The sequence below is a fragment of the Ruditapes philippinarum genome, unplaced genomic scaffold (assembly GCF_026571515.1).
Source record: "Ruditapes philippinarum isolate M1 unplaced genomic scaffold, ASM2657151v2 ctg6522_1_1_1_1, whole genome shotgun sequence".
NCBI lineage: Eukaryota > Metazoa > Mollusca > Bivalvia > Venerida > Veneridae > Ruditapes > Ruditapes philippinarum.
Window position 1 is genome coordinate 62,864 of NW_026862269.1, and position 72,089 is coordinate 134,952.

The following is a 72,089-nucleotide window of genomic DNA, read 5'->3' on the forward strand; positions in this document are numbered from 1 at the left end:
CCCGACGATCCACGATATTCTAGCACTCTACTATCATATCAACATAACTCAAAAGATATACATCTTAACTTACTGTTTTATTTATCAAAATGTATGGATCCTGGCCTTGTACATTTTCACCCGTGCTTTGAATATACCTTGATAATTGCCAAGCAACCATGTTATCATGGTCAATGTCTGCGCTCGTGCTAAACAAGATAATAAATAAATAAATCAGAAGTCTAAATTCCATTCAAGACATGATTGACATAGATAAACAATAATACAATATCATCAAGGAAAATGACTTTATTGAAAAGAAATTAAAATCGCCAAAGCCAAAACGAGTCAAATTACACTAATAAAACTTGTACTTGCATAAGTCTCATAGTTTTTTTTAAATAGGTATGGAAACTGTTAGCTATTAGGAACGACTACCTAACATCTGGTTTGATTGTTAGAGCTTAGAAAAGATACAAATTAATAAAAGCATTATTGAAATGTTTTTAAAAAACATGTGAATTATCATGGACTTTCCTAAAAATCAAACGACGTGGTTATAATGTGAATATACATAATAATCTACAGAAGGAATAAAAAATAAAAATTCCATCGATAATGTTTAAAATGTTTAATTTTAATCAATTTCATTATTTAGGCAAATAAAGACGATATCACAGTTAGAAAGGCATTTTTAGAGGTTTACATTAAAATCCCGTCAATTGTTCAACGTGTCAGAAATTCATAATACCATATAGAGACAGGGGAAGTTTTACTTTAAACATTGCTTTGTACCAACATCTTATTGTTCCCTTTGGGAATTTGACAAGTATGTGGTACTGACACATTTTTTCTCGTGCCCTTATTGCTAATTGATTACGGCAATATTACTCTGCGTTACATAATTCTTTTGTCATTAAGAATCTGCAATGTTGTTGTATATTTGATTTATTCAACAAATAGAAAAATGGAAAGCCTAAAGAACGCAAAAAAGAACAATTGAAAATGTTGCAAGCTCGGTTTGATTGAGCTAGTTGATGGACGGTATCGGAAAGTGCAAGCTACGGTCCATGCCCCTTTGCAGAATTTAACATTTTTTAAATTGAATGGTGACATTTAAATTTTAGTTTACTTTTTGTTTTGAGGTATATGATATATTTTTTTCCTTGCAGACTTTCCAAATAAACTGATAAATACGCACAATCTTAAAAAATTACCCTAAGTAGATATAAAGAAAGCCAAAACTGTCCCAGATAATTTGTAAGATTCCATTTATTGACTTTATCAGTAGAAGACATAGTCTCACGTTTAATGGTGTAAAATGGAAATTGAACTGAAGATAAAATAGGGACTTGAGAAACTGTTCGATAGCTTCTGTCAGCCTTAATGTTAAGCATTGTAAATTTATCATGTTAAAAGTAAAATATATGATGTTAACCACCTTGCGAAAATATTTTAATGTATATCTATGAAAGTATAGAAAAGTGCAATGTCCTAGGAGGGATGTACAAACGTAACATAATTCCTTTCACACATATTCTACTATAAGATGAAACATGCGCATCACCATTTGAAAAACACGACCAACATTGATGCATGCTTACTTTTATTCCATAAACGACAATTTGGTTTGGTCTGAGTTCCTTAAATGTCGCCCTACCGGGTCGATTTTCCTTTCTTCTTTGCTTTCAAACTCGACAGCAATCACCATCAGCAGCAACAACAACAAGATAAACAACAACAACCACAACTAAATTACAAAAACAAAGGTAATAAAAAAGACAATACTGATAACAATATACAATAAAAGAAAGTGAAGAAATTCTATTTGTGAGAGGTATGATATGAATATGGTTCCACATCATCATTACATTATCATAATCATCATCACCATCCTTATCACAGTCATTATCATCCTGATCAGAGTAATCATCATCATCATTACAATCAAGAGTAATAAAGGTGACGATGGTAAGTTCCACGGGCAAGGGATCATTTTCACTCACTATTGTTCTCGGATATTGAATATAATGGTCATTTGTCTCTAACTGCTGAAATAAAGTGGATCCACTGCTGAAATATGACTTAAAATTGTGTTGAAATCGGAAGAGACACGAGAAGAGTCAACAGACAATCACACAAATTTACCTGTAAAAACCTAGATAGCTGAAAAATGTGGCATGGAAACGTAATAGATGATTTGTTTAAGTCTATATTATGAATACTTTAATGAATCTTGGTAAATTAAATCAAGAAAAGAAACCTATCGAAACTGAAGGAACGTTGATTTTTTTTTTCAAAAGCATACGGAACTTGCACAGTCCTAACATGCATTCATCGTGTAATTTGTACTGATCACAGCTTTTTGTGATCATACTTTTATACATGTATATATTTTCTGAACGTATTTCTTTCAAATATATGTGATTACTACAGTAAGCCGTGTGCATTATAATCAAATATGGGTTCATTAACCTCATTAATAAAATGAAACCCAGCCTTTATTTTCCTTGACGTGTTCATACCTTTACATATAATACACATAATAGAAAACTTTATTGCATCAAATGTTTTATCTGATGTTTGTAACAGATTCGGGACATAAACATTATATTCATAGAAAACAGTTGTTCTTAAATTGAAAATTTTCGAATGTTCTTCAAAATAGGTTCTTGCCACTAAAAGAACTGTGTGAACTCAGCGTGATTGTAGCGGTGCGATCAACACTTCATTTACTTGAATGTTATTTGCCGTTAAGTGAAGCCAGCACATTCCTGTGGAAGGAACGTATTTCACAACAAGCAAAACAAAAAACAACATGTCGATACTATCAGCTTAATTCAACAGACACTGAAATACAATAGGACACTACCAGTTGTCTTTAACGCTTGTTACCATTGTAAATCTATGTCGGACAAACTATAACTTGCTCTCATTTTCTTTTCAGGAAAAAAGTAAAGTTTTTTTCTTATAGTATTACTACTGTTTATCTGAATCATATTTCATAATTAACGCACTTCAAAAACTGTTGTTTTGTCTGTATCTTTTAATGAATTGTGATATTCTTAATTATTCAACTCAAGCAAAACAACTGTTGGTATTTATAATAACGTGTTATATTCGGCAAGGGAAATTATAACTTGTTTTCTAAGTTATCTTCGGCTGAGTCTTCATGTTTTTACTCTAAGAGCAACTCTGCTAGAAAGTGCAAAGTAGATAATTTGAATCTGATTTTTTTTTCAATTTAGGTGTAACATGCTTATTCTTTTACTGAAATATTGGATTTAATTAGATTTGAAATTTGTTTAGTTATCTATTTGTTATTTATTTGTTATGTAGTTGGAGTGCATATGAATTGCTGTGACCAACATTCGGTTGATACCCTAAGGATTTTGAGCTTGTATATGATTTCCACATGGTTCATTAAATGCACATATGAGCATGTGTAAAATGGGGGCATTTGTTAACATTTCACGAGTGTCATATTTCGTTGTTTGCATATTGTTTTCAAAAAGAAATTAATATAAAATGTTGTCTAACATTTGATATATTATTATTGATGCGATATTTTTGTCCTTATTTAGTGTTTATGATAAAGAACTTTAAAGATTTATATAACTTTTTTGATCTTTTTTACATTTATTGTAAATCGTTTTAAACATGGTCTAAATGAAATGTTTTGTTGTTGTAAAACCATACGGAAAAGGATAAATCCCTTGATAGCACCGAAACCAGAAGTAAAAAATGTGAAAATTCCAGACTCGGTTTAATTGGGTTCGTTCAGGAGAAATAATGGAATGTGTATCACCACCTAGCACCATCTTTAACGGCAGAATTCAATCTTCAACAATAAGAATATTGTTTATTAATACTTTTGTATTTCGTCTAATATGATTTGTAAGGTGATTTGAGTAAAAAGGGAGCAAATACACTCGTAAACAGCAAAAGTTAAGCTATTTTAAATACTAATGTTTATTAATTACCAAGACTAGATTTTATTAACTGCTTGAGCGATCTCTTAATTTTCAGTCAAAGTGTATTTCTTGATTTATTGAAACCAAACAGAAGAGTAGAAATATTTATCTTGAATTAAGCATTCGTTGTATACAAACCTGTACACTGTCATGGTGACCATGATCCGTGATCTTTTTCTTTCGGTGACCTTAAGCTATCGCAATGATTATGTTACTTTCTAATTTATCTTGATAACAATATCACTGTGCGGTAAACAAGGGTAATTCTGATGTTTAGACGTGATATTTACTTTAATATAAAATGTATTATAGGAAATTTATCGCTTTTAATACTTATGTTTTTTTTTTTGGATAAGCCTTTTTCTAATAAACACAACTGATATAGGCATAGAATATTCGGTTACTGATTGATAAGATCAAAATTCAACAGTAAAGATCTTAACTATGCACATGTTAAATTCTTTAGCATAATGCATATATGCCTAGAGTTTACCTGATCGAAGAACATGATAAGTTTTGTGCATGGTATATTATGATCCTTGAATACATCAATCAAGTTCTCAACACGATTGATATGGATAAGCAAAAGAACAAATCATCAAGGGTAAATTATTGCAGTTTCTTAATTGTTGCTGAGAATGAGCTTGGTTATTTGCGTGTTTTCTTTATTGTCAAGGAATGAATAGATATCAAAATATTGTAATGGATGCCACATGAACAAGTAAAACATGTCATTGATAGTTTTTCAATGTCTTGAAATATGCAAGATGTGATATCAATTTAGCCCGAAGTTGTTATTATTTATAAGAGTAAGTTATAAATGTCAAAGCAAAGGTAAGGTGCCTTTACCATCAAAGATATTGTACAACATGATGGAAAAGGAAATCTTCAGCATAAAGACAAGTCATGCAGAGTAAACAGAACATTCTTTTCCTAATGTCATAATATTAAGCGTTATATTTCCATGATAAGTCGATATAAGATTTTGATATTGAAAACACATTTTGTAACATAATCTGTACCTATAACAAGGACGTCTTTGAATAAATGTTTTTACATACCGATCTCTATCAATGCACGATCCGATGGTCGGTACAATGATATCAAATGTATCAAAACAAGTATTGAGTTTATGTAAATTTCAATTCAAATAATACATGATTATAGACGTTCATTAATTGTTCATATTCCTTTCAATAATTTGTCTTTATCATCAATATATAGTAATCTGATATCTTTTGTACTCTGTTCTTTAACGATTAATACTTAATGCGCCTCATGTTTAATTCAAGAAGGGGCACGAATCAATCGCATATCAGGGCACCCGAGGGACCAAAATTAACCGAGGTGAGAAAAAATATTAAGTATGCAAATCATTTGGAAATGCGAATCCATGCAATGAAGTGCATTAACATTAAATGCTTTAATGAGAGCTCGTTCAAATAATATTTTTTCTATAATAACGGCGAGGGGCGTCCGTGGCCGAGTGGTTAAGGTCGTTGACTTCTAACCACTTGTTCAGCGCTTTGGGTTCGAATCCCGACAGGGACTTTGGATTCTTTCATGTGAGAAAGCTATCCAGCTAGCTAACGGAACGTCGGTGGTTCTTCTCAGGTGCCCGTTCGTGCCTGAAAAAATGCACGGAGGGGCACCTGAGGTCTTCCTCCACCAGTGAAGCGGGAACTTCGCCAAATGACCTATACTGTGTCGGTGTATTCAAATCGGTGAAACGAAACAATGTTTTCATAGATTAACTTTAAATCTTATATTGACCTCTTCATACAGTGTTTGTGTATAAAACATGACAGTTCAATGTAATGAAATTTGCAGATTTCATATGCTTTATAAACATAATAAATTCAAAAAGAAATAAACACTTGTTAAACAATTAAACATCACAATGTAACTTATATGACCATGAATTTATTGAACGTTTGATAAAAATGTAATTCTTTTCATAGCGCTGCATTAAAATATATATCAAAAAGTAGCCCATTGAGCCATTGTCAACTTTAAAGATTGTTTTTATACTTAAATACCTTTTTGAAAAGATTTAGAAATGTCTTACAATAGAACACGTTTAGAGTACGCAATGTCATTCTAGTAAAAAGTTAGAGATAAGAAAAGGCCGAATTTTCTCCACCTTTTTTTAATCTTATTATAGATAGTAAACTCATCCTTTTCTATGCTTTGATAACTGAATTAGTACAAGGATGTATGTGAAGTAAGAGCCGGTTGTGTGAGGGATTTTATATAACCTCTGAGGTGTTCTGAATATGTTAATGCACGCAAAGAGGTGCACCAGCGCTATTCCTGAATTTTAGTGTAACGTTCCGCTCTCGTGATTTCATTTGCAAATGAATATTTTCTTCGCTGTAAATGTATACATACATGTATTTGCATAGTTTTTATGCAAGAAATGTAATGATGTCAGTGCATATCAACTACAATATGAAATCGGTAAAGGTATTTTCCAAGGCCATGTTAACAAGCATCGGTAACAATTATCTCCTAAATATATTCAAGCTGCTAATGATGTAATGTGTGCCTACAACATTCATCAGATCTGCTTCATACCAGAATAGTTTTGGTTATATTTGTTTTCCGAGAAATTCCCACGAAATGTGGCATTGACATACTTTTCTTATGCACTCTCTTTTCAATTAGTATACCATTTATTATAGCAATCTCGATTTTATTATACATTTGATATAGATGCATAATATGTTATAAAGTCCAATGCATATATTTTGTCAAGTTAGTAAACCATTAATTCTACTAAAACATCTTATGGCAAAACTAATCGGAATAAAACAGGTTTGTTAAATACTTCTGATATTTTCAAGAAACGCTGTTGAGTTCAACCATTTTATGATTCAGATCAGACGTATATATTTTACTTAAAATACGCCATTGCTCATATTCACCTTTTGCAATTCTAGTTTACTTTTGTGAGCTGATTCACCGACTGTTTCATATAGATTTTAATAATTGATGAATATTATCATACTTCGTTTGAAATACAAATTTAGTATCATCTCCTGCAATAGCATAAAAGTAGAAATTAGACATGTAGTATTGCTACAATTGAAAACAAATATAGTTTTATTTGCAATGCTCTTTCCTGGTCTTGACTGTAATTGAATAGTTTTAATTTGATGTTTGAAATATATGAGCCGCGTCACGACAAACCAACGTAATGCGTTTGCGACAAGCATGGATACAGACCAGCCTGCGCATCCGCGCAGTCTGATCAGGATCCATGCTGTTCGCTATCAGTTTCTCTTTGCAATAGAGTTGGTAAGCGAACAGCATGGATCCTGATCAGATGCGCAGTCTGGTCTGGATCCATGCTGGTCGCAAACGCACTATGTTGGTTTTGTCGTGACGCGGCTCATATTATCTAAGCTGAATATTTCAAATAAGCAAGAAACGAAGCTCTTTGACAAAGACAGTACATGGTTTCACCTACCACAGGCAAAATACTTAATATAAATTATCAATACCGAGAAAATTGAAGCAATCTTGTTATGTTTCAACAATTTGACTTTTTGAGTTAGTGTTAAAGGTCTTACACAGTTTAAGAGTAAAGTGTTATATCAGCATTGGTTGATTTTCTCGTCTATCTAAATTAATGACATCTAAATTCATCAAAAATAGAAACATACATTCGAATTAATCTATAGCAGTAATCAATTCATGACATACCGGATACAGTAGAAATATTTTATCAAAGACAGAATGATTCATACTCATCGAAAAACATATGCGAATGTTAATGTAATCACCAAAATGGTATGGCTATTGCTTAAAGAAGATCAATGTGCAGCTAGTGTAAAAAATATCAGGGTCATCGTGTGTATGGAATCAAATGATTGTACAATTATGTACTATTGCGTTCTGACATATACTTTATGCTTATCTATAAAGAAGATAGAAAAAAGAGTTAAAGATTTTGTTTAATAACCTTTTACATGTCTATAAGATTCATTGTGGTGTATTTTGTGAATTTTACAGCCATTTGTTCGTATCTTCAGCCAACACATTATCTGCGGATTACAAATGTTTTTAATGTTTTCCCTGTAAATTTACCGCACATTGTGGCATTAGCATACTTTACCCAGCCAACTCCGATAATATTATGAATATAGTATTGCGTGAATTTTGTTACCTCTCTTAACCTTTACATCAATGAAATAAAGTTGTTGTACTCGCAACTAAATATTTATGACATTCAATAATATTTAACCACCATCAACAAATGAAAAAAGTAAAATACTCCAGGGTGTACTTTGAAATAAAGCATCTGTTCATGTCTGTTCTATTCTGTTGTATCGATATTTGCTTTGTACATTAGAAACTATACATTTTCAAAATCCGCCAGTTATACGTTGTTCCAAACAACTCTTTTTAATGTGACATGCATACAGGTGAATGAGTTTCCTTTTATTTCAAACATAGTGTTATAAAGAACTATCCATATACAAATGGGTTTGTTATCATTTGTTTGTAATAATTACATCAATAACAATATTTATCACAAAGGTTTGCTAATTGTTTTTAAGTATATCTTATTTAGATAAAACAATTGTTCACAATGTTTATTCTCAATTCTCAACTCAATATTAAAGCTAATTTAAATGTTTTACAATACCTCTTGAGAACGGAAAATTAACACTTTTGTTCTAAAAATACAAATGCACTCTATTTATATACAATGTAACTGAACTAAAGAACTTTGCATACATGAGACGGAAAGGTTTCTTTCTTTCTCACGAAATTAATCAGTGGCTGACAATAGTTTACGTTCGAATGTGTTAATGTTACGGAATTTGAGGTGATAAGTAATGGTAGAACAATTTGTTTGTTTATGTTTATCAAACAAAAGTGTATCATGTCAGCTTTTTTGAGAAACATAAACAAACATAACGTTCTACCATTACGTATGGACGGTTGTGGTAATTGCAAGATTCCGGCCACGCATGCTAGTATACTGGTTTATTAATATGCAAAATTTAACATTTAGATATAACAATGCAAAATTTTTAATTAAGAAATATTCGCAAATAATTATTATATGTTATCTATTTAGGTATATTTTTAACTAAGCAAATTTTCCTTATTGATATTTAGGCAAAACACTACATTAAGCATGGTTTAATTTTATATTCGATACATTCAATTCCTTAAGAGTTACAAAATACGATTTAATCTTTTATACAGTCAATAAATTTCATTCAGCGTCTTTATGCAAGTCGTAAAGGCATGAAAAGATATAACAACGTGAAAAGAAATTTTTACCAAAACCTTTATGAAAATGCAGGTAGATAAAGATATATGTTTGTTTGGCATCAAATATAATTTGTTTATATGGGACCCAGGGGCAAGGTGACCTTAATATCTAAGCTCGTCTATTTGTTTCATTTTATATAATCTGTTTGTGTTACAACACTGTTATTGCATTTTAAACTATTTTTCACATTTCAGATGTCTATCATGTCACGATCCATCAAATACCGCCCGCAATTATTCATTTTGAAAGAATATCTTTTTTATTCTTAACAAGTGTTCCACAATAAACTATTCTACAAAACTGTGTAACGTTTGTTGAAATTTATTTTTCACGTTTTTGTCCACAATCTCTATTTGATCTTGATAAAAAATAATCTGAATCTGTAACAATGCTGTCTTTGAATAATAGATTTATCTTTGCCGATTCAGATATTTTTAACATAGCATGGTCCCACAAATATTTTTGTTGTTCTGTAAAACTACTCATTGGAGTAAAAAGACCTATTCAATACTAAGCGCTTATACCTAACACCGGACATATGCCAATTATTTATGAACTTGAATGCCGCATTTTCTTCTTAAATTTTTATGTTTAAATTTCAAGCATAAGAGAATCGTTTGTTGGATGAAGATAAAGAATGATCATTTGTGATACTAGGTTCATGTACCAATCGTTGTTTCAGAATCATCATTTAGTATGCATTTACTGTATCTTAATTCACATTTGTCAAGTAATGTACAATATAAAAAAAAGTCCAATCATTCCCTATCATTATATATAGGTTTGGTCATTTAGGGGTTAAATTGGTACATGAAAAGCCAGGCAAAGTCATACGAATGAACATTTCTAATGAACATTTCTGAATTAAAATTATTGCTTTTTGCCTCAATTTTGATATTTCCACAACTGAAATTTTAAATTTTATTTGGGAAATGGTACAAACCACCTGTCAACAGGCAACAACTTGAACAAGCGCTGCACCAAAAATGGCAAAATTTACATCAAAATCAATCGCATAAGACGCCTTACTGGAAGTATCCAGACATGTGGCGGAAATACACGTTATTAAGCATTTAGCTACATAATGTTATTTTAGGTTACGTAATCTTTAACATTTAATAAAAATATATCTACCAGTAAATGTTTTGTAAACGCTCCAAGAACATACTTATAAACAATCACAGTTTTTGATTATAAAAAAAAAACCCAGCATTTGCTTATGCATCAATAATTTGGTTAAGAATACTCATAAATTTACTGGTTTATGATTACTAAATTGGTATCGCTACTTATCAAATTATTATTTATAGCTTAATTAAGACATCATCTCACGACAGTGCTTTCAAACACAACCAGTTTTAAATTTCCGGGGTGTGTGCTTAACTTATTTCCAGGTGTGTATATAGGATACATCTCAATCAATTATAATAATTTTCAGGTATAATATCAAATGCACACTAGCTTTATTGTTGAGGTGATTCCGGGTATTTGATCATAAGCGTTCTTTGGTGTTTCTTTCCGCCATATGTGATTGATTTATTATATATTCTGACTTCTCACAGAATGCCGATTTCTTTGAATGTTTTATATGCATAACATTGGTGTTTATATAAAAGTGAGCCTCTATGATCTCTATGATAAACCAAGCGTTCTAATGAAAAGCAGATATACAAAACTAACGAATAGTCGATTTCCAGAATATGTTGAGTGAGTATATTTAAATTAATGTGCTGAGATGAAAGCAAATGTTCTAAATAATGGAGGAAATTAATTGTCATGTTTTAACAAAATACAGGATGAATGAAACTTATGCTATCTAACCTTTCCAACGTGTTACCTTAGACCCCTGAGTTCATATTATATGTCAACAGATGGTGCTTATTTTACACACTACACAGTTCTAAGCCTTTATATTTTGTCATATGAATGGTATTGCGGACAAAATTAAGGAAACTTTTAAACTTTGGAGCAACAAATTCACAAACTTTTTCCATACACTCACTACGATATGGCACCTTTATGGGTAAAGATTGAATTCTGAGAAAATTTCTATGACGTCCCGTTGAGCTAGAAATGAATTTAGCTTAATTCAAATTCCCAGAGCTTTTTTCTGTATACAAGTAGGATCTTGAAAAATTGTTTGATATATCACACTTGTTTTGTTAATAAAATATAAGATAATTATTTGTCACAATACAAAACTTCTATTGTTTTATTGTTTTAAGTTAATATATGTTTGCGGTAGTATTCAGCAAGAGCAGTACATTATAGGTCATTTACATTTCCAGAAGCCCCAAAGAATGTCATAAATACGCTAAATAATCTTTACGACCGAACAATAGACAATAATTAACCTCGTTGCCTATCTACATAGTTTCACTAAAATGCGGTTAATGTCAGTAAAATATTTTTATCTGGTGCATGTATTCTTCTTCTCACATATTATCATTTTATAAAATGTGTACGTGTCAGATAAAATATGTGTAATCCATAATCGGTGTACTTCTTTAATAATGATGCACTTTGTCAGTCTAATAATTATATTACCGTTCTTTTGTATCATATAAATCTTGAGTATTTGTCATTTGATTTGTATAATATGAATTAATGTAATGTGCTCATAATGTTATATACATGTATATAAATTTGTGCACTGTTCGTTATGTTGTTAATATGCTGTTATTACTGTTAATATGTCATTTCGGTCTTATTAGCCTTACTTGATTGAAATAAAATGTCTATGTCCTTAATATTCCATAGATATAAAATGCAAAAATGCGGAAACGTGAATATGCGAAAATGTAAAGATAAGAGAAGAATTATGTGTTGCATGTTTGCCGAATTGTGCCGTCTATTCTAAAGAATCTGGTCTTATTTGTTTTATGGATAACTTTGTCAACTCAGCATAGCTTCAAATTTAGAATATACCCTGAGTCAACAGCCATATTCCGAACTGTGAAAGTTGTGAGTATCGTTTGAGATCAAAATTACAATATTAAGTGCATTTTGCGTTGTTAAAAATACATGTTGTTTTAAGCGGTACATGTTATGAAAGTATTTGAACAAGGTATGCATATGAGATATTCGTGTTATCAGTCCTTTTAATTTTACTCAAATATACAGTTTTCTTTCCCACTTGCTTTACAAGAATTGGTTTAACAACTGAAAACATATCTTTATATAATCTCGTTTTCAAGGCCTTTTATCTTTATTTGCACGAAACACTATTTAGCAAAGTCAACGAATTTATCATTGAAATTATGTTTTTAATTTAATATTTATATGTTATTTACATGCATTTCTTTAATACGAGATATGCCGGTATTTTGTTATATTCTGGACAGCATATATCTTTATTAGATTACTTATATTGTGCAAAACACACACCTATAACATGTTTATAAAAAGTATCAAGACATAACGAATGTTGCTGAGTTTTTATTGGAAAACTGTACATGTATCATACTGGCAGGTGGTTTACGTAAGGTCAATGCCAAACAGATTTGAGATTTTTCTGTATAAAAAGTACATATAAACAGGTATAAGATAAAACAACGTGTTTTTGAATTTGTAAATATTCTTTTTTTTATACTTTTCGCAGATACGGTTTAATTGGGTCTGATCGTAAGAGATAATGTATAAGTGCAACATCTTTAAAACCCTTAGCGGTGGCTTATTTTAAGCGATATTGAATTTTCAACATTTAAAGCGCTGGAATCTATGATCCCGAAGGATATAAGACTTAAACACTCATTTAGAACATGAGAACATGTGATGAGAAATCGACAAATGACTCGATGGATAAATGACCTTGACTTGTGATGCCTTCTACAAATTGGCTGACGTTGCAACACCTGGTTACTAATATACACTCCAATAAATATTTCCAGTAAAATTAAAGAGACTAACTGGAAAAAAGTAAACGCACTGTTACTTTTAAAAAAAATAGTGAGATATATCTCTTATATATCACTTAAAAGGCTATGCTTTTCCTTTATGTCTTCCATTAGCCTTTGCAACATAACACTTTCAATATGATTAGTTCTAATATTTTCTAACCTCCGAAAATTCCCAAACATGGTGGTTAAATGTTTCTTTAACAGATAATACTTATCATTCATTAGTCTAAACGACATATCAAAAGTGCAAAAACAAAGAAGAGAAAATATAAGTAAAGGAAAATATATAAGACAATCCTTATGTGAACAAAATAAAGCGTAATTAAAAAATAATATTATGTATTATTGCGTGGTATCACAAATAATATGTTTATTTAGAGTCTATGTGTTATGTGATCTCGAAATCAAGCCTTTTTATTTGCAGAAACCTGTACCTGTTACAATGAAGTCTTTGTGTCATCATCTTATCTTTTCCATTTTAGATTTCTATCTTGTCACGTTTCTACAAATATGTTGTTCTGTATAATTATCATTTTAATCGCAACAAGCGCTCAACAATAAGCGTTTGTACAAAACAGAAAACGTTTATATCGTTTCTAGAATATAATATATCACATTTTATAATCGCTAAATATGAACATCTGTGAATTGTGCAAATAGTATATTGTGAAACAAAAAGGAGTTGTAATGTATGACGTTGATATCTCATTCGACTGATACAGTTATCGGCAGATATGTATACACTGTTCGTCGGACTGAAAAATCTTATTTTCTAAAATAGAACACGTGTACATTTACTTTTCAGCCCGCAAACAAATTAAAGTACATAATACTGGATTTAATGACGGAATTATCTCTCTGTTTGGGGGATCATTGCTTCAGCTATAACTGGTCTGCTCTGTCCTTGTCCAGTCCTTGTATCCTCTTTATTATTTGCTTTCCTGCTGGGTGCCTTACCGATGATCCTGTGTGGCTAGGTGCTTTTGGAGGCTGCATTAAGTGAATATCTCTGTCCCTTGTTGACCATTCGCTACATAGCGTCTTATGGTAGTTTAATAAACATATATTAATATTTCATATGTACACGTATAATGCTCATTTTTGATCCAATATTTTATCTGAATATATGATTACTCGGGAACTTTTTATAACAACACTAGAAAAAAGAATGAAATAGCAATCACATATATCAAAACCACCCACACAATGTTAAAAAATAATCAAGAAATGCATATAGATAAATTCCTATGAATCATAGATAACAATAATATGGGCGGCTCTGCATTTTTGATATATGTTTTTGTAATTTTATTCATAAAAAATGTTGTCGGATAAATATATCACAGAAATAGAAACATGTTAAGATAAAATCAGTCGGAATTCCAAGGCCCTTATTCATACTGATTACGATGGTATAACGAAAAAAACCAAACATATATTCCTTCCAGACTATAGTCCGAACTTTGATAGTATAAGGATAGACTTACGAAGATGAGCTTTTGCCAATACAATTGACGTTGACAAATAAAAACAATGAGCTAATAAAAAATATTACATCATTCTTGACTAAATAAGCATGTCTGCTTAATAAAACAAAGGTAAATAACTTGTAAGTTGCAAGGCATTTATACTAACGGTCAATCTTTTTTTTGGCAAGAGGGGGGGGGGGGGTACGTCGCAATGTAAAAATCATATGGCGACTTTCCAACTTAACTGGCGGGAAAAGATCTCAGGTGCAACATCGTTCATTAATTCAGGCACGACTGGGTACCTAAGTAGAACAACCAACGTTCCATATTTTCACCGGGAAGCTTTTCACATAAAAGAATGCAAATTCCCTTAAAGAATTTGAACCCTTAACGGTGAGAGAAATGTGGTTTGAAGTTAACAACCATAACCACCATTCGGTAAAACCTATTATTTTGAATTGTATCTTCGTAACGTTATATATACAATAATCGATTAAGTTAAAATCGCTTGTTGCTGCTTAATTTATTCCCATGTTTTGTTTAAATATTTTGTTCGTGAATTTAGTCCACTTTAATTTCTAATTCATTATGTTCCATGTTTATCCATGTACAGTAGAATCCCTACTAAAGACCACCTCGGATTTAAGACCACCCCGCTTTTAAGACCAGTTTTTAAAAGAACGGAATTTTCTGTTCTTTATGTCAATGGTTACATGATCCAGAATTAAGACCACCTCACTTATCCACATTTAAGGCCACCAAATTCAGTCCCAATTCCTTATTTTGTTCTTTATTTGACCTCACTATTGAGACCACTGATATTAAAATCAACACCTTCCTAGATCTTAAATGTGTTGTTATGTTGTTATTATCTGCTTGATTGCTCTTAGGCATGACACTTGATTACACAAGGTGTCAAAAGATGTTATTTATGGGATATTTAATGAAAAAAGGTGAGAATGTTAATTTCATAGTGGTTTAATGTTGCTTTATGCAAATTTGTTTTGTGAAGAAATAAAGTCTGATATGATATGTGAATTATGTACCTCATACAATAATTATTATTGAAATCAGAACAAAGAAAATTTGATATTAAATTTCTTCAGAAATATGTTTTCTTCCCATCAGATGTAACATTATAAAATATATACTTTTATATTGTATTTGCAGGTTATGAAACATATTGTTTGTTCATACAAAATGACTAAAATAGGCCATATCATATCGTGTGTAAGCAATGATAAGAATATCCACAATTAAGACCACCCCACAATTAAGACCACTTTGGTCCAGTCCCGATGGTGGTCTTAATTGAGGGTTTTTACTGTAATTGAGTACGATTTAATGTTACTGTGTTATTGGCCCTCACTGGTTTCTTTAATGTTATCTAGTTTTCTTTAACATATGTGTGAAAGATAATTAAGCAGGAGGGTACTATCATCCGTTTTAATTGCCAGAAGCCCTGCAAAAATGTGATAACTGCACTAAATAATCTTAACGACCGAACAATAGACAATTATTAGTCTAGTCTCTTATCAACAGTGTTTCACTAAAAATGCGGTTAATGTCAGTGAAGTATTTTTATCGTTCACAAGTGTTCTATTTCTCACATAATATTATAGTTAGTTTTACAAAAATAGTTTTTTTTTACTATATAGTGTCAAATAAAAGTTTGCACACCAAATGATACTTGGTGTTATGCATTTGTGTTACTTTGTTTAACATTCTTTTTCTCAATCGTAAACTACATCCGCAATAGTCATGATAGATATATAAATAAACAAATTATTTATTTTTTACCTAATAATAAAACAACATAGCTGCTGTCGTTTAGTTCTTCAATATGACAATTTTAATATTTTGCATGTTTTCTTTTTTTTCATTTGTTTTTTTTTTACATTATGGCTTTTGGCATTTTTGCATTTTTTCATTGTTACATTTTTTATTTTCGTATTGCCGCATTGTCGCATTTGTACCTCCGGTTGTACAAGCATGTTCGGAATGCACATATGGATGGATACATATAAATATCAATGATAGTATCTTTTCAGTTTTCTTATTGGTTTAAAGTGAAAATGTGAAATCATAACAATATCAAAAAAAAAGAAAACCAAGAAAAGAAATAATACAAACATGCCATGATTGATATTTAAAAGACGAAACCACGACGTATTTTTGCCTAATTATGTTAACTTTACGTTATTTGATCAGTTATTTTATCACGAAAATTGCAAAAATATGAAAACGGGAAGGCACGGCAATAAAAGTATATTTTCGGATTTTACTTACTTGGGCAGCTAAACATTAATATAGCTTGTTAATATTGAAAACGATTTTAAGAAGACAATACAATCTAATGTCTATATATTGCCGCCGTCTAAACAATTATAACAGAAAAAAATGCAAGATTGAGTTTCACTGTACTTAAGCTTCTAAGCATTCAGAAGAGATATTTAGAGCACATGGCCGCCGTCAGGATAAAAAACATGTCAGATAAAAACTACAGGTCTGTTGTTTGTGAATCTCAAGCATTTAATGTATTTATAAATTGAATCCAGCTGTGATAATGGTCAGTTGACTGGACAAAGCATAATCCCCGTCAAAAACAATTATAATACTTAGGGATATGCAGATAAAACAGCCAAAACAAGTTACAATATATGTCAAGTTTGTTCAAATTTGGTCTTGAAAAACAAACCCATCATTTTTGTAAGGTTAATTATGATGAACATTCAAAGAAATCAAGGCGCCTTTGATATATATTTTTATCATATGCCATAATTTTAGAGGCGTCCGTTGCCCTTCAACGCTTTGGGCTCGAAAAACTTCATGACCTTAGACAAGTGCATGAGAGGAATGTATCTGGCTAACGGAACGTCGGAGGTTCTCCTGTTTTTGTCATTTATATTCGATATACAATATATAAAACAAAACGTTTATTTTGTAGTAAAGGCAGGTGGTCTACATAAGGTCAAACATTTTTAATAAAATGTAAATTGCCAATGTGAATTACTTCTAAATTAGGAATAATATAAATCATGACAAATTTACTTTCACATAGGTTATTGCTTAATTCAAAGGGGTTATCTTTTGTATTTATATTATCTTGTTTAATTCAATACTCTTTGCATTAAATGTTGCTTTGTATTTTAGAGTGTGGTGAAGCAGAGACAAATTTAAAAGAAATGAGGATGTTCTAGAAGAAATGGAAAATAATGGCTACAATTTTGAAGTGATCTTTGTTGGAAGCATTTTTCTTTATAATAATTAAATAATTTGAAAGGAAGTCTGATGATTAGATGACCTATCTTCAAATTATCACTATTTGCTTTTATAATAACTTGCCTTGTTATCTTCGAAGCTTAAAATGTATCAGAGCACTTCTTCCATACATACAAACTGGCCTCTGTCATGTTTATGATGCTTAACACTCGACAAAAATGATTCCACCATGCGCAAGACTAAATAACGTTTGCTACAAGAAACATTTCGATCTGATCTTTATAGTAGAAATGGCTGGCTGTCGGAGTGATATTTGTGATGAAATTTTACCAGAACTTCTTGTCTGAATAAAAAAATAGATTTATTTTTGAATAAAATATTTATTTTTGTATAATTATATAAACTGTGATGAAATTAATATCATATGAAACACACTTTTGAAATATTGTATTTTCGAAAAAAACAAACTTTTCTATCATGGACATGACAATTGTATGCCATTTTAAAAGATTTTAAGTTTAATGCAAACTACCGACAATTCGACCTATCGCCGATTTATGCAGAACTCAACATTTACATTTTTTAAGTAATTAGTTAAACCTTTTACCCCATGAGCATATTGTGAAAAATGGCCGTTTTCATTGAAAACCCTCCTGTAACAATGTCAAACTGCTATGAAATCAATACTGATGAAACTTGGCACAAATGTTGACTGTACCAATGCCTCCGAAAAAGCATGCTCAATCGTAAATTTCCTGTAACCATGGAAACGGGGGGACGTCTCAAAATTGCCAAAAATCACTATTTTGCATTGTTTTTCCCCATCAAAACTGATTTCAAAGTGCTACAACTTCTCAATGAATTGAGATAGGGTAAAAGACTTTTTAGCGGTCGATTACTAGTTAACCTAAGATCGACCTGAGGCAATTTTTAGCCTGTCACATGTCCAAACTTTTCTTGGCAATGAGGGGGACAACCACCCCCCTCCAAACCCCTGATGTAACGTTTTGATGGGGGACGGCGCCGAAAAAGTGGTCACTTTTTCACAACATTTCTCAAATGAAAAACAGTGTTGGGGGCCTACAAAAGGCCTTGTTTCACTGTTTTGAGGCCTCAAAAGGGGAGGCAAAAAATACGTCTATATGAGGTAAAAGGTTAACTTTCGTTTATCTTCATTCGAGCAAAACGAGACAAAAATACGTCATTACCGTAATAATGATTATTGATAATAACTTACAGAAAACGTTGTATAGAGCATAGCTTAACTTACATATATGCAATCTGTGTTTGATAATGTTTTGTATTTCTATTTCTTCACAGAGAAATTCTTTGTCTCTTATAGTGACATTATGCCCATCCAAGTGCATAAATGATTGAACAGGTGAAAGTCAAAATAAGTTTTCATATTGCCATAATTCCTTTTAATAAAAACAATTAGTTCACATTAACAATAAACAACGCATGAATGCAAACGATTTTTTCGTTAATATCCATTAGAATTTACCTGTAACGTTCATTTCATAAAAAGAGTAGGGCAGCTTTTTTATATGTAAGGCAGATTTTAAAGTTTATAAAAAAAAATTTTCCAATATTACCTGTTGGTCAATCACCATTTTAAAATTTCAATATTTTGACATATAGAGTCAGATCAGCTCAACTTGATTATGAAAATATGAGCATAATGTCACTTTAAACAATATGACATTGCGTTCAGCGGAGACAAATAATAAAAGTTTGGCCAATAATACAAACCAAAAGTTGATAATATCTTTATAACACTTCATCCCATTGTGAAATAGGAGATAAGCAACACCGAGGGAGTCTGAATGATTTATATACCATAGTATATAATAATGCATAAATCGTTTGGTAATCTTAAAGGATACAAACAACTCTTTCTATATGAAAAAAACAATATCTGAAAAATATCAGGCTATAAAATTCCTATATATTATAATGGTAGCTATACAAACATGTTGCATTTTGTTGTGTTAATCTCTATCTGTATGCTTGTTGTCAATGATTAATAATCTACTGCCAATTCTAGTCACATTTTAACATAAATACAGTTGTAACTATAGGAAGTATATGTCGACTAGGGATCTATTTAGTTGTAGTTAAAGGAAGTATCTGACGACTAGGGATCTATTCATACTGGCTTATAAGTTGTTTCCACGCTATGATGTAAAAATTAATTACATGGTTTTTAATCAAAGTAATCAAGCAGGCTGATATAAAATTTAGTGGAAACATTATTTCTTTTTAAGAAAGCTAGTCTACTACTATTTTCGGGCTTATACATCAACAAAAGCACAAGTGCTTATTTAAAACTAAAGCCTGTAGGTACATAGAATGTTCAAGCATAGCATAGTGGAACTAAACAATAACGATGCAAATACTGTAATGTATACTCGTATCTGGAATTATTTGCTTTCTTCTTCTAAATTATTTTCATAGGATGTAACTAGACTAGGTTTGGTGGGTTTTATCTTTAATTATGGAGTTGAATATTATTTTGTATCTGCAGAACTTTAGTCTGAATCCTGCTTTTCCTTCATATTTCTGAAATGCTTATAGATTGATTTAAACTTTACATGTACTTTGCCGCCGACCAGACAAGTTTTACAGATAAGCATCATGTTTAATAAAGACTTCAGACAAGTTTTAGACAGTGAGTATCAGGCCCCTAATGTATTCATAAATTTTATCAAGCTGTAAAGATTTAGCATTGGACTTGGTGCAAAAACAGCACCAATGATTGAACATTTCTATATATACAAGAATATGTACATGTATATATGAATTATGATAATACATTATGATAAGTATTTACATGAATTGATGCTGTATTAGTATAACCATATATTATATGCGATGTGTGAAGTTGTCAGCACACGCCGCCTGGCCTGCGCCGCTAGGCCGCCAACTTTACACATCTTATTATATGACCTTCTTGAAAACTTTTTAGCATTAGTTTGGGTTCTGTTTTCCTCAGAATCCATCGTGTTTTTTTTCCAGTAATTCTAAACGATCTTGGACTCGAAAAGAAATCAGACGTTATACAGAGATACAGAGAGAGGGTTTAAAATATATGAGTTAAATGGGGGGGGGGGGGAAATAGGATTATGTCATCATGTCTTAAACGCCTAGATCTTTATCATAAATTATTTGAATCAGATAGACGGTAAATAAGATTCATTTTTAGAAAGGCGAAACTGCTGCGTAGAGATTGCATCATTTCTTGACATAAAACACGCTTATTTTTTTATGTAGTCTTACGTTAAGAGACACGTATACAGTTCTGACAGCCGAAATGGTTATCTTTGTAGTTTTGAAAGGATTATATACAATAGTTATTCTTATTTATATGTTAAATATATAAAGGTAATTGAAATAATGCTAACATTAATGTTAATGTAATTATAATGTCATTAAGAAAAGGGTAATTAAAAAAATTGATTTTCATTCATATTATGCCATCAAAACAAAACAATACGGTAAAACGTTCTACAGAGATCTTTGTGTGCTATATACCCTTTTTGGCCGATGAATATTTCAATATTAACAACAAAAAATTGTCTATTAATTAGCCATACCTTAAGAAACATTCAGAAACTGCTCAATTCAAGTTTCTCTCCTCAGCTAAGTAGTTTTATAGTTTACATGTATGATTGAAACATATGTGAAACTGACCCTTGGTCATTTGCTGGCAGTATCAATTTGATAATTTATAAGTTTCAGAAAGTAATCATATTTAAGTCATTAATAGAGTCATAAGATTGATCTGAATATATGTTTATTTATTTTTATCAGAAATCGAGAAAATATTGTGCAGTTTTCGTTCCGGAATTTATAGTACTTTAGTTCTTTAAAGTGGTTTGGTCTACAATAGGCATATTTTCCAGAAGTACTTCCAATTTCGATAAAAACGAAATAAAATGTATCATTTTGGATATTCTTATAAACTATTTTTTATAGATGTTGATATTCAAAAGTTCTAAATTACTTAGTTTGAACACTTTTATGATGAATAATTCTGTTTTGTTCTAAAACAATTTATTATCTGCTTTATAAATATATGTTATATCGGGTCATGTATCTCACACTTTCCACCAGCATCCATATATAATAAATTCGTCGTTTGTTGTAATACACTATAAAATTAACTTTATTTATTGTATTACATACTTTCTCTTGTACACCAATTCACTTTAACCCTTTGTTTAAACGTTTCCTTTCAACAAAGACCCTTACCACACGCAAAATATCTTTAATGGATTTGTCCATTCTTTAATCTACACAAAATCAATTTTCATTTTAGGGACATTTTCGAAATATGTACTAGATTAATACGTACAATGCAGACTAATCTTGATCTACACTGCTTCCGTGGCTAGAAACAGTAGCAGTCATTCTGCCAACGATAAAAGAATGCCCATGATATTTATCTTAATCAAATAATGAAATGGAATACTCTACCTCCCTCATAAACAACGCTAAAATGCTGGTTCCCTGATCATGTACTAATGCAAACATGTTCGTTAAGATAAAGAAGTTGATGAGTAGAATCTGCTTGATTTATTGTTGATATTCAACATTAACTCCAGCTGGGATATTGATTGACTTAATGAAATGTTCATGTACGTTTCAATGGGTATTCTGAGTCCATTCATTTCAAATTAAAAACGTGCAGGATAGAAATGTACATTCATCGAATTTATTTCAATGTTGATTTTTCTTTTTGCTATCCTTTTCTTCATGAAACATTTACAACAATGCTATATATTCTCATTTTTTAACCAAATAGGACCGTGTGTTTTATATATTTACCATGGACTTGTGTGATAAGCAAACATTTCGGAAATTAAAATTTAATTATAAGCATGTTTGTGAATTAACTCTTAAAACTATATAGGTTAATGCCTTGCTGGAAATTATAATGAACGATTTTGAGTATTCAAACATTTATAAAATATGATTTAAAGGCATATACAACAGTTACATATAGACATATTTTGAAGAAAAAAACTGAAGATTGAATTCATTTAAACTTTGCATGATCTGTTCATATGATGACAAAACGTTTTACGCGAAAACAGTTTTGTCTCATCCAGGTCATCAGAAAATTTGATTAAGAAGTACAATATCACTAAAATTAATAAAACCTAATACTAGATTTACAGGATAGGATATGTTCTTCTATTTAGTATTTCTTGTTGTACAGACCTCCCAAGATCACAAGTGATAGATTTCCAAATTATCAACTGATAACGGTGTAACGAATGAAAAATTAGGGCGGAAGTGTAAATATAGCAATGAGGTGGAGCACATATTTAGGATGTTGAAAAACTTTTTGGGAACATGATTTGTGGGTTTTCAAATTCAAAATTACTCTTTGAGAATTTTTGACCTAGAAGTTTTTTTTACATATTCTCTAAACCGTAATCCACGGGAAGACCTAATCTGTATTTCGTATACACTTTCCATTTAAGTTATCTAGCTAGGGGCACTATGGTGACAAGGATGAGAAAATAACAATATATTAACCAATGTAAAATTATCTCACAAACCATCTGTTTATAAAATCATAAAATATAATTATTAAACCACCCTATTACAATGTTCTCCAACGAATATTTATATAACCGTATTATAAATGTAATGAGAAAATTTGAAACTGTACCATATCACATGTTTCCTCTTTTCTTTTTTACTTGTTATGTATATATATTTGTATTATTATACATAATTGTATGCATGATTTTCAAATAAATGGGGTTAATATGAAAAATTTTCAATTATATATAGGTTTAAAACATATTAAAATATCAAATTTGTACCTATTTTATTTAGCCTTTAAACACTTTTGTCACAGAATATTGGGACAACCCGCATACATGTATATATGAATTATGATAATACATTATGATAAGTATTTACAGGAATTGATGCTGTATTAGTATAACCATATATTATATGCGATGTGTGAAGTTGTCAGCACACACCGCCTGGCCTTGGCCGCTAGGTCGCCAACTTTACACATCTTATTATATGACCTTCTCGAAAACTTTTTAGCATTAGTTTGGGTTCTGTTTTCCTCAGAATCCATCGTGTTTTTTTCCAGTAATTCTAAACGATCTTGGACTCGAAAAGAAATCAGACGTTATACAGAGAGAGGGTTTAAAATATATGAGTTAAATGGGGGGGGGGGGGGGGCGGAATAGGAAAGATAAGGATTATGTCATCATGTCTTAAACGCCTAGATCTTTATCATAAATTATTTGAATCAGATAGACGGTTTTAGAAAGGCGAAACTGCTGCGTAGAGATTGCATCATTTCTTGACAAAAAACACGCTTATTTTTTATCTTGTCTTACGTTAAGAGACAAGTATACAGTTCTGACAGCCGAAATGATTATCTTTGTAGTTTTGAAAGGATTATATACAATGGTTATTCTTATTTATATGTTCAATATATAAAGGTAATTGAAATAATGCTAACATTAATGTTAATGTAATTATAATGTCATTAAGAAAAGGGTAATTAAAAAAATTGATTTTCATTCATATTATGCCATCAAAACAAAACAATACGGTAAAACGTTCTACAGAGATCTTTGTGTGCTATATACCCTTTTTGGCCGATGAATATTTCAATATTAACAACAAAAAATTGTCTATTAATTAGCCATACCTTAAGAAACATTCAGAAACTGCTCAATTCAAGTTTCTCTCCTCAGCTAAGTAGTTTTATAGTTTACATGTATGATTGAAGCATATGTGAAACTGACCCTTGGTCATTTGCTGGCAGTATCAATTTGATAATTTATAAGTTTTAGAAAGAATCATATTAAAGTCATTAATAGATTCATAAGATTGATCTGAATATATGTTTATTTATTTTATCAGAAATCGAGAAAATATTGTGCAGTTTTCGTTCCGGAATTTATAGTACTTTAGTTCTTTAAAGTGGTTTGGTCTACAATAGGCATATTTTCCAGAAGTACTTCCAATTTCGATAAAAACGAAATAAAATGTATCATTTTGGATATTCTTATAAACTATTTTTTATAGATGTTGATCTACAAAAGTTCTAAATTACTAGGTTTGAACACTTTTATGATGAATAATTCTGTTTTGTTCTAAAACAATTTATTATCTGCTATATAAATATATGTTATATCGGATCATGTATCTCACACTTTCCACCAGCATCCATATATAATAAATTCGTCGTTTGTTGTAATACACTATAAAATTAACTTTATTTATTGTATTACATACTTTCTCTTGTACACCAATTCACTTAAACCCTTTGTTTAAACGTTTCCTTTCAACAAAGACCCTTACCACACGCCAAATATCTTTAATGGATTTGTCCATTCCTTAATCTACACAAAATCAATTTTCATTTTAGGGACATTTTCGAAATATGTACTAGATTAATACGTACAATGCAGACTAATCTTGATCTACACTGCTTCCGTGGCTAGAAACAGTAGCAGTCATTCTGCCAACGATAAAAGAATGCCCATGATATTTATCTTAATCAAATAATGAAATGGAATACTCTACCTCTCTCATAAACAACGCTAAAATGCTGGTTCGCTGATCATGTACTAATGTAAACATGTTCGTTAAGATAAAGAAGTTGATGAGTAAAATCTGCTTGATTTATTGTTGATATTCAACATTAACTCCAGCTGGGATATTGATTGACTTAATGAAATGTTCATGTACGTTTCAATGGGTATTCTGAGTCCATTCATTTCAAATTAAAAACGTGCAGGATAGAAATGTACATTCATCGAATTTATTTCAATGTTGATTGTTCGCTTTGCTATCTTTTTCTTCATGAAACATTTACAACACTGCTATACATTCTCACTTTTTAACCAAATAGGAACGTTTGTTTAATATATCTTCCCCGGACTTGTGTGATAAGCAAACAATTCGGAAATTAAAGTTGAATAATAAGCATGTTTGTGAATTAATTCTTTAAACTATATAAGTTACTGTCTTGCTGGATATTATAATGAATGCTTTTGAGTATTCAAACATTTATAAAAATACGATTTAAGGCATATGCAACGGTGACATATAGACATATTTTGAAGAAAAAAGCTGAAGATTGAATTCATTTAAACTTTGCATGATCTTTGAATATGATGACAAAACATTTAATGCGAAAACAGTTTTGTCTCATCCAGGTCATCAGAAAAAAATTTGATTAAGAAGTACAATACCACTAAAATTAATAAAACTTATTACTAGATTTACAGGATAGGATATGTTCTTCTATTTTGTATTTCTTGTTGTACAGACCTCCCAAGGTCACAAGTGATAGATTTCCAAATTATCAACTGATAACGGTGTAACGAATGAAAAATTAGGGCGGAAGTGTAAATATAGCAGTGAGGTGGAGCACATAGGATGTTGAAAAACCTTTTGGGAACATGATTTGTGGGTTTTCAAATACAAAATTACTCTTTAAGAATTTTTGACTAAGAAGTTTTAAAAAATTGAGGAATCTTTTTGCTAGGATTATTTCCCATTTTAGACCAACAAATCTTCTGGTGTTTATAACTCTACCTACCATGTAATTAATTATAAGAACTATTCATAATTATTATACTCTTTTTACTTATTCTCTAAACCATAATCCACGGGAAGACCTTATCTATATATTTCGTATACACTTTTCGTTTAGGTTATCTAGCTGGGGACACTGTGGTGAAAAGGATGAGAAAATAACAGTATATAAACGAATGTAAAAGATTTCTCACAAATCATCTGTTTACAAATATCATCAAATATTATTATTAAACCACCCTTTTACAATGTTCTACAGCGAAAATAAATATAACCGTATTTCAAAACTATATTATAAATGTAATGTGAAAATTTGAAACTGTACCATATCACATGTTTCCTTTTTTTTAACTTGTTTTACATGTTTTGTATATTATACATAATTGTTAGTATGATTTTTCAGTAAATGGGGTCCCCCCTAAAAAAGAGCATGCTTAAGGTGCTCAATTACTGAGAAGAAGAACATGGTAATCACCTAAATGCCACCTTCTTTCTGTCCGCGCCGAAACCCTTTTTCTACCTCTTGGTCAATATCTACAATACTCACATTTACACATATTCTTGTATTAATCTTGTCTAAATCCCCTAAGAGGATACTTTTGGAAAACATCATGATTGATATAATATAGTATCTGAATGCAAATGTTATTGTAGATATCTATCTATAGTTTGTATTTAAAAAAAAAAATTAGATTAGCCAAATTATACACTTTCTTTTGTTTAAATCAATATATAGATATTATTTTTTCTTGTACATTTATGCAAAGTTTATAGTTAAAATGCTTTGTTTTGTAATTCATCATTCTGGCCTATCGACCTTTCTGATTATATTCCTGCGGATTTTAACTTGAACCGTGCATAATTCTATACAACTCCACTCAAAATTGATCTCTATTTCCTTATTAAAAACAATAGAAAGTGTATAATTTGGATATTCTGATATAATGTTTCTTGGAAAATAAATTAAATTTAATATTTAATATTAACATTTATATGATGAGAAACAAATCAAATCTTTTAAAACAATTTATAATCTGCCATGTATACATTGTAATATCAGATCATGTAGCTGATATTTACCAACGACACCCATTTGTTAAATTTTTTGAATTCATTGTATTATCACACTATGTATGATTATGATTATGTACTATGTACAAGTCAAAATAAAATAATGTTCTGTTCTGTTCTATAATTCTTCAGTGGTTTTGTTGTCAAATTCGATACTAAATATTTTCAATAAAACTATTTAAGCTATTCTGTACAGACCTCCCATCACAGACCTAAAATGATGAATTCAATCAAAGTTCTTTTAAAAATATTTTCACAGCAGACACACCTAACGCACGAATGAAAATTATTTCCCCAAGATGATGTGATTTTAAATAAGGCCGTGTTTGTTTATGAAGACAGTAGCAGGTGGCTTGTGTTGAATAAGTGTAGCTTTGAAGTGTTATAATTCTTTCATTGTTAAAGGCGTAAGAATTTGTACTTTTCACTATCTCTCTTGGACTGACTCATTCTAATTCAGTCTGCAATTAATATTCTTTTATTGTTTCATTGCCTTTGGGGTGCCTCCCCTATTCTGTCATAAATATGACAAATGTAATGTTTGTAAGTTTTTCTTTTTAAATCATTATCTATAATTCGTATTTTCATCGAAGTCTTCAAAATATTATCTTACTTTAATCATTAAAATATATGCGTTTATTTCTTATTGAAAAAAAATGGCTTAGACCTGATAGATAAATTTCTAATTACCTCCCTTTATTACCATGAAATGTAAATTTGGTAATATCTTTACAAATAATGCTTTTTGGAACTAACAATATTGATAAATCTTCATTTGAACATTATTTAATTGATATAAAAACATAAAAAATGTCTTACAGTATTTAAAAGTGTTATTTAAACAATGTGTGCAAATCTGTAAAATATCACTCATTAAGGGTACCAAGGCTTATGTAACTGTTGTTTATAAATCTTTACGCCTGTACGTGTTATTGTTTTATTTAGAAAATCAAAATCAAATTTAAGAACCTGTTCAAAGTATTACAGTGTGACTGACATCAGAGGATCATTCTAGTAACCTCCCAGTCAGTTACAAATATTGCATGGACCTCAGTCTCCTGTGTTTGTCCATTAAATGTTTGCTTCCAACTGATTGGTTACTATTGTGCGATGAGGCCCTCAAAGATGTGTAATATCTCTTAAATAATAATTCACTTTCGGCATCTTTCAATTTTGACAATTTGTTAATGTTTTATCGAAATGAGAATAATCTATTGAGTAACATACGATTACAAACTATAATATTTGCTCTATTAATCATAATAAGAAAACAAGCAGTTAAAACTATGCAGGAAAAGAGATGATACACATGTAAATGCTAACTTTCAGAAATGTAACTACAATAAAATATATTATAATCGTTACTTGTATTAATATAGCATATTTTATGGATTTGTGCTCTTTCTACAGTTTTAAAGTCAAACCAGCAAGTACAGTGACCTTTTATTATCATTTTTCTATCTCATTTAGTTAAGTATTGTAGAGAATTAAGTAATTGTACGAGAAAATGTGGTAAGGTGTCAGATAAATACATAATTATATGAGATATTGCGAGATAATAATAGATAACAATGTCATAAATTCTTGCATGCCTGATGTACAGTCTGGTTTTATCTGTGTACACAACGTTCTTTTGTTTCTCTATGAATTTATTTTCCGTTTTCGAGGATGGTTCAAAAGTCTTGTCTGACCCTTTTATTAATGACCTCCAATTTGCAAACTGGGGATAGTTTCAGATTACCTAGTAACATTTTATTCAACATTTAGACAAAAATTTTACAAGAACACTTCAAGGACTCTGATATATATTGAAGTAAATTTAGTAGAAAGTATCTGAACGATTTATGCCGATAAACAATTGTGCAAGGCAATATCATTTATCTTATTACAATATCCGGTTTCCTCTGTATTTATTATAGTAAGAAAGTTGTGTTTCATTGAAACTATGCGTTAAAGGGACTCCACACGAAGGGACTGGAAATATATTTTCGAGATTTGTGTACCATTTCATATATGTCTAGACTTATAACATGTCTGCGTTCCTTTTAATCAATCATGATTATCTTATTTTGCAAAATGGACCAATAGTGAAACAGGGCTTAGAATCAAACTAAAACCTTTTTACAATCTAACTCTGAGTACATTTCTGTATTACATTTTGCAGAATTTTCCATTTTAAGTGCATCACTTGATATAATTATGTTAGAACACGAAATCTTTGTACTTTTTACATTAATAAAAGCTCAAATCTCTATCAAGCCATATTGCATTGCGCCTGATCCATGTTTTATACATAAAAGTCTGTTATCCAGAGATAAGGAATTTGCCTCTGTTTATAGAAGTACATTTTATCATGATAACAAGAGGTTCAAGTAAGGTCAATGCCAAACAGTGTTAAGATAAAACATGATTGGTTGCACCATTAAAAGGGAAGCAAAAGTAAAGTTTGAGAAACATTCATCTTTTTTTGTTGTTGTTTTTTTCCTGTATTTTATATTTCTTTTTTTAAGCTGCATGCCTCCAGATGAACCTAAATATTTCAAGAAAATCAAACTTGAGAAAAATATAATATAAGTTTAAGAAAAGTGAAAACTTCAAGATTTAAGTAAAATTGTGCATGCTATGTACAATTAATGACTGATTTTGCAGTATTTATCAGCTTATTTCTACTGCGTTACTAACGCAGTTAGGACTATTCATAATCTTTAAAGTATTTTCTTTGTTCACTTCATAATATTTTACTTTTAAAAATATTTTCAACATTTTCATAAAAATTAGAAGGAATCTGAAGGCGTGCTACTTTAATTGTTATTTTTTTATCTTGTTCGATATGACGGAACTGTTGAACAAGGTTTCCTACTAACATACATTATTTGCTTTCTATTTCAGATTGTGGAGGAAACAATGGTTCCTGTAAAAAAACAACAAAAAAAAACAACATTTATTTTGGCTGTATGAAGACAAGAAATGCAGCAGAACGTCACCTGTATAAAGCAATGTAGTGTCAACACAAAATTCAGAGGGATACCTCTTATCCAACTCAATGCATATCAAGAAATACAATTCATGCAACTCTTGTATAAACCAATACAACACTGTATGCTATTTTTCATTCATGAATTTTGGTCTTTCTTAAAAATAGTTAAAGCAACAAATGTAGCATGTTTGTTTCTAAATTGGAGAAAAGTCTATTTTGCAGGAAAGTAAAATTGTCGTATAAAAGTATTGACCAGTTTAAGGCATGAAAAAAGTTTTTCCAGAATAAATTAAATAAAAAAGGCATCTTTTGAAGAACTGTGATATTATAAGAAAAGTATTAGTGATTCATAAGAACATGCATTGGTAAGGTTTCTGACTCATTCTAACATTGTAAAATATGAAATAATTCAGTCGGCAAAAACAAATATCGCCCAAATGACCGCTTGAATGTATATGAGTGACAATAAAGTCTGTTTAAAAAAATCATCATTTCGCATATTTGATATAACTAGGTACATTGGACTATGCTATTTACACTAATTTGTACATTTTTATCATCATCTAAAACACATTAATTCATTAAACACCTTTATGATTTCAATGATATCAGATTTTATTTCAACAGAGACTCATTTCAGTTGGCTTCCATAGACGATAATAATGTCAATTTTTATCTTTCAAAGTAATTATACTCGTTGTAAAAAGTAAGTATAAATATACTCTTGTTCGGCTATGAGAAACAGAGACAGACTGCCGGATTGTAATAAAAAAGTGTAAAAATAATAAAGGTTTATAACATATAGATAACAAAATGATATTCACCAGGAACAATGTTTTCTGTAAAGAAACAGACTCATTATTCATATCTAGATCATATCTCCTTTCAACAACTTTCCAGATCACCGTCTTGGTATTTGCCTTGAAAATAAAAAGTATTTGCTTATATTCAGTTCTCGTTTTGAGCAAACAAAATGCATTAGACATTTTTATTAATAGTAATTGTAAATGGGCCCATGCTCAACATAAACCAATACATGCAGTGTACTTTTCTTGACATGTATGTACTATTTTATAAGTGATAAATCAACATAACCCAAAGCTTCACATTCATCAGTTAAAAATTGGCATACTTGTGTGATCGAATAACTTAAATTGCCAGTCAATAAATAAATACATATTGCTCGTTTTGCTTGTTCAATAATGTGCATTTTTGCAACTGAAAATTATTTTATTTTAGAAAACATTACACCAATTTATTTAAAAGTGTCTACAATTTCTAAAACATTATTATCTACAGAAATACTTCTGAGTGGGGACCATGACCCTTGTTTTATCCAAGTTTATTTTTAACATCCACGTTTTTCTATAATTAGAAAAAGTATTCAACACTGATATTAAAATCTTTTCCCGTCTTTGCAAAAAGAATGGTATCGTCAGCATACAACAAAATAGCTAATTTCAAAGTTTTTTTCAACGTTGTCATCGTCTTATACATGTACAATTGATACATCGTTATTGCATTATTGTAATTTATGATAAGTTAATCTTATTTGTGCAAGTATTGGCCTGTATTTTGCAGTTTCTAAAAAAATGAAGATCATTATAGACCTTTCGTATATAAAAATGTATTGAAATTCATGATTTTTCAAGTAAGAATTTACTACGCCGACCGCTCGTTGAATATTCACTGATATGACTCAAGGACGGACTTACAATTGCTCTTGATTTCTTATTAGTATTTCACATCGAGGTGGAAAAGATTGGATATTTTGTATATCTGACATTTAAAGCTCTGATGCTAATGATAACACTCGGCAGAAATGACTTGATACTATTTCACATTACATGTCCCACTCCTTTCACCCTTATGTCCGCTCTAGGTTTCTTAAAAGTGTCGGGGCCGCGTCCTGTGAACGTTGCCTTTGCCTTGTTGATCTTTATTCTTGTTTTTTCACCATCCGCCAGACTAAATTATAGACACATTTAGATTTGATCTTTATCGTAGAAATGGCTAATTGACTGACAGTAAGTGTATAAGTACTACGATGTTTAAATCATTACTGCTCCTGTTGTTAGTTAATTAGTTGGTTAGTTGGTTAGTTAGTTAGTTATTATTTAGTTTGGTTGTGTTTTTTTTTCAACATTAACTCCAGCTGAATATTGATTGACTTAATGAAATGTTCATGTACGTTTCAAGTGGTGTTCCGAGGGTTCATTTATTTCATATTAAAACTGTGTAGGAAAGAAATATCTATTCATCATTTACTTCGTTGTTTAATGTTCTGGTTGCTATTTTGATTTTCAATGATCATTTACAACAATGCTTTGCATTCTCACGTTTTTACCGAATAGGACCGTTTGTTTAATATATATACCCCGGGTTTATCTTATAAGCACATATTTCTTAAATTAAAGGTGAAATTAAAAGCACGTGTTACCTTTGGTTACTTTGTATCTAAATAAAAGATTACAAATCCAAATAGGCTTGGGTTCACATATAGATTTATTAATAGTTCACTGTGTTATGTTGATAAACAAATAAATATAAATAATCACTGTATCCTCTTAAAATGTCTCAAACCATTATATCACTGTTCCTGCACTCTGTTTCACATTACAGTATCACAGTCAACTAGAGTACCTAGTTAACAAGTCCAGCACACTGAAAACATACAAAATGTCACTAAATGCCTATTCACTTAATGTCTCATCTTTACAGGGTTATCTCCCTCTAATTCACAATATATAATGTTAAAAACACATTAAATCATAATGATCAATAGTTCACATATGATACTTGTTATTAAGTGGTTCTAGTGGCTTTATCTTAACCCTTAACAATAATATCAAGTTACATTAAAATATATTACAGTTACATTACATACATACAATAAATGGTCAGTTAAAAGTTACAGCAATAACTTACACATAATAATACACAATTATAATATATAATGATGACTTACCAATTTGTGGAATTGTATGCTCTAAACAATATCAAACCATCTAGTTAACTTTACTCCAATCAACAAACACTTCACTCACACAGTGACTGGGTGCTGCAAATTATCAAATTAAGGATGCATATTATTAAGAACAATGTGCATGACAGAAAGAGTTAAGTGATGTTAAAAAGAAATGCTATTTCTGAACCATCTCAATTCTTTACTCAATTCTAAATACATGAAAATCATGAATTTACTTCTCAAATAAATATACACTGTTTACATGAAATACAGAAGTTATTGCCGAACAATAAACTTTAAAATATACCATAATACTTATTCCAAATCCTTAAAACAAATAAAACAAATCATAAGCCCAATTATTCTCTATTGAAAATACTTTTCAACTCCCGCAAAAATCATCAAACTAAACACATTTGGAGGGAAATACAAAGCGATCATCTGATTGGTTAAAATACAATTAAAAATAATAATCCAAGGGAAGTAACTGGAATCAACCCAACTGTATTTAAAGCACGAAAAGATGACCCTGTTACACACTTCCCCTCCTTGGAAAAACCTTGCAATTCTATGTATTTTCAGAAATCATAAAACATAGACACATGTATGCCTTAAATAAGGACATTTGATTTTTATTTATACATTTCAATGCAAAATTCGTATTTCGACATAACATTTCAAAATCATTTCATGATCGCGTCTACAACTTTATGTGCTACTTCAGAATCCACATCATTGAGTACTACTGATGTCATAAGTACGTTCAAAGCATGAAGCTTAGAATCATATGGTCTCAAAGCCACCATCCGGTTCATTTGATAGGAGTCAAAACATTTTGGTTGTCTTCTCTCTCTTTTAGACTTTCTAGGAGTAGGTTTTGGTGGAAAGGTTTCCTCTCCATTTTCAGTTTCTTGTATTTCTTCAGTTTCACTTTGTGTATTCTGTTAATCATTCTGTGTACTATGTTCATCATCTTGTGTATTTTGTTCCTCATTCTGTATATTTTGTTCATTCTTCACCTCTATCTCCTTTATTTCAATATTTTCTATGTCACTCTCATGAGAATCCACTATATGACTTGGTTCAGCAATGTCTATATCTGTTATGTTCAATATTGTGCTCATTTTTACCCTCTAATTCCTCTGTTGTTTCATCTGTTTCATGATGTAATGTTTCTTGTGGTTCTTCATCTGGTTCCTCCTCTGGTAAAGTGTCTGTTTCAACACTCACCACACCTTTCTCAATATCTACTTCTATCTTCTTATCACTATGGTCTTCTTCTTTAGAGTCACTATCTTCATTTGTCTTTGAATCATTTAAGTTGTTCTTTTGTTTTAGTTCTATAGAACTCTTGTTATCACTGTTCTTCTTGGGATTATTATGGGCGTCCCCATTGCCGCATGTATAAAATACATAACTGCTCCCAACCTCCGAATCTGTTTCTTCTGAATCCTCTGATTCATCTCTTGTGACGTCACCTTTACTTTTATCATTTGTTTCACTCTCTCCTTTATTTGGTCCTTCACTTCCTATTTTTGTGTTTTTGTTGGAAGACATCCTCTTCTTCGGTACCGGTCTGAATTCCTTGTTATTAACACTCTCTACATTTTCAATTCTCATATTTAACTCTTCTGGACCACTTCTGATGTTTTCTTGTACTGGATACAAATGATTCCTGTGTAATGTCTTTATAATACCAGTATGTTCTGACTTAACCTTGAACCTGGTATATCTGCTTTGGTGTCTTACCAAAAAACTCTTCTTCTTTTTGGTCTTTTGTTTTCCTTTTTTCTAATTTTCACAAAACCTTTTCTCCCACTGAAATTTTTCCGTTTGGGTTTTCTATCAAAATTTCTTTTGTTCCCTTTCTCTTTTTTTGTTTTTCTATTTGTCTTTTGTACAAAATTTTTCTTGAGTCATCTATATATTCTGTTGGGGTTTTTTATTGTTTTTTCGTATTGGCAAAATTTTTGGGAATTTTTCTTTTCTCCCCAAAACATTTTTCATATGGGGAATCTTTGAGTTTCATTGGTTGCTTTTGTAGCATAGACAAAGATGGATATGTTTCTTCCAACATTTTTTAAGTTTCTAAGGTGCCCAAATGTCTAATAACTTCGTTAAATGTTCCAGCTCCATTTCCCTTGGGTATAGACTGAAGTTCTTGACTTTTTCATATTGGTGATGTTACAGAGTTCTTTCATGATTTCAGATTGGAAATTTGCTCCTTGATCAGAATGAATAGATGTCGGAATTCCATAATGAACTATAAAATTGTTGTAAAATGCTTCTGCAGTTGTTTTCGCAGTTTGATTTTTTGTAGGTATCGCCATAGCAAATTTCGTGAAATGGTCTGTAATAACAAGGATGTTTGCTATACCTCCCTTGGCAGGCTCAAGTGTTAAGTAGTCCATGCAGACCATCTCAAGTGGGTGTGTTGTTTCAATATTGATCAATGGTGCACGTGTGTTGGTGTTTGTTTTTCTTCGGAGACATCTGTTACACTTCGAAACCCAATTGTCGACATCAATAGACATTCTTGGCCAATAAAATCTTTCACGAAGTAAAGCGAGAGTTCTTTCTCTACCCGGATGACCTACGTTATCATGAAGTCCTGATAATATATCATGTCTATAACACTTTGGTATAACCAATTGATTGATGTTGTCTTTCTCCACATGTTTGTATAAAATGCCTCTCTTTAAGTGTAATTTGTCATAATTCCTTCTCATAATACTATCATCTTTGTCCCAACTCTTAGGTGGTAGCTTTTTATCAATAACAGCGCGACGCCATTTCTCTATTATTCGATCTTGTCTTTGATTTCGTCTGATTTCTCGAAATTCTATCTGTGCCATGGGTTGGCTTGGATTTTCAGTTGCATCAATTATGTCTATATCAGTTGGTAGAGTTTCAAAGTATGGCGGTGGAATTATACTACTGCATATTGTTTTTATCACATTAGTTTTATCATTTCCTTTCCATTATCTTGAACAATCTGTTGATATGGATATCGTGACATTCCATCAGCGTCTGCATTATTAACTCCTGGTCTATACACTATGTCGAAATCAAACTCTCCTAAAGCTGAAGTCCATCGTTGACCTGTTGCGTCCAGCTTAGCCGATGTCAATACATGTGTGAGAGGATTGTTATCTGTCACCACTGTGAAGTGTTTCAATGCTAAGTAGTCGGCAAACTTTTCTGTGACAGCCCATTTAAGAGCTAAGAATTCTAGCTTGAATGCGGAGTAATTTCTCTCTGATTTTGTAAGTGAGCGACTAGCGTAGGCGATAACTCTCTTGACATTATCTTGTATTTGATAAAGTACACTGCCAAGTGCTTTCGTCGATGCATCTGTATGCAGCTCAAACGGTAACTCAAAATCGGGGTATGCAAGTATTGATGGAGATGATAAAGTTATTTTCAGTTGATCAAAAATTTCTTGTTCTTTATCTGTCCATATCCATTCTTTTGTAGCCTTTTTAGATTTTTTTGGTGAAGTTGGCGGAAGAAGTTCTGATAGTGGTCGTGTAATTTGTTAGAATCCTTTAATGAAACGACGGTAGTATGAGGCAAATGCTAGAAAAGATCGAAGTTCATCAGCATTCTTTGGCGTAGGCCAGTTTTTTATTTTCTCTATCTTGGTTGGATCAGTCTCGATGCCTTGTTCGCTTACAACATATCCTAAGAAGTTCACTTTCTGTTGAATAAAGAAGCACTTTTCTGGAGATAATTTGAGATTACATTCTTGAAGTTTGTTAAGTACTAGAACTAGATTTTGTAGATGTTCTTCGAAAGTTTTGCTGAAAATAATTAAATCATCCAGATATATGATACACACTTTCATATTTAAGTCTCAGAGACATTCTTCCATCAATCTTTGGTAAGTGGCTGGCGAATTCGAAAGTCCGAACGGCATTTTAACATATTCGAAAAATCCAAGTGGTCCTACAGTAAAGGCTGTCCTCTCCTTGTGAGTTTCTTCTATTTCTACTTGGTGATATCCTGCCTTTTGATCAATTGTACTAAAATATTTGCTTCCTTTTAAAACATCAAAAACTTCTTCAATCCGAGGTAATGCGTATGAATCCTTAACACTCTTGTTGTTCAACATTCTGTAATCAACACACATTCTTAATTTCCCATTTTTCTTTCTGACTAATACTACATTAGAACACCATGGTGACCTTGACTTTCTTATAATTCCCGCTGCGAGTAATTGTTCCAGGTGGTTTCTAATTTCGTCTATCATCATTGGTGGAATTCTCCTGTGTCGTTGTTTGAAAGGTGTTTCGTCAAGTAAATCTATCCTATGTTTAATTTTATTACAACTGCCAATATCAGTATCGCCTGTTGAAAAAATAGCTTTATGTTTATTTAGGACATCTTTAATTTGTTGAGTTTCTTTTGGTGTTAGCTGGTTACCGTCATCTATGTGTAAATCATTTATGATAGAATCGTATGTTCCTTTTCCTTCAATCTTATCAAATACTTCTTGATCAACTGACACGGGTTGTAACTCACAGATTATTGCTCTTGAAGAAATAGTACAAGTGTTCATTGTCAGATTTGAAACGTTGACTGTGATAGACTTGTTTTTCCCATGTTCATAATGTGTTACTGCTGGTGTAATGTCTAAGTAGGATGGTAAGCTACTGTCTTCACATTCTTGTATTATTGCTGTAGTCGGTTGAAATTCAAGTTCTTTATCAGTATAGCATGTAATATGAACAGATTCATTTGGTCTAATTGTAACCTTTCCTGGCATTGCGCTTCTAAGTACAGCTAACCTATTTTTGTTTCGTTTTAATTCCCTTTCTCGAATAACCAAACATCTGAATGACAAGTACCATGTTGTGTGTAGATCTGCTTCTTGAAGAAATTTATCACCGAAGTTGCTCTGGCATTCTTTAAGTAATTCTTGCAGTATGTTTGTACCAATTATGACAGGAGTTCTATATGAATAATCAGTATCTGGTGTAACAAGAAATAAACAAAGTCGAGCTACTAAGTAGCTACTTTCTCAAACGAAACGTTATTTATTTAAACTTATTTACAAAAAACTTTATTTTTGTAAATATAAATGTAATTATTTAAGAATTATTCACAAAATCCTTTTTTTGCAAACAATTCAGTACAAAATTATTTCACTTAGCAGGGAGTACTTTATATTTTATTTGTTGATTTATATTTATTTATATCTGTTAAATAAATACTTTCTTTTAAGTTTTACAGTTTACTATAATTTTACATTAATTAATTATTTAATTTTAAAAAATTACTTGTCAATTAATTTTTTTCACTTAGTTTTGTATACAATTTCGCTCAAAGTGTCACAGTTGTCAGTGCACACACAAGCCTGATAATCTATATACTATCCTAATTATAGACTACACCTGTAACTAAAATAGTTACTAAACTATAATGTCATGTGATTCAGTCACATATCAGTCAGGTAGTCAATGACGTCATGGAAATTCCAATATCAGTAGAACCAATTATCTTATAGTATAGATTTTGGGAAAATACTCTTCCTTGACCTTTTAATGAAAATAAACACACATGTAAATGGCAGGAAAATAAACAACACACAAACAGTTTAAGGCCACCTTTATGGTTCGAAATTAATAGACAAATGAAATTATTATTCCTCTAGAAATTAACTCGGACAACAAGAACCAATATTTCTTTTAATGATTGATCACTTAGGAAAGTAAATAACTTCTGATATTTTGCACCAGTTCAATGCAACAAGAGGTCAAAATCTAGGTCAATGTTTGTTTACATTTTTGATAAAAATTTATAGACTTGAGATGGTTCTTAAATAGCCTTTTTGTGTTAAATATTAAATATATTTGGAGTTAAGGCTATAAGGTGGTGCTAGGGTATACAGACAGTAGAACTTTGGTGAAATAGAATACTATTACCAATTAATTTTAAACATGCAATGGTGAATCTCACTCGGGCTTACATATGTATTTCATACCACATAGAATAATCACATAATCATGTCAGGAATTGCAGCAATTATTTACAGTGAATAACTATAAGTAATTTAATCAATATGTATATTCACTGTGGATCACTGCAATTTCTGAACAAGTTTACAATATTTTCTTTTACTTACAACCAAGTTGTTACAAGCCACTAGACCACACCTTTATAAACCACACATAATTCATGCACCAATAACTGTCAGATACACTGTTGACTCCTGAGTAGACTGTCTACACAAGTGAAAATGCTCCTCCTCTGATGTTCAGTTGAAATTACTTCCTTCTAAAAACAGCAAGGTGTAAAGTAGATCTATCTCATACATATATGTTGATGACACTGTCAAACTTGGTATTTGATTTCACAATAAATGTAGTTTGACAATAATTATAAATCTTTAATGAAACTTTAAAGATCTTACTTCAGTCCTTCAAGGTATATTCAGGTTCTTTCATCAAAGTTTACTTAATTCATAGTACAAAAGTTTAATGTAACACAGATTGTAAATATAGTTCTTCACTATTTTGTTCAGTACTAAATTAATGAAAAATGATCATAATTCGAAGTGATTATTTACTATAAATGTCCTCATAGTCTTGTTATGCACCCGGTCCCCCGTTGGGCGCCAAATGTTACCTTTGGTTACTTTGTATCTAAATAAAAGATTACAAATCCAAATAGGCTTGGGTTCACATATAGATTTATTAATAGTTCACTGTGTTATTATGTTGATAAACAAATAAATATAAATAATCACTGTATCCTCTTAAAATGTCTCAAACCATTATATCACTGTTCCTGCACTCTGTTTCACATTACACTATCACAGTCAACTAGAGTACCTAGTTAACAAGTCCAGCACACTGAAAACATACAAAATGTCACTAAATGCCTATTCACTTAATGTCTCATCTTTACAGGGTTATCTTCCTCTAATTCACAATATATAATGTTAAAAACACATTAAATCATAATGATCAATAGTTCACATATGATACTTGTTATTAAGTGGTTCTAGTGGCTTTATCTTAACCCTTAACAATAATATCAAGTTACATTAAAATATATTACAGTTACATTACATACATACAATAAATGGTCAGTTAAAAGTTACAGCAATAACTTACACATAATAATACACAATTATAATATATAATGATGACTTACCAATTTGTGGAATTGTATGCTCTAAACAATATCAAACCATCTAGTTAACTTTACTCCAATCAACAAACACTTCACTCACACAGTGACTGGGTGCTGAAAATTATCAAATAAAGGATGCGTATTATTAAGAACAATGTGCATGACAGAAAGAGTTAAGTGATGTTAAAAAGGAATGCTATTTCTGAACCATCTCAATTCTTTACTCAGTTCTAAATACATGAAAATCATGAATTTACTTCTCAAATAAATATACACTGTTTACATGAAATACAGAAGTTATTGCCGAACAATAAACTTTAAAATATACCATAATACTTATTCCAAATCCTTAAAACAAATAAAACAAATCATAAGCCCAATTATTCTCTATTGAAAATACTTTTCAACTCCCGCAAAAATCATCAAACTAAACACATTTGGAGGGAAATACAAAGCGATCATCTGATTGGTTAAAAATACAATTAAAAATAATAATCCAAGGGAAGTAACTGGAATCAACCCAACTGTATTTAAAGCACGAAAAGATGACCCTGTTACACACGTTTGTGAATAACCTCTTGTAATTTGTAAGTCACTGCCTTGCAGGATTTTTGAATGAATGATTTTAAATATTCAATCATTTTTCCGTATTAAAACACGCGAAAATATTATTTAAAGGCATACGCAACAGTTACGCATAGGCACATTTGGAAGAATACAAGTTGAATGATTGGTTCATTTAGACTTTGTATGATCTTTGAATATGATGATAAAACATTTTACGCGAAAACAGTGTCATCAGACGATATGATCCAGAATTACAACACGACTTAAATTAATAAAATTTAGTACTAGATTAACATGATAGGATATGTTCTATTTTGTATTTCTTGTTGTACAGACCTCCCAAGATCACAAGTGATAGATTTCCAAATTATCACCTGATAACAGTGTAACGAATGAAAAATAAGGTCGAAAGTGTGAAAATAGCAGTGAGGTGGAGCACAGAGGATGTTGAAAAACTTTTGAGGAACATGATTTTGGGTGGGGGGGGGGTCAAATTCCAAATTACAAAAATAACAAAAAACAGAGCATGCCTAGGGTGCTCAGTTACTGAGAGAAAGTACATGGTAATGACCTAAATGCTACCTTCTTTCTGTCCGCGCCGAACCTTTTATTCTATCTCTTAAATATTTTTCTTGGTCAATATCTACAATTTTCACATTTACTCATAACAATAATAATAATCTTGTCTAAATTTTAAAAAAATGTAATTTTCTATCTATAATATATATTTGAAAAAAAAAATTCGAAATGATAAATTGTCTGATGTTTTAATCAATATATAGATATTATTGTTTTCTTGCATAATAGTACAATAATGCACGGTTTATCGTTAAAATGCTTTGCTTTATAATTCATCATTCAGGCCCATCGGCCGTCGTGATTATATTCCTGCGCATTTTAACTCGAACCGTGCATAATTCTATACAACTGCACTCAAAATTGTTTTCTATATTCTTATTAATAACAATAGAAAGTGTATAGTTTGGATATTCTAATATAATGTTTTTTGGAAAATAAAAGATTTAATATTAACATTTATAAATATTAACATTTATATGATGAGAAATAAATCAAATCTTTCATAACAATTTATTATCTGCCATATATACATTGTAATATCAAATCATGTACCTGATCTTTATCAACGACATCCACTATATATGATTATGATTATGTACAAAATTCTGGAAACAAAGTGATCCCTCGGAAGCATTAATCACAACAAAATAACATAAGAATTGCAGACTCAAAAAGTCAAAATAAAATAAAATTCTGTTCTGTTCTATAATTCTTCAGTGGTTTTGTTGTCAAGTTTGATACTAAATACTATATATAATTATTTATGCTATATATTATGTACATACCTCCCATCACAGACCAGTTCACTTATTTTAATAAACCTAAAATGATAAAATTCAATCAAAGTTTAAAAAAATATATTTTCACAGCAGACACACCTCACTAATGAATGAAAATGATTTTTCCCAAGATGATGAGATTTTAAATAAGGCCGTGTTTGTTTACGAAGACAGTAGCAGGTGGCTTGTGTTGAATAAGTGTAGATTTGAAGTGGTATTATTCTTTCATTGTTTAAGGCGTAAGAATTTGTACTTTTTCACTATCTCTCTTCGACAAACTCATTCTAATTCAGTCTGCAATTAATATTCTTTTTTTTTGTTCCATTGCCTTTGGGGTGCTCCCCCTATTCTGTCGTAAATATGACAAATGAATTTTTTGTTAGGTTTTTTAAATCATTATTTATAAATCGTAATTTCATCGAAGTCTTTACAATTTTATCTTTATTTTATCATTAAAATATTTGCGTTTATTTGACTAAGACTTGATAGAAAATAAATTTCCAATTACCTCCCTTTATTAATATGAAATGTAAATTCGGTAATATCTTTACAAGTAATGCTTTTTGGAACTTACAATATTAATAAATCTTCATTTGAACATTATTTCATTGATATAAAAACGTAAAGAAATGTGTTACGGGATCTTTAAAAGTGCTATTGTAACAAATTATATCAAACAATGTGAGCAAATCTGTAAAATATCACTCATTAAGGGTACCAAGGCTTATGTAACTGTTGTTTATAAATCAACATGAGAGTATATTTATGTCTGAACGTATTAATGATTTACTTAGAAAATAGAAATCAAATTTAAGAAAGAGTATACAGAGCATCATTATATTAATCTTCCAGTCAGTCACAAATATTGCATTGACCTCAGTCTCCTGTTATTGTCCATTAAATGTTTGCGTTCCAATTGATTGGTTACTATTGTGTTACATATTACGATTACAAACTATCATATTTGTTCTATTAATCAAATATAAGAAAACATGCAGTTACAACTATGCAGGAAAAGAGATGATACTCGTTTAAATGCTAAATTTCAGAAATGTAACTATAATAAAATATATTATAATCTTTACTTGGATTACTATAGCAAATTTTATGGATTTGTGCTCTTTCTTCAGTTTTAAAGTCAAACCAGCAAGTACAGTGACCTTTTATTATCATTTTTCTATCTTATTGGGTTAAGTATTGTAGGGAATTAAGTAATTGTACGAGAAAATGTGGTAAGGTGTCAGATAAATACATAATTATAAGAGATATGGCGAGATAATAATAGATAACAATGTCATAAATTCTTGCATGCTTGATGTACAGTCTGGTTTTATCCGTGTACACAACGTTCTTTTGTTTAGTTTATCTATGATTTTATTTTCCGTTTTCGAGGATGGTTCAAAAATCTTGTCTGACCCTTTTATTAATGACCTCCAATTTACAAGAACACTTCAAGGACTCTGATATATATTGAAGTTAAGTTAGTAGAAAGAGTAACTAACAAAGACGTTCTGAACGATTCATGCTGATTCGATAACCAATTATGCAAGGCAATATCATTTATCTTATTACAATATCCGGTTTCCTGTGTATCTATTATAGTAAGAAAGTTGTGTTTCATTGAAACTATGCGTTAAAGGGACTCCACTGAGATTTTTTGACATGAAGGGACTGGAAATATATTTTAGAGATTTGTGTACCATTTGATGTAGCGTGTCTGCATTCCTTTAAATCAAGGATGATTATCTTATTTTGCAAAATGGACCAATAGTGAAACCGGGCTTAGAATCAAACTTAAACCTTTTTACAATCTAACTCTGAGTATATTTCTGTATTACATTTTGCAGAATTTTCCATTTTAAGTGCATCACTTGATATAATTATGTTAGAACACGAAATCTTTGTACTTTTTACAATAATAAAAGCTCAAATCTCTATCAAGCCATATTGCATTGCACCTAAAACAAAGTCGGTTTTCCAGAGATAAGGAATTTTCCTCTGTTTATAGAAATACATTTGATCATGATAACAAGAGGTTCAAGTGAGGTCAATCCCACACAGTGTTAAGATAAAACATAAACCATTTTTTATACAAAATTGGTTGCACCATTACACAAGTGATGCAAAGGTAAAGTTTGAGAAAATATATCGTTTTTGTTTTTTTTAATTACAACTTTCGTGTCATCTATTTCTTGAAGTTCGTTTTTTATATTTTTTATCCAGTTTATCTTTGTTCGATCTGAAGGAACTGTTGAATAGAGGGTATTGTACTAACATATGTTATTTGCTTTCTAGGGAAACAATTGCTTAAATACGAATTAGAAAATACACCCCTAAATGTAGGCTATATGAAGATCAGTAACACAGCAGAGCTTCATATGTATATCGCAATGAAGTGTCAACACAAAATTCAGAGGACTCTCTTATTTTTGTTTTCTTTCCAACACAATACAGAACAAGGAATACAATTTAGAATGGTACAACTCTTGTATAAACCAATACAACACTGTATACAATTTTTTGTTTATAAATTTTGGTCTTTCTTAAAAATAGTTAAAACTAACAAATGTTGTATGTTTGTTTCTGAATTGGAGAAAAGTCTGTTTTGCAGAAAAATCAATTTATCGTATAAAAGTTATTAAAAGATAATTCAGTAGACAAAAACAAATAACGCCCACATATAAGATTCTTTTGTAAAATGACTGGTTGAATGCATATGAGTAACAAACAAGTATGTTTTAAAATCATAATGTCGCACATTTGATATAAATAGGTACATTGGACTATGCTATTTACACTCATTAGTTCATTATTGTCATCATCTAAAACACATTAATTTACTAAACACTTTTATGATTTCAATGCTATCAGATTTTATTACAACAGAGACTCATTTTAGTTGGCTACCATAGATGATAATAATGTCATTCTTATTCTTAACTTTCCTTGAAACAAGTTATTATACTCGTTGTAAAATGTAGGTATAAATATACTCTTGTTCGTCTATGAGAACATAGACAGAGCACCGGATTATAGTAAATAAGTGTAAAAATAATACAGCTTTATTATCCCCCGCCGATGGAATCCGGAGGGGGATATAGTTTTGGCGTTGTCCGTCCGTAAGTCCGTTCGTCCGTCCGTCCGTCCGAATTTCGTTTCCGGAGTAGTTCTCTGCAACTACTGGCTGGAATTCAACGAAACTTTATGGGAATCATAAATATCAAGAGGAGATGCGCATATCGTCAGCTTGTTCCGGTCCGACCCTTTAACTTAGAGTTATGGCCCTTGATTAGTTATGTAGTATGTATATAGAGTAAAAATCGTTTCCGGAGTAGTTCTCTGCAACTACTGGCTGGAATTCAACACAACTTTATGGGAATCATCAATACCAAGAGGAGATGCGCATATCGTCAGCTTGTTCCGGTCAGACACTTTAACTCAGAGTTATAGCCCTTGATTAGTTATGCAGTATGCATATGGAGTAAAAATCGTTTCTGCGCTACTTCTCTGCAACTGCTGGCTGGAATTCAACGAAACTTTATGAGAACATTCAATACCAAGAGGAGATGCGCATATCGTGGGCTTGTTCCGGTCAGACACTTTAACTCAGAGTTATGGCCCTTGATTAGTTATGCAATATGCACATGGAGTAAAAATCGTTTCCGGATTAGTGCTCTGCAACTGCTGGCTGGAATTCAACGAAACTTTATGGGGATCATCAATATCAAGAGGATATGCGCATATCGTCGGCTTGTTCCGGTCAGACCCTTTAACTCAGAGTTATAGCCCTTGATTAGTTATGTAGTATGCATATAGAGTAAAAATCGTTTCCGCGCTACTTCTCTGCAACTACTGGCTGGAATTCAACGAAACTTTATGGGAACCTTCAATACCAAGAGGAGATGCGCATATCGTGGGCTTGTTCGGGTCAGACATTTTAACTCAGAGTTATAGCCCTTGATTAGTTATGTAGTATGCATATGGAGTAAAAATCGTTTCCGCGCTACTTCTCTGCAACTACTGGCTGGAATTCAACGAAACTTTATGGGAACCTTTAATACCAAGAGGAGATGCGCATATCGTTGGCTTGTTCCGGCCAGACACTTTAACTCAGAGTTATGGCCCTTGATTAGTTATGCAGTAACCATATAGAAAAATATTTGTTTCCTCGCTACTTCTCTGCTTCTACTGGCTGGAATTCAATGAAACTTTATGGGATACTAAGAGGAGATGTGCATATAGTCGCCTTGTTCCCGGTCAGAAACTTATAACTCAGATGTTTGGCCCTTGATTAGTTATGTAGTATGCATACTTCTCATTGGCATTTCCAGATTTTACTATTTAACACAAAATTATGGCTCTGTTATTGCCCTGAATATTTATCAAGTTCAAAGAATATTACTGTTTATGCCATGATTAATATATAAATAAAGCCTTATGTCTTCAGTTGTTGTGTTAATAATAACCAGTACTCGGCGGGGGATATAAATCCAACGAATTTGCTTGTTGCATATAGATAACAAAATGATATTTGCTAGGAACAAGGTTTTCTATGGAGAAACAGACTCATTATTCATATCAAGATCATATCTCCTTTCAACATTAACTTGCCAGACCACTGTCTTGGTATTTGTCTAGTTCATAAAATGTATTTGCTAATAACCAGTTTTCCTATTGAGCAAACAAAATGCATGGGATTTTTCTGTATAGTTATTGTAAATTGGCCTATGCTCACCATCATGCAGTGTACTTTTCTTGACATGTGAAACTTGTTTTAAGGCCTCAACAGAGAGTAGGATTTTGCAGTACAACACCAATTAAAACTAAGATGTACAAACAAATCTTGTTGTGTTAAGGCAACAATTTCTTGAATTCATGCAACTTAATACTAGATTTACAGTTACAGGATAGGACATGTTCTATTTCTAAATACTTGTTGTAAAGACATCCCTCGACGACAGATGACATATTTCCCAATTATCCACTGATAATGTGATTAAGAATGAAATTCCAGAATAATTAGGGCTAAAAGGTAAACATTGTAGTAAGATGTGGTAAAAATGAGGTTGAAAAACTCTTCAGGAGACCCAAAGTTGAGGTATGTTCGAATCCTATATTTTTCTGAAAATTATTATGTCACGGTATTGAACTGATCTCTTATCAAGGGAGGTAGTTTGTAAGCGGCCGGATAGCTCAGTCAGTAGAGCCACAGTACGTTAAAAATCTCGCCCTGTGACAATTATAGACTTTTCATAAAGAAAATGGATGTTTCAATCATCACGGATCAATTTGGGAGGGGGAAACCTGATGATCCCTACAATGCAGAATAACCGTCTAAATGCAAAGTGTTGTATTGCTCTGAAAATTGTACATCATATCTCTAATAAGTGTTGCACAACTAAATCCAACCGTCTGTTCAGAAGTCTGTATGCACTTTTTTATGAGTGATAATTCAACATATCCCCAGGCTTCACACCCATAAGTTAAAATTGGCATACTTCTGTGATCGAATAACGTAAATCTAGATTTCTCAATAGATAAATTTAGATTTCTTTGTTTCTAATATGAGCCAGACTTTGCTCGTTTTTCTTGTTAAACAATGTGCCTTTATTCAACTGCAAATTGTTTTTTTTTTCTTTCTCAGAAAACATTACACCAATTTATTTAAAAGTGTCTACAATTTCTAAAACATTATTATCTACAGAAATATTCCCATGTCTGTTTCTTTTATACCATGATCCTTGTTTTATCAAAGTTTAAGTTTAATTACCAGGTTTTTCAATAATTAGAAAAAGTATTCAACACTGATATAAAATCTTTTTCCGTTTTTGTACAAAGAATGGTATAGTCAGCATACAGCAAAACGATTAATTTCAAAAACATTTCATCTTCTTATACACTTGATACATCCTTATTACATTATTGAAACTTATGAGAAGTTAATCTTATTTGTGCAAGTATTGGCCTGTGTTTTGCATTTTCTAAAATATGTAGATCAATATATACAAAATGTATTGTAATTCATGGTGTTTCAAGTGAGAATTTACCAGTGCTTGCGGAATGTTCTCTGGTATGATTCAAGGACGGACTTACAATCGAGGTGGAAAAGTTTGGACGTTTTATATATCTGACATTTAAAGCTCTGATGATAATGATAATATTCGACAGAAACGATTTCACCATGAGCCAAACTAAATAATATTTGCTGTTAAAATAGAAACGTTTTGATCTTAATCGTAAGAATGGCTGATTAACTGACAGTGAGTGTATTTATAAGTACTACGATGTTTAATCCATTAATGCACGTGTTGTTAGTGAGTTCGTTAGTTAATTAGTCAATTAGTTAGTTGGTTGGTTGGTTGGTTAGTTAGTGAGCGAGTGAGTGAGTTACTTAGTAAGTTAGTAAACCGCCTCCGTGGTCGAGGGGTTAGAGTCGATGACTTCTAAACCAGTTAGCTCTCTGGCATGGATTCGATCCCCGGAAGATGCTTTGGTAGTTTAGCGCGTCGTACTGGTGTAACTCTCCAGGAACGATGGTTAGGAAAATACCCGCCTATACAACTGAAATACTGTTGGGAAAAGGCGTAAAATGAAACAAACAAACAAAAAGTTAGTTAGTTAGGTAGTTAATTGGTTCGTTGGTTGGCTGGCTGGCTGGTCGGTCGGTCAGTTAGTTAGTTAGTTTGTTTGAATTTTTTAATACTTAATTGTTTTATTAAATTAAAAATATAAGAAACTTTTTAAAATTTTTATTTTGATATGAATATTACTGATATATCTTACAAGTTGTGGGAAACTATTTTTTATCATTATAACATGAATTTTAGACAACAGCACTATATAATGTACTCTTAAAGATTTAAAGTTTGTTTCAAAAACAATATGATTTTGTGTTTTGTACAGAAAAACAATGTGTTATGTCCACCTATTTTGACACATTGTTATCATTACTTTCTGGAAGTAAAGAAAGTAAGAATGAGTGTCTTGTAAGTTTGTCTGATAGAATAATTAAAAATATGCAGTACAGACGCCCAAAATTATATTCCTCTAACAATACTATGATTGTCGGATGCTCTACTGGTGCAAAGCAAATATTGTTTGAAGAGAAATATAATTCTACTGTAAACAACTTGCTTCATGATAGAATCGCAATATTTGTTGACATGTCTATTTATATGTCTCGTCTTGATATAATATTTTTTAAAATAGCATTTGAAAAGAAGTAATTTGTAAAATATTTGTATGATGAACTATAAACAATTCCTTCCCATCTACTCGCAACAGATTTTTGCTTGTTATATCTTTGTTCATATAAGTATCTTCCATGCAGCACAAACTATTTATTTTGATATCAAATAGCTATGAGAATGAATAAAATCTTCCTTAAAACATTATGCATTGAATTCTCTTTCATACATAGAGGATATTGAATGAGTGTAAGTTCAATACTGAATTTATTGCACGAGTTGAATAAAATTACATTATGCAAGCCTCTGGCGAGCATTATATTATTTTATTCGACGAGTGCAATAAATTCAGTAATGAACTTACACGAATTTAATATTCTATTTATCACATACCCAAAATAAAGACCGTTTAAAGTGAAATAAGAGTCATTTTTCATTGACGCCCCTAAAGTATAACGCTAACATTTAGCGCGTCTTTACACTCTGTTTGTATAACGCTAATGACGTCACGTCAAAATATATGCACGGCCAGGTTTTATGACATTTTAGTCTGCCATATCTAGCCTAATTCTCTGTTTATCTTGCACCTTACTGCAATTTTTTCTCCAAACATTACTTTGTAACCTACATGGTCGTATATAAATAGTGACAGTGATGTCCTGGGGTATGATATTGTGCAGTATGATTCTTATATATGACCGTTATATCATGGAATGTTTTTTAACCAAGTTCATGTATCATAGAAATATCATGAGATTTAATTGCTTCAAAAAACCTTGTATATACCTTTATATCATTTTGAAATTATTTTGTACTTTGTTTAAAGTTCGTTTTATAAGTAAATGAAAAGAAACATTTGACCTGTCATTGATGTTATCAAAACAAAAAGAGAGAAAATAACAAATAAAACATAAATTGATATGCTTCACTTTGGAGAAGTCCTTCAATAATTTCATGTACATCTTAAACATACTTTTAATATTTTCAAAGCAAGTATAAATAACAGTTACGTTTAAATAACGTGAAGTGTGAAGTTTAAATAACGTGAAAAGTGTGACGTCTAACTAACGTGAAAATTCGAAGCAATATTTTTATTGTTTAATGTTTTAATAAAGAATTTATTTCTAATTAAATTTTACTACCAGGCGAAAGTTACTCATTTTTTTAAAAAAAAACTACTATCAACACAATATCAAAAGTTCTTTCATTTACATTGCAAAAATATAAATGATGGTATATTAATGCTAAGATATCAACAATATATAAGACAGATTTAATGCATCAGTAAGCCTTTGTAAATAAACATTTTCACTTTTGAACAGGATCTAGAAACAGGCAGTGAAGTGTTGTTTATATACAAACATTTCAAGGATATCCAATTTCAGTATTTGATATAGACAAACAAAGCTTTCTTAATATGAAAATTGTGATTTTGTGGTCTGTAAAGAATGCAGATATTCAGTTTTAAGGATATCACATTTCAGTTTTTGATATAGTCAAATACCATATTAACTACAAAGCTTTCTTTATAAGAAAAATGTGAATGTGTGGTCTTGTAAAAATGCAGATATTCAATTTTATATTTATCATACTGAAGATAAAAAAATAAAAAAACATCAGTCATGAATAGAAGATTGAGTTAGCACAAACGCGCGATAAAGTGTATTAACCTATAAAAGCTTAAAAATGAGGTCCTTATATATATACTTGCCTGATTCCGGATAAAGAAAAAAAATGCAAAGTTGTTCATGCTGGACAATGTAAATGTAATGATAAAAATATTTCATTCGGTTGATCAAATAATTTTAATTAAGATTTTAAATTTCAAATTAATTGAGAAACGCATGACATATATATGGCACTTATTTTTTTGTTTAAATTTACTCTGCGATAATAATTGACAATACTTTCTCTTTTACGCCTCCGTCCAATGCAAAATATGTATGCAAAGTAATAATTTATACAATAGAATAGCAGAAAAGGATGTGTACAATATTTATACTTATAGCATATAAAAAAATGAAAAGGCAAAATTATATTATATTGCAGTCTAGCAATTCCCTAATATTGTTTGTATCAAAACCTATAAACAATTCTTGATATTCGATTTTCAAAAAAAGATTCCAATTATTAGCCTTAGTGTTATTAAATGCAAATACTTTTCCGTTTTAAAATTGCAAACTGAAAACTTATAAAGTCATTCACTTAATATGACATTTTCCCATGATTAATCTCAAGGGTCTGAATATAATGAGAAATTCTCTGTAAATTGTCTTATCGTTGTACTGTAATATCAATCGTATTGAATATTCAGACGACAATATAGTTCTTTATTAGCTGTTATTTCAATGATCTCAATATCAGAAGAATTTAACTATAAATATATGTAATGCAGTGTTCATAATTGGTGTTAATGAATAACACATGATGCATGTATGGTGTTTAATGAATAGCTGGCATTCAATATCTCGGAGGTTTTACGATGATCCCGGCAATTACTAACGCGTATTATTATATGTCGTATGACTGTGCTGGATTCTATAATATCGAAATACAAGTTATTTATTCCTAAATCCTGCAGTGATTAAACAAACAAAAATTCAATGTACAAACCCACATGTGATTGTTTAATTTACTTAATGAAATATACGGTACACATCCCATAACACCGACTTAAGCAGAACTTTTGCGTTCTTACGGAACCGTCACATTCACGAGTTTCATTTCATGGAACTTAGAAAAAGAATGTATGTACCCTAAATGTGAAAACAATGAGCGGAGTTCCCGAAATGGAATTTTTATTGGGTGATACAACAAACAAACAGGTGAAAGTGTTTTACACATCCCGACAACATTAAAAGAATGGTCACAGACCTAAATCACGTGTTCACTACATTTTGTAAGTCATAGGGGGTAGCGATTGATGTTTCCAGAAAGGATTTTAACTTATATGATGAACTTGCAACAACTATTATCTTTAACTACGGAAGACTGATGTGACATTTTGATTTCACGAATTCACGATTTCATCTTCATGAGTTCACGCTTCCACACTAACAACTTGCAATGAAGAAGTTGAATTGATTCATGAAAAGAAAATATTCCAACAAGTCTTGTTTTCTTCATTATATGTGCCATTGAATCAAAATGAAATGAAATAGCGCTTTTTATCCTAAGCTTTATGTGTCCAATATTGTGCATACTTTCCATTGGTGAAAATAGTCATTTAGATAGATGCATTGCTTTTAATTTTCGGAGTATTTTGTTAGCATCTGGACATAGCCTGGGTAGGGTTTCAAAATTCCCTTTCAAAATTCCATTTTATTTAGTTCCGCCCATTGTTTTCTCGTTTAGGGCACACGCTTTTTATTACTTGGGGACTATACGCCGCTTTTCATGGAATGGCACGGAAGTGTCACATTGAAGGTTCCATGATAACCGCCGTATGAACACATCTGCGGATGTTTCTAAATTCAGAATTTTACTATTTCATGTTTAAATGTTGAATTCTGCTTAAGCCGGTGCTAGGGTGCGTGGACGGTACCGTCCATGAACAGGCTCAATCAAACCGAGCCTGCAAGATTTTCAATTTTGCCGTGTTGGGCTTTCTTTAGGGATTCTGTATTTATCTATTTTGTCTATATCGTATGTGTAATAGAAACATACTCATTACCGACGTCTAGACATTTATTTACAGCTGGTATTCATGCAAGATTGAGTTAAACTTTACATGTTCTTTGCCGTCGACCAGACAATTTTTACAGATAAACATCATGTTTAAGAAAGACTTCAGACAAGTTTTAGATAGTGAATCTTGAGTCTCTTATGTTTTCATAAATTTAATCAAGCTGTGGAAATCTAGCAATGGACTTGGTGAAAGTTGAGCATTTCAATATAAACGTACATGTATATATGTTTTATGAAAATATTTTATTATGAAAACATAATTATTCTCAGGAATTGATGATATACTATAGCATACTAATATGTCCATAAATAATATGAAACTTTTTGAAGTTTTGGAGCATTCGTTTGATTATTGTGGAACCGTTTTCCACATTTGTTTCTCTGTAATTCAAAATGATCCATTTTTTTCAATAAAGGGAGACGTTGTATAGAGAGAGGGTTTAAAATATATGAGGTGAAATGAGTGAAAAAGGAACGATAAGGATTATGTCATCATGTTTAAAACGCCTAGATCTTTATCATAATTTATTTGAATCAGATATGACGTAAATAAAATTCATTTTTAGAAAGGCGAAAGCTGCTGCAAAGAGATTGCATCATTTCTTTGACATAAAACACACTTACTGTTTTTATTTAGTCTCACGTTAAGTGACAAGTATACAGTTCTGACAGACGAAATGATAAATTATCTTCGTAGTTTTGAAAAGATTTCATAAATTCTATTCTAATTTATATGTTCAATAAATAAATATATATTAATAAATAATGGTGATTGAACAACATGTTAACATTAATGTTTATGTAATTATAAGGTAGAATGTAATTAATACAGTAAAATGTTCAACAAAGATCTTTGTGAGCTACATACCCTTTTTGGCCGATGAATATTTCAATATGAACTATTAATTATGCCATACCTTACGAACGTTAAGAACGTTCAGAAACCGCTCAATTCAACCGAAGTCTCTCTCCTCAGCCAAGCAGGTTTCTAATATAGTTCACATGTACGACTGAAACATATGTGAAATTGAGCCTTGGTCATTTGCTGGCAGTATCAGTTTGATAATTTATAAGTCCAGAAAGTGTTCATACATGTATTTAAGTAATAAATAGAGGTATAAGACTAATCTGAATATATGTTTAATCATTCTATCAGAAATCGAGAAAATATTGTGCAGTTTTCGTTCCGAAATTTATAGTACTTTAGTACTTTAAAATGAATTGGTCTACAATAGGCATATGATCCAGAAGTATTGCCAATTTCGTTAAAAACGAAATAAAATGTATCATTTTGGATATTCTTATAAACTATTTTCTTTTGAACAGTTTATTATCTGCTATATAAATATATGTATTATCGGATAATGTATCTTACACTTGCTAGAAACACCCAAGTAATATAATTCTTTCGCAGTTTGTTATTATGCTACTGTCAACGTTATTATTTAATGTATTAAAGACGTTCGATTATTCACGATTTCAATTTAACGCTTTGTTTAAACTTATCTATTTTTCAACAAATACCCTAAACACGCCAAATATCTTAAATGGATTTGTCCAGTCTTTAATCTACACTAAATCAATGTTCATTTTAGGGACATTTTAAAAATATTAACAGAATGACACGAACAGTGCAGACTTATCTTGATCGACACTGCTTCCGTGGCTAGAAACAGTAGCAGTCATTCTGCCAACGATAAAAGAATGCCCAGGATATTTATCTTAATCAAATAATGAAATGGAATACTCTACCTCCCTCATAAACAATGCTAAAATGCTTGTTCCCTGATCATGTACTAATGTAAACATGTTCGTTAAGATAAAGAAGTTGATGAGTAAAATCTGCTTGATTTATTGTTGATATTTCAACATTAACTCCAGCTGGGATATTAATTGACTTAATGAAATGTTCATGTACGTTTCAATGGGTATTCTGAGTCCATTCATTTCAAATTAAAAACGTGCAGGATAGAAATGTACATTCATCGAATTTATTTCAATGTTGATTGTTCGTTTTGCTATCTTTTTCTTCATGAAACATTTACAACAATGCTATACATTCTCACTTTTTAACCAAATAGGACCGTGTGTTTAATATATTTACCCCGGATTTGTGTGATATAGAGGATATTTGTTTGTTTGTGTGTAAGATGAAATTTTATTTCATCGAGTGGGCTTTAAAAACAGTATTCTCACGAGTGGCGTAGCCACGAGTGAGAATACTGTTTTTAAAGTTCACGAGATGAAATAAAATTTCATCTTACACAACAAACAAACAAATTTTCTTTTTATTTTATGCTAAAAAACAAGTTTAAACGAAATTTCCATAATATTAACATAAATATTAAAATCTGTTTCCCCATTGAGAGCCCCATTTCGTGAGAATTTCTCATTAAAAACAAGAAGTCTTGAGCCGAAAAATAAGTCCGACAATCAACATTAAATGACAGTGATATTATTTATTTTGTTTAAAAAATATGAATGATCGCTTGTTTTAATAATAAAAACAAACAATTCATGTAGGAGAAAATTCCAACCATCCATCCATATTTCTGTTACCTACTGCGAATTTATATTAGACCTGGCTTTGTTAAATGTAAGCGGCAGCCATTTTTTAAAGTTGTGTATTTCACGGGAGGAAAATAATTTGTGTTTGATTTAGAGGGATATCATTTGGAATTGTTAGTCATACACCTTTTTAAAAGAAAGAAAACATATTTGAGGATTGAAACAGACAAAAATTAAGTGATGACAGATGTGAAAACATGAAAAAAGCAGCTATGAAAATGGAAGACTTGGAACTTGCTCGGAACGCTGGGTTAGTTTACTTGTTCTACGAGCTGTAGCTGTCATTGCTTTTTAATGTTTCATAAAGCATACGGCAGTTATTACTCGTAGGATACTTTAATATGCCCAAATTGTCATCAAGAGCAGTTTGCATGTGGAAGGAATGTATTTTTCAGACTGTAAAAATGAAACAAAAAATTTAGAGACGAAATTTGGTGATTGGAATTTTGAATGAATAGAAGTAAGTTTTCTTCTTTTTATTACTTTTGACGTTTAAGGTATTTATCAATTTCAGCTTTCCTTTTTCTTTAAACAGCCTGACATTGTCAGAATTGTCAGCAAAAATAAAATTGAGGTACCACATGGGGAAAATCTTAAAAAAGTAGTTTCGTCATTAAAAAAAGTGAAATTATATTTTGATAATTTTCACTGTGAAATTACCAAATATAATTTTCACGGATAAATCAGTAATCCACTGAAAAGCATAAAATAAAAGCAAATATTTCGGAAATTAAAGTTGAATTATAAGCATGTTTGTGAATTAACTCTTAAAACTATATAGGTAACTGCCTTGCTGGATATTATAATGTTCAAACATTTATAAAATACGATTTAATGGCATATGCAACAGTTAGACATATTTTGAAGAATAGAAGCTGAAGATTGGATTCATTTGAGCCGCGTCACGACAAAACCAACATAATGGGTTTGCGACCAGCATGGATCCAGACCAGCCTGCGCATCCGCGCAGTCTGATGAGGATCCATGCTGTTCGTTTACAAACCCTATTACAAGTAGAGAAACTAATAGCGAACTTCATGGATCCTGATCAGACTGCGCCGAAGCGCAGGCTGGTTTGGATCCGTGCTGGTCGCAAACGCACTATGATGGTTTTGTCGTGACGCGGCTCATTTAAACTTTGCATGATCTGTTAATATGATGACAAAACATTTTTTGCGAAAACAGTTTTGTCTCATCCAGGTCTTCTGAAAATATGATAGAAGTACAATACCACTAAAATTAATAAAACTTTATACTAGATTTACAGGAAAGGATATGTTCTTCTATTTTGTATTTCTTGTTTTAAGGACCACCCAAGATCACAAGTGATAGATTTCCAAATTATCAACTGATAACGGTGTAACGAATGAAAAATTAGGGCGGACGTGTAAATACAGCAGTGAGGTGGGGCACAGAGGATGTTGAAAAACTATTGGGGACGATGATTTGGGTGGTTTTCAAATTCAAAATTACTCTTAAAGAATTTTTGACTAAGAAGTTTAAAAAAATGATAGAACTCCTTGCTGGGATCATTTCTCATTTTAGACAAACAAATTTTCTGGTGTTAATAACACTACCTACCATGTAAGTAATTATGTGAACTATACATAACAATTATTTCATATAAAACGTTTTTTACTCGTTCTCTAAGGAATACTAAATCTGTATTTCGTATACATTTTTCGTTAAAGTTATCTAGCTGGGGGCACTGTGGTGAAAAAGGATGAGAAAAGGATGAGAAAATAACAGTAAATAAACGAATGTAAAAATATCTCACAAACCATCTGTTTATAAATATCATAAAATATAATTATTAAACCACCCTATTACAATGTTCTCCAGCGAAAATTAATAAACTGTATTTCAAAATTATATCATAAATGTAATGTGAAAATTTGAACTGTACCATATCACATGTTTCCTCTTTTTTTACTTTTTTACTTGTTTTGTATATTATACATAATTGTTAGTATTATTTTCCAATAAATGGGGTTCCACATTTGTGGACCCGAACCTAAAAAAAAAAATTAAAAAAAAAAAAAAAAAAGTATCACCCCCAAAAGAGCATGCTTAAGGTGCTCACTTACTGAGAAAAAGGACATGGTAATCACCTAAATGCCGAAGCCCTTTTTCTACCTCTTGGTCAATATCTACAAGATTTACATTTACTCATATTCTAGTATAAATCTTGTCTAAATCTCCAAGGGGATTTTTTTTTTCAAAATATAATGATAGGTATGATATAGAATCTGAATACAAATGTTATTGTAGATATCTATCTATAATTTATATTTGAGAAAAATATAGATATAGATATTATTTTTTTGCATTATGGTACAATAAATAAATGCAAAGTTTAACGTTAAAATTCTTTGTTTTGTAATTCATCATTAAGGCCTATCGGCCTTTCTGATTATGTTCCTGGGGATTTTAACCCGAACCGTGCATAATTCTACAACTGCAAATTTATCTCTATCTCCTTATTAAAAACAATAGAAAGTGTATAATTTGGATATTCTGATATAATGTTTCTTGGAAAATAAAAGATTTAATATTAACATTTATATGATGAGAAATAAATATTTTATAACAATTTATAATCTGTCATATATACATTGTAATATCAGATCATGTAGCTGATACCGACGACATTCATTTGTTAAATTCGTTTAAGTTATTGTATTATAACACTATGTATAATTATGATTATGTACTATGTACAAGTCAAAATAAAATAATTTTCTGTTCTGTTCTATAATTCTTCAGTGGTTTTGTTGTAAAGTTCGATACTGTTGTAGTTTTAGCAAGGCACCTGGTTAAGGTTTGATTTAATGATTGAGTTTGTATGAGAATTGAGACCTCATTTGTTGTCATTATTTATTACTATAAATCTGTTAGGGGCTAGACTGGTGTATCAGTCTGGAAATTTATATGGTAACTCTGTCAACGGTTTCCTACATAAATTATGAAAAGGAGGCTGCAATTGTTGTGTTTAGGAAACTCAATCATTGGTTATCATCATAAAATATTCCAGGAATCAGTCTGTTTGTTTCTGGTACAGTTACTTGATCAACACTTGTTGTCATAAATGTTAGAAGGCTTTAATTTGTCCAATTTTACCATGATAACCTCCAAATATTGAGGGCAATGTATTTCATATAAATACTGGGACAAGATTTTCTTAGGGCATTCTAGATTGAAGTTTTGAAGAATGAGATTCAAAATGCAAGAGTGAGATTGTAAGGCTAAGAGTCGGGAAGGGTCTTGAGGAGTTAATTCTCAGTGACTTATCAACCATGTGTGAGGAAGAAAAACTCTGTAACTTTAATTATTAATTGTAGAGTAGAAAATTAGAACATTTCCAACAAATAAACAGTGAAATGAAATTAAGAACAGTTATTGTGTAATTTTATGTGGAATTATGGAAGTAGTAGAAATTATAAATTACAAGAGAGAAGAATTTATAACAATACTAAATACTATCAATAAAACTATTTAAACTATTCTGTACATACTTCCCATCACAGACCAGTTCACTTTAACCTAAAATGATAAATTCAATCAAAGTTCTTTTAAAAATATTTTCACAGCAGACACACCTAACGCGTGAATGAATATGATTTCCCCCAAGATGATGAGATTTTAAATAATGCCGTGTTTGTTTATGAAGACAGTAGCAGGTGGCTTGTGTTGAATAAGTGTAGCTTTGAAGTGTTATAATTCTTTTCTTTCATTGTTTAAGGTGTAAGAATTTGTACTTCTCAGGACAGACTCATTCTAATTCAGTCTGCAATTGATATTCTCTTTTTGTGTTTCATTGCCTTTGGGGTGCCCCCCCTATTCTGTCGTAAATATGATAAATGTAATGTTTTTAGTTTTTTTTAAATCATTATTCATAATTCGTATTTTCATCGAAGTCTTCACAATTTTATCTTTATTTTATCATTAAAATATATGCGTATATTTCTTATTGAAAAAAAAAATGACTTAGACTTAATAGAAAATAAATTTCTAATTACCTGCTTTTATTAACATGAAATGTAAATTCGGTAATATCTTTACGAATAATGCTTTTTGGAACTTACAATATTGATTACTCTTCATTTTAACATTATTTTATTGATAAAAAAAACCATAAAAAATGTATTACGGGACCTTTAAAAGTGCTATTGTAACAAATTATATCAAATAATGAGTGTAAATCTGTAAAATATCACTCATTGAGGGTACCATGGCCTATGAAACTGTTGTTTATAAATCTGCATAAGAGCATCTTTCTGTCTGAACGTGTATATGTTTTATTTAGAAAATAAAAATCCAATTTAAAAAAGAGTACACAGTTATCGGACCCCGGAGCATCATTATAGTTACCTCCCAGTCAGTCACAAACATTGCAAGAACCTCAGTCTCCTGTTTGTTTGCGTTCCGATTGATGTGCGAGGAGGCCCTCAAAGATATGTAATATCTCTTAATAAAATCTTTCAATATTGACAATTTGTTAAAGTTTGATCGAAATGAGAATAATCTATTGAGTTACATACGATTACGAACTATAATATTTGTTCTATTAATCATAATAAGAAAACATGCAGTTAAAACTATGCAGGAAAAGAGATGATACAAATGTAAATTCTAAATTTCAGAAATTTAACTATGATAAAATATATAATAATCTTTACTCCGATTAATATAGCATATTTTATGGATTTGTGCTCTTTCTCCAGTTTTAAAGTCAAACCAGCAAGTACAGTGACCTTTTATTATCATTTTTCTATCTTATTAAGTTAAGTATTGTAGAGAATTAAGTAATTGAACGGTACGGAAAATGTGGTAAGGTGTCAGATAAATACATAATTATATGAGATATGGCGAGATAATAATAGACAACAATGTCATGAATTATTGCATGCCTGATGTTCAGTCTGGTTTTATCTGTGTATACAACGTTCTTTTGTTTAGTTTCTCTATGATTTTATTTTCCGTTTTAAAAGTCTTGTCTGACCCTTTTATTAATGACCTCCAATATGCAAACTGGGGATAATTTCGATTTAGGAATTTAGATTACCTAGTAACATTTTATTCAACCTTTAGACAAAAATTTTACAAAAGCACTTCAAGGACTCTGATATATATTGAAGTAAATTTAGTAGAAAGAGTAACTAACAAAGACGTTCTGAACGAATTATGCTGATTCGATAAACAATTATGCAAGGCAATATCATTTATCTTATTACAATATCCGGTTTCCTCAGTATCTATTATAGTTGTGTTTCATTGAAACTATGCGTTAAAGGGACTCCACTGAGATTTTTTGACACGAAGGAACTGGAAATATATTTTCGAGATTTGTGTACCATTTGATGTAGGTCTAGACTTATTACATGTCTGCATTCCTTTAAATGAAGGATGATTATCTTTGCAAAATGGACCAATAATGAAACCGGGCTTAGAATCAAACTTAAACCTTTTTACAATCTAACTCTGAGTATATTTCTGTATTACATTTTGCAGAATTTTCCCTTTAAGTACATTACTTGATATAATTATGTTAGAACACGAAATCTTTGTACTTGTTACATTAATAAAAGCTCAAATCTCTATCAAGCCATATTGCATTGCACCTTAATGTTTTATAAAAGAAAGTCAGTTTTCCAGAGATAAGGAATTTTTCTCTGTTTATAGAAGTACATTTGATCGTGATAACAAGAGGTTCAAGTAATGTCAATCCCACACAGTGTTAAGATAAAACATAATCCATTATTTTATACAAAATTGGTTGCACCATTACACAAGTGATGCAAAGGTAAAGTTTGAGAAGAAAAAAATATCGTTTTGGGTACAACTTTCGTGCCATCTATTTCTTGAAGTTCGTTTTTGGATATTTTTTATCAAGTTTATCTTTGTTCGATCTGAAGGAACTGTTGAACATAAGGTATTGTACTAACAAACGTTATTTGCTTTCTAGGAAAGCAATTGCTCCAATATTAATTAAAAGTACATACCTTAATGTAGGCTATATGAGAATCAGTAACACAGCAGATCTTCATATCTATATCGCAATTATGTGTCAACACAAAATTCAGAGGGCTTTCTTATTTTTGTTTTCTTTCCAACTCAATACAGAACAAGGAATACAAATTCAGAATGGTTCAACTCTTGTATAAACCAATACAACACTGTATACTATTTTTATTTATAAATTTTGGTCTTTCTTAAAAAAAGTTCAAACTAACCAATGTAGCATGTTTGTTTCTAAATTGGAAAAAAGTGGGTTTTGCAGGAAAATCGATTTGTCGTATAAAAGTATTAACCAGTTTAAAGCATGAATAAAGCTTTTCCAGCATAAATTAACACAAAAAAGACATCTTATGAAGAACTGTGATAATTATAAAAAAGTCTCAGTGATTCATAAGGTTTCTAATTCATTCTAAAATTCAACATTGTAAAAAAATAAATAATTCAGTCGGCAAAAAAAACAAATATCGCCCACATATAAAATTCTTTTGTAAAATGACTGCTTGAATACATATGAGTAACAATAAAGTTTGTTTTAAAATTTGATATAACTAGGTACATCTGAATATGCTATTTACACTCATTAGCACATTACTACTATCTAAAACACATTAATTTATTAAACACTTTCATGATTTCAATGGTATCAGATTTTATTACAACAGAGACTCATTTCAGTTGATTTCCTTTCACTCTCCTTAAAACAAGTTATAATATATCATTATATGTAGATGTGGTACCTTACTCGTCATTGCCCAAGGAAAGGAAAACACTAAGCAGATTATTATACCAAATGGCATGGTCATAGAATATTACTTGTTTGGGGTTTTGTTTTCAAACAACTGAATAAGTAAGTGGTGATAAGAGATTCAGCCATTTGTTTGGTAGTTTTCATTATTCGTTTTTGAAAATAATCAGTTGATGACTTTATTAACTAATTAATTTGATTGATTGATTCCGAACAAAAATGATAAATAATATTAATAATTTCAGTAAAATGAACAAATTCATTTTGTATGTTTCATTATATTCTATCTGTATCGAGTGAATCGAAAACGTGAACAATAGAAACATGTACTGTAACTGCAATACAGAGCTGATTTTGAAATAATATACATGTGTTTATTGAAGAAAACATGAATGTGAAAAAAAAAAAAAAAAAAAATGTAATATATAAACGAATTTAATGCAGGTTAGGCTTAATGGCCCTTTAACCGCAGATCAGTAATTTCAAAACACTGATTTTGCAAGATTATCATGAAAGAAATGCCTTTAGAGAATTATAATTAAAAGCATAAAATGTGTTGCTTTAAAACCCTAGAAAACTTCGAAAAATATCACTACATGTTGAAAGAATTGTGCTACACGTATATGTGTTTGTCAAACTTGTTTGCAATTTTCTGTTTACAATATACAATACAAATGTATCAATTTTAGCAATGTAACATTGCAGCAGGGGTCAAGCCTAATGACCTTTTCCGCACAGTTAGAAATAGGGGAATAGCTATTCTTTTATAATGATTGTCACTTTACAGCATTTTTATGTATATGGCCAATTGCATACTTTATTTTGTACATTACATTTTTCAGTTTTGAAAGTTAATAGTCGTAGATTTGAATGCGTAATCATTGTTACTTGTTATGAAGTTTTAACGACTTATCAAAATGCGAGCATGCGTCTCTAAATCTCATTAACCCTAGGTGCGTCCAGTGCAGTAGAAATTAATAAATTAAACGAGACTTACCTGGAAGTTTGAAGTTCAATTATTATTCTACTGCTACTGGACCACAGGTTTAATGCCCCACCCGGTTACCCCTCCCATATGTCTAAGCCATTGTCGCCTTTTGCATAATTATGTATGCTCTGAAAGTCTGCTTGGTCATCTGATAAGATCATATGTTCACCTCATTAAACCCTGTGGTCCAGTAGCAGTAGAATAATAATTGAACTTCAACTTCCAGGTAAGTCTCGCTTAATTTATTAATTATACTCGTTGTAAAAAAGGAGGTATAAATATACTCTTGTTCGTCTATGAGAACATGGACAGACCGCCGGATTGTAGTAAATAAGTGTAAAAATAATAATGCTTTAGTACATATAGATAACAAAATAATATTTGCTAGGAACAAGGTTTTCTATGGAAAAACAGACTCATTATTCATATCAAGATTATATCTCCTTTCAACATTAACTTGCCAGATCACTGTCTTGGTATTTGTCTTGTTGATAAAATTTATTTGTTAATAACCAGTTCTCCTATTGAGCAAACAAAAAGCATGGGACTTTTTTTATTAATAGTCATTGTAAATGGACCCATGCTCAACATAAACAATTTCATGCGGTGTACTTTTCATGACATGAAAAACATGTTTAAGAAAGTCTGTATGCACCTTTTTATAAGTGATAAGTCACCATATCCCCAGGTTTCACATCCATAAGTTGAAATTGCCATACTTGTGTGATCAAATAACTTGAATTGACGGTCAATTGGCAAATCCATCATGCTCGTTTTGCTTTTTCAATAATGTGCCTTTTTGCAACTGCAAATTATTTTTTTTAGAAAACATATCACCAATTTATTTAAAAGTTTCTACAATTTCTAAAACATTATTATCTACAGAAATATTTCTGTGTCCCCAAATACCATGACCCTTGTTTTGTCCAAGTTTATGTTTAATATCCACGTTTTTTCAGTAATTAGAAAAAGTATTCAACACTGATATTACATCTTCTTCAGTCTTTGCACAAAGAATGGTATCGTCAACATACAGCAAAATAGCTAATTTATTTCAAAGATATTTCAAAGTTGTCATCGTCTTATACATGTACAATTGATACATCGTTATTGCATTATTGATATAAGTTAATCTTATTTGTGCAAGTATTGGCCTGTGTTTTGCAGATTCTAATATAGACCTTTCGTATATAAAAGATGCATTGTAATTCATGATGTTTCAAGTGAGAATTTACCACAGCTTGTGGAATGTTCCCTGATATGATTCAAGGACGGACTTACAATTGCTCTTGATTTCTTATTAGTATTTTGTATCGAGGTGGAAAAGATTGGACATTTTGCATATTTGACATTTATAGCTCTGATGATAATGATAACACTCGACAGAAATGATTCAACCATGCGCCAGACTAAATTATGTTTCGTGGTGAAATAGCGTTCAGATTTGATCTTTATCGTAGAAATGGCTGACTGATTGACAGTGAGTGATGTTTAAATCATTACTTCTCTTGCTGTTAGTTAGTTGGTTACCTAATTATTAGTTAGTGAGTAAGTTTGGTTGCTTTTGTTGGGATTTTAATACTTGTTTCTTTTTATAAAATCAAAAATATAAAAACTTTTGAAATGAATATTATTGGTAAAGTGGGAAACTATTTTTTTTCAAATAACATGAATTTTAGACAACGGCATAAGATAATGTACATTTTCTCCTATAGATCAAAAGACTGTTTCCAAAACAATATGATTGTGTGTACTGTACAGATAAATAATGTGTTATGTCCACCTATTTTGACACATTGTTATTATTACTTTCTAGAAGTAAGGAAAGTAAGAATAAATCTCTTGGAAGTTTGTCTGATAGATTAATTAAAAATATATGGTACAGACAAACGCCCAAAATTATATTCCTCTAACAATACGATGTTTGTTCAATACTCGGCTGTTGCTGTTGTTTGAAGAGAAATATAACTCTACTGTAAACAACTTGCTTCATGATAGAATCACAATATTTGTTGACGTGTTTATTTATATCCCTTGACATAATAATTATATTCTAAGATAATATTTGAAAATAAGTAAATTGTAAAATATTTGTATAATGAACTTTTAACAATAAATTCCTTTCCAAAATTGTAGAAACGGATTTTTCCTTCTTTCATTTTTAGATCAGTATCTTCCATGCAGCACAAAATTGTTATTATGATATTAAAGAGAATGAATAAAATCTTCCTTAAAATAGTTTGCCTTGATCTCTCTATAATACAAGATTTTATGACATTTCACTCTGCCAAATCTACCCTTATTCTGTGTTTGCACTTTACTTGAATTTTTCTCCAAACATTACTTAGTAACCCACAATGTTCATCTTTATAATTACAGTAATGTTCTAAGGTAAGATTAAGATATTGTTAATCATAAAGTTTTTTTTGACTTGTTATAAACCTATATAAACAGTTATATTGCAAACAACCGTATATATATACGGCCATATAACCTGTAAACGAATTTATCATACAGCAAACGTCTTTTTAGAGAAAAAATGAGGTTTCTTTATAAATTGGCAGTAGCCTTGTATTTAAAACTATATAAACGTCAGGATTATCCAATAAAAACTTGCATGATTATAAAGTGAAATATGATTCTTTATATGGCAGTTTAATCATTACATGTTTTAACCAAAGTTTTTGTATCATAGAAATGTCATGAAAATTTATTTATTTTTTATTAAAAATCTTGTAACAAATGATTCGTCTATAAAATATGTACCTTTATATTGTTTTAATTCTTTTGTATTTTGATTTAGACTCGTCTTCTGTAGTAAATAAAAAGAAACATTTGACCAGTCTTTGATGTCATTAAAACAAAAAGAGAAAAATAACAAATAAAACATAAATATATGCTTCTCTATACAGATCATCATCCGTAATTTTCATGTACATTTTTTAACATTTTAATATTTTCCAAGCCAGTACAAATCACAGAAACGTCTAAATAACGTGAAAAGTGTGACGTCAAAATAATGTGAAAAGTCGATGCAATGTTTTTAATGTTAAATGTTAAAACAAATAAAGAATTTATTTCTAATTAAATTTTACTTCGAAGCAAAAGTTACTCATTTTAAAGAAAACTGCCATCAACACAATATCAAAAGTTCTTTCATTGCATTGTTAAAATATAAATGAATGGATATGCTGATTGTATATATTAATACTAAACTATCATCAATATATAAGACAGAATTTATGCATCAGTAAGCCTTTGTAGATAAACATGTTCACTTTTGAACAGGATCTAGAAACAGGCACTGGAGTGTTGTTTATATACAAACATTTCAAGGATATCCAATTTCATTATTTGATAAAGTCAAATACCACATTAACTACAGAGCTTTCTTTTCATGAAAATTGTGATTGTGTGGTCTTGTAAAAAATGCAGATATTCAGTTTTAAGGTTATCCAATTTCAGTATTTGATAAAGTCAAATACCACATTAACTGCAGAGCTTTCTTTTTATGAAAATTGTGATTGTGTGGTCTTGTAAAAAAATGCAGATATTCAGTTTTAAGGATATCCCATTCAGTATTTGATATAGTCAAATACCATATTAACTTCAAAGCTTTCTTTATGTAAAAATTGTGATCGTGTGGTCTAGTAAAGAATGCAGATATTCAGTTTTATATATATCATACTGAAAAAAAAACAAACAAAAAAAAACGTCAGTCATGAATAGAAGATTGAGTTAGCACAAACCCGCGATAAAATATATTAACCTATTAAAGCTTTAAAAGAAGGTATTATATATACTTGACTTATTCCGGATAAAACTAAAAAAAATGGAAAGTTGTTCATGCTGGCCAATCTAAATGTAATGATAAAAAGTATTTCATTCGGTTGATCATATTATTTTAATTAAGATTTTGAATTTCATCTTAATTGAGAAATACAATAGAAACGCAGAATAGGATGTGTACAATATTCACACATATAAAATATGAATAATTGAAAAAACAAAATTATAATATATTACAGTCCAGCAATTCCCTCATAATGTTTGTATCGAAACCTATCAACAATTCTTGATATTCGATTTTCAAAAAAACAAAAACAAATTTAAAAACAATTTTTCATTTTGTATATTTAGAGATTCCAATCAATAGCCTTATTGTTATTAAATGCAAATACATTTCCGTTTTAAAATTGCAAACTGAAAACTTATAAAGTCATTCTCTTAATATGATATCTTCCCATGATTGATCTCACGGGTCTGACATTCTCTGTAAATTGTCTTATCGTTGAACTGTAATATGAATTTATGAATCGGTATTGGAAATTCAGACGGCAATATAGTTCTTTATTAGCTGTTATTTCAATAATCCCAATATCAGAAGAATTTAACTTATGCAGTGTTCATAATTGGTGTTTATGATAACACCTGGTGCATGTATGGTGTCTTATTACAAGCAAGTATTCAATATCTCGGAGTTTTTACGATGACACCGCCTTATTTGCGCGGCAATTACTATCGCTTAATATCATTTGTCGTATGACTGTGCTGGTTTCTATAATTTCAAAAGACAAGTCTTTTATTCCTTAATGCTGCAGAAAAAATCACTGACATGTACGAGGGGTTATCCAAAAATTCGTGGACTTTTCAAATATCTCTTGAACAACACATTTTGGAAGGAACAGTTAACTGCGTCAATAGATAATGATTTTATATTGCTTTTAAATATGCACGTGCACGGCACCCGGCGCATTATAGAAAACCGCAGTTAGTCATCGTATATTTTTTGCTAAAAATTAATAATCAACGTAGAAAACGCGCTAAACACCGCATGTTTCTTCTATGACATCATTTAAGTAATTCTTTAAAATTATGGACGTCATTTTCGTTTGTATTTTTTTGTTGATATCGCTAGAAACGCGAGGCGCCGATATTGTTTACAACGGGAAAATAACGGGCATGCAGAAATTAGAAAATCGCGCCATCATAAAATTTTGTTGTAATTTGGGAATGACACCTGTAAAAACATTTGAAGAACGTCAGCAGGCGAACAGAGAAATTAAAATATCACGATAATTAGTGTTTAAGTGGCATACGAGATTTAGTGGTGAACGGGATAACGGACATTACTTTGAAAGGCAGTAATGGTCATTGACTGAGTAACTTTGAAGCAAAAGTTGTACGTTATCATGACGTTGACGTCAATAATTGTTTGAAATGCACCGCTGTCGCCGATATGTGTTTATGTAAAATCAAATATTGTTGTTATATAAATAAATAAATAATATAAGAAGCTACTAACATGATTTTTTCTGAGTTTATTTATTCTTCTAACAGTGTAAGAATTTGAAATCAATATGTCAAATATATTTTACGCAACAAAGAAAGTCCATGAATTTTTGGATAACCCATCCGTTCACACACATATGTGAATGTACTGTTCAGTAACTGCAATGTAACATACACGCCCTTAGCAGTAGCTTACAATAAAGCAGACCTTTCGTTTGGCTGTGTCGCATCAATACAGTAAAGGTAATATGGCGACTTTCCAGCTGGAAGACCTCCGGAATTTTAAATGGTTTTCAGTTGCAAATCTATAGACATTCGTGATTGCGTTCTAACGGAACCGTCACATTTGTGTCATTTCATGGTTCCTAAGAAAAATAATACGTGTGTCCAAAACATGAAAACAATGGGCGGAACTCACAAAATGGTGAAAGTGTTTTACACATCTCGACAACATAAAAAGACACAGACCTATATCACATGGTTCACTAGATTTTGTTCCACTATTCTGAATGTAGCTCATAATCTGTACTTGTTTTTAACCGGGATTAAAAAAAATAATTCAAGAAAACTATTTTTTTAGCTAACAAAGTAAATTAAAATAACCACGGGCCGTAACTGAGACCCCATTGCTTGTATCTTTTATTTAATGCATACAGACAAATACAGACATAAAAAAGCCTTAAAGCACAATAAAATATACAATTGCATTACCGTTATCATACAACATATTGAATCTAGGGTAAGTAATGGGTGCAAATCTATAGAATTTAAAATTGCAAAACAATACAATATAAGAGACTTTATCAGACATTATTGTGGTATTAAGGGAGTTATAGTGATGAAATCTTAAGCTCATGGAACATAAACAATGATTTAAGTAATGCTTTAAATCCTCTGCTATTAATTACATACTGTGGTATAATGTATGACGTTACTCAACTATTATTTGCAAAGATTGGCAGTCTAAAAAAATTATCATATGTTTTTTTTGTTTTGTTTTTGTTGTTGTTGTTTCTTTTTATTTCTTTTAAATTTTCATTACATACATCCATGCAATATAACGCACATTAAAATCATTCAAGTTAAAAGATTGATCAAGGCTAATATGGATGATAGTATTAAAAAGAATATGAAAGATGACACAATGTGCTCTCTTGTATGTTCATTCCTAAGTGTTCTTTCTTTCTTTTTTCTACATTTCTTACCTTAGCTTTTATTCATCAACAGTATGTTTCACATCACATTGATTATCTGAAGGAAACATGATAATAATTATATGAGAAAGAGAGGAAAGATAACCATTGTTATGAATCCACGTTGCATGAAAATAATTTAACAGAAACTGACTTATAGCATGCATTTCAAACATGTTGATATCATTAAATTTAGATATTTAAAAAAAAATAAAACTATTATTTTAGGTACCTTAGCAACCTGATGATATTGTTCATAAACCTAAATCTGCTGGAACAGAAAGTGACCTTTGTCGTCAAGATAGCAATGCGGTATGACAAGGCTCTAAACTGTTAAAAGCATGTGTTTAGTATTCTGAAACTGAAATCCGCGTGGTATATTGCCAGTTCGAAGCAGGACAAATCCATTATGAAATTTCAGCAGTTTAAATGTAAATGAATAAACTGATCATGCAAGCATTCAAAATAACGCTTGTTAAATATGCCGTTATTTCGGTTTGTATATAATATCATATTTACATGTAATTTGCATTGTCTAAAACCTCAGCGGTTTTCAATGATCATGATAAGGATAAAGTAAATTTTGTGTATGTCTTGAGTCCGATCTGGGGATGAAACGTTTCAACGTAAACTAACTTGTAACAAATCTGTCCATTTTAAAATAAAATAAACTTAAACTTTTATTGGACTGTTATAATATCATACCCGGGCATTTACATGACAAAAAAGCAGTTACATGTTTAATAACTTAAATCTTAAACATAGGAGAATGATTTTTTACGCAAAGGCATATTTTATAATATCTTTATTAACACACATTTTAATATAGAGTTTGGGGGATATTCATCGATCAAAAAATAAAGGGCAGTTACTCTACCGCACATGTTAAATTCAGTCAACTAATTATTATTTCCCTTTCTGTGAAAAAAAAGTTAAGAACGGTGTCGCGATGGCGATATAATCACACACCGTGATAATGACAAGAATGGTGAAACATACATTTCATATGAATTATATACCATAATAATAATAATAATAATAATAATAATAATAATAATAATAATAATAATAATAATAATAATAATAATAATTATAATTATACATAATGATAATACATAATGATAATAACAATAATAACAATATGATTATAATTATAATAATAATAATAATAATAATAATAATAATAATAATAATAATAATAATAATATTAATAATAATAATAATAATAAAATAAAAATCAAGCGTCGTGCAACAAATTATGTGGCGTTTTTCTGATAAAATAAGATAATGTTCTAGTTTTGCTTCGTTCATGGGCTGTTTCTAAATAATTCAAAATTGACATTGACAGATTCGATGCATGATGAAAAAGATATTGTAAAACTTTTCATGTTTTATATGCTATGGTGCGTGGAGGTGCCATTTCAATCGCAACTACTCGGCCCTTTCCGTCAGTCGTCGGATAAGGACCTCGAACACAATAGTATGAATACACAGAACGGATGCGGTATTCCGGTCTAACCTACGCTAAGAAACTAAACATGTAAACAAATAGTAATTTAATGCTGGGAGTTGTTGACACGTTTATTTCCAATATACGTAGTAAAAGTCCACCTTAAATAAGTGAATCCATAGGTACAAAAGCAAACAATACATTATTTATATATTAACTAATATGGCTGTGAAACCGAAAGTACAAAAAACCAACCTGTTGACATTTGGTCGGATTTATTTAAAATTGAACATCAGAGGGCATATTTAAATAACAAATTGTTGTCGGACATATTTTCAAGCATAAGAGTACCGGAACAGACATTAGATGTCAAATATATACATTCGTTTTACATTATCTCTGTTTCTGTTTACATCAGTAAACCACGTGGTAGAACGGAGCCGGTAGAACTA

The 72,089-nt window shown here is 30.7% G+C and overlaps 1 long non-coding RNA gene across 4 annotated transcripts; it reads right to left on the bottom strand.

Annotated features, from left to right (window-relative positions):
• Positions 1-33,033: 33,033 nt before the first annotated feature.
• On the bottom strand, positions 33,034-41,136 carry LOC132718472 (uncharacterized). 4 transcript variants are annotated; one of them, XR_009624091.1, is made up of 6 exons: positions 40,913-41,133; positions 40,606-40,698; positions 40,016-40,301; positions 39,572-39,723; positions 33,445-33,537; positions 33,034-33,140 (listed from the first exon to the last, which is right to left on the bottom strand). It is a non-coding gene; the product is annotated as an uncharacterized LOC132718472 (long non-coding RNA). The 4 variants fall into 4 exon arrangements; XR_009624090.1 differs by having other exon boundaries at positions 40,196-40,301; positions 40,913-41,129; XR_009624092.1 differs by having other exon boundaries at positions 39,572-40,301; positions 40,985-41,136.
• Positions 41,137-72,089: the final 30,953 nt, after the last annotated feature.